The sequence below is a fragment of the Zea mays genome, chromosome 2, assembly GCF_902167145.1.
Source record: "Zea mays cultivar B73 chromosome 2, Zm-B73-REFERENCE-NAM-5.0, whole genome shotgun sequence".
In the NCBI taxonomy this organism is placed as follows: Eukaryota; Viridiplantae; Streptophyta; class Magnoliopsida; order Poales; family Poaceae; genus Zea; species Zea mays.
In genome coordinates, this window is record NC_050097.1 from 179,785,614 (window position 1) to 179,857,702 (window position 72,089).

The following is a 72,089-nucleotide window of genomic DNA, read 5'->3' on the forward strand; positions in this document are numbered from 1 at the left end:
TTGGATCACTTGAGAGGAGTTGAGTGCAACTCTCGTCCATTGGGACGCCACAACGTGGAGTAGGCAAGTTTTGTACTTGGCCGAACCACGGGATAACCACCGTGCCATCTCTGTGATTGATCTCTTGTTGGTTATTGTGTTCTGCTAAGACTTCTCTCTAGCCACTTAGTGATTATTGTGCTAACACTTAACCAAGTTTTGTGGCATAATATTTAAGATTTACAGGATCACCTATTCACCCCCCCCTCTAGGTGCTCTCAATTGGTATCAGAGTCGTTCTCTTCACAAAGGGACTAACCGCCCGAAGAGATGGATCCTAAGGGGAAGGGAATCATGATCAACGACAAAGAGAAGGAATCCTTCGTCAACGAGCCAAAGGACGACAAGCCTACCGACTCCGGCTCGGGCCATAGACGGAAGGAAGGGAAGAAGAAGAAGACGAGGCACATCAAGGAGATCGTCTACTACGACGACAGCGATGAGTCTACTTCTTCCCAAAATGACGATGACCACAACGACCACGAGAGAAGGAAACCGGTTAATTCGAATTTTTCTTTTGACTACTCTCGTATTCCGCAAAGTTCAAATTCACATTTGCTCTCCATTCCACTCGGCAAGCCTCCACACTTTGATGGAGAAGACTACGGATTTTGGAGCCACAAAATGCGTAGTCACCTATTCTCTCTCCATCCTAGTATATGGGAGATTGTAGAGAGTGGAATGCACTTTGATAGTTCGGATAATCCCATGTTCATTAATGAGCAAATTCATAAGAATGCACAAGCTACTACTGTTCTTCTAGCTTCATTGTGCAGGGATGAATATCACAAAGTGAGTGGCTTGGATAACGCCAAGCAGATCTGGGACACCCTCAAGATTTCTCATGAGGGGAACGACGTCACCTTGCTCACCAAAATGGAGTTGGTGGAGGGAGAGCTTGGACGGTTCGTGATGATAAGGGGCGAGGAGCCAACTCAAACATATAACTGGCTCAAGACCCTTATCAACAAAATAAGGAGCTACGGAAGCACGCGATGGACGGACCACGACGTCGTCCGACTGATGCTAAGGTCTTTTACCGTTCTTGATCCTCATTTGGTGAATAATATTCGTGAGAATCCCAGGTACACCAAAATGTCACCCGAAGAAGTCCTTGGAAAATTCGTGAGCGGGCGAATGATGATCAAGGAGGCGAGGTACGTGGACGACGCTTTGAATGGTCCGATCAACGAGCCGCAACCCCTTGCTCTCAAGGCAACAAGGAGCAAGGAGGCGCTACCTAGCAAGGTGGCACAAATCGAGGCGGCTGGACTTAATGATGAAGAGATGGCCCTCATCATCAAGAGATTCAAGATGGCGCTTAAAGGTCGCAAGGGACAGCCAAGCAAGACCAAAGCCAAGGGGAAGCGCTCATGCTTCAAATGCGGTAAGCTTGGTCATTTTATTGCTAACTGTCCCGACAATGATAGTGATCAGGATCAAGGGAACAAGAGGGAGAAGAAGAAAAACTATAAGAAGGCAAAGGGCGAGGCTCATCTTGGCAAGGAGTGGGATTCGGATTGCTCCTCGTCCGACTCCGACAATGAAGGACTCGCCGCCACCGCCTTCAACAAATTATCCCTCTTCCCCAACGAACGTCACACATGCCTTATGGCAAGGGAGAAGAAGGTATGTACTCGAGACTCTACTTATGCTTCTTCAAGTGAGGATGAATCTAGTGATGAGGATGAAATAGATTATTCATGTCTATTTAAGGGCCTAGATAGAACCAAGGTAGATAAAATTAATGAATTAATTGATGCCTTGAATGATAAGAATAGGCTTCTAGAAAAACAAGAAGATTTGTTGTATGAAGAACATGACAAATTTATAGAAGCACAAAAATCTCATGCTTTAGAAGTTAAAAGAAATGAAATGCTTTCATGTGAATTATCTTCGTGCCATGAGACAATTTCTAGCTTAAGGAGCATTAATGATGATTTGAATGCTAAGTTAGAAATAGCTAGTAAATCAACAACTTGTGTAGAAAATGTTGTTATTTGCAATAGATGTAAAGATTTTGATATTGATGCTTGTAGTGAACACATAGCTTCTATTGCAAAGTTAAACGATGAATTGGCTAGTCTTAATGCCCAACTTAAGGCTAGCAAAAGTGATTTTGATAAACTAAAATTTGCTAGGGATGCCTACACGATTGGTAGACACCCCTCAATTAAGGATGGGCTTGGCTTCAAGAGGGAAGCCAAGAACTTAACAAGCCATAAGGCTCCCATCTCCGCCAAGGAGAAAGGGAAGGCCCCTATGGCAAGTAGTACTAAAAGGAACCATGCTTTTATGTACAATGATAGAAGACAGTCTCATAGGAGTTGTAATGCTTTTGATTCACATGCCTATGATTCTTATGCCATGTATGCTTCTAGTTCTTCCTATATGCATGATAGATATATGCCTAGGAAAAGTATTCATCATGTGCCTAGAAAGAATTTTGTTCATGCTCCTAGGAAGGTTATGAATGGTCCCTCTACAATTTATCATGCTTTGAATGCTTTCTTTGCTATTTGTAGAAAGGATAGGAAGATAGTTGCTAGGAAATTAGGGGCAAAATGCAAGGGTGATAAAACTTGCATTTGGGTCCCTAAGGAAATTGTGACTAACCTTATAGGACCCAACAAGAGTTGGGTACCTAAGACCCAAGCCTAAATCTGCCTTGCAGGATTATGCATCCGGGGGTTCAAGCTGGATTATCGACAGCGGATGCACAAACCATATGACGGGGGAGGAGAAGATGTTCACCTCCTACGTCAAGAATAAGGATTCCCAAGATTCAATCATATTCGGTGATGGGAACCAAGGCAAGGTGAAAGGCTTAGGCAAGATTGCAATATCCAATGAGCACTCTATCTCTAATGTGTTTTTAGTTGAGTCTCTTGGATATAATTTACTATCTGTCAGTCAATTATGTAATATGGGATATAATTGTCTATTTACAAATGTAGATGTGTCTGTCTTTAGAAGATGTGATGGTTCACTAGCTTTTAAGGGTGTACTAGACGGCAAACTTTATTTGGTTGATTTTGCAAAAGAAGAGGCCGGTCTAGATGCATGCTTAATGGCTAAGACTTGCATGGGCTGGTTGTGGCATCGCCGCTTAGCACATGTGGGGATGAAGAACCTCCACAAGCTTCTAAAGGGAGAACACGTGATAGGTCTAACCAATGTTCATTTCGAAAAAGATAGACCTTGTGCAGCTTGTCAAGCAGGTAAACAGGTGGGAGGCTCTCATCACACCAAAAATGTGATGACAACATCAAGACCCCTGGAGCTGCTACATATGGACCTCTTCGGACCCGTCGCCTATCTGAGCATAGGAGGAAGTAAGTATGGTCTAGTTATTGTTGATGACTTTTCCCGCTTCACTTGGGTGTTCTTTTTGCAGGATAAGTCTGAAACCCAAGGGACCCTCAAGCGCTTCCTCAGGAGAGCTCAAAATGAGTTTGAGCTCAAGGTGAAGAAGATAAGGAGCGACAACGGGTCCGAATTCAAGAATCTTCAAGTGGAGGAGTTCCTTGAGGAGGAGGGGATCAAGCACGAGTTCTCCGCTCCCTACACACCTCAGCAAAATGGTGTGGTAGAGAGGAAGAACAGGACGCTCATAGATATGGCGAGGACTATGCTTGGAGAGTTCAAGACCCCCGAGTGCTTTTGGTCGGAAGCCGTGAACACGGCTTGCCACGCCATCAACAGGGTCTAACTTCACCGCCTCCTCAAGAAGACTTCATATGAGCTGCTGACTGGTAACAAACCCAATGTATCGTACTTTCGTGTATTTGGGAGTAAATGCTACATTCTAGTGAAGAAGGGTAGGAATTCCAAATTTGCTCCCAAAGCCGTAGAAGGGTTTTTATTAGGTTATGATTCAAATACAAAGGCGTATAGGGTCTTCAACAAATCATCGGGCTTGGTTGAAGTCTCTAGCGACGTTGTATTTGATGAGACTAATGGCTCTCCAAGAGAGCAAGTTGTTGATCTTGATGATGTAGATGAAGAAGACGTTCCAACGGCCGCGATACGCACCATGGCGATTGGAGATGTTCGGCCTCAGGAACAATTGGAGCAAGATCAACCGTCTTCCTCAACTATGGTGCAACCCCCAACCCAAGATGATGAACAGGTACCTCAAGTGGAGGCGCATGATCAAGGGGGAGCACAGGATGTTCAAGTTGAAGAGGAAGAAGCACCTCAGGCACCTCCAACCCAAGTTCGAGCGACGATTCAAAGGGATCATCCCGTCGACCAGATATTGGGTGATATTAGCAAGGGAGTAACTACTCGTTCAAGATTAGTTAATTTTTGTGAGCATTACTCTTTTGTCTCTTCTATTGAGCCTTTCAGGGTAGAAGAGGCCTTGCTAGATCCGGACTGGGTGTTGGCCATGCAGGAGGAACTCAACAATTTCAAGCGCAATGAAGTTTGGACACTCGTGCCTCGCCCCAAGCAAAATGTTGTGGGAACCAAGTGGGTTTTCCGCAACAAACAGGACGAGCACGGGGTGGTGACGAGGAACAAGGCTCGACTTGTGGCAAAAGGTTATGCCCAAGTCGCAGGTTTGGACTTTGAGGAGACGTTTGCTCCTGTGGCTAGGCTAGAATCAATTCGGATTTTGCTAGCATATGCCGCTCACCATTCTTTCAGGTTGTACCAAATGGATGTGAAGAGCGCCTTCCTCAACGGGCCGATCAAGGAGGAGGTGTACGTAGAGCAACCTCCTGGCTTCGAGGATGAACGGTACCCCGACCACGTGTGTAAGCTCTCTAAGGCGCTCTATGGACTTAAGCAAGCCCCAAGAGCATGGTATGAATGCCTTAGAGACTTTTTAATTGCTAACGCTTTTAAGGTCGGGAAAGCCAATCCAACTCTTTTTACTAAGACTTGCGATGGTGATCTTTTTGTATGCCAAATTTATGTCGATGACATAATATTTGGTTCTACTAATCAAAAGTCTTGTGAAGAGTTTAGCAGGGTGATGACGCAGAAATTCGAGATGTCGATGATGGGCGAGTTGAACTACTTCCTTGGGTTCCAAGTGAAGCAACTCAAGGACGGCACCTTCATCTCCCAAACGAAGTACATGCAAGATTTGCTAAAGAGGTTTGGGATGAAGGACGCCAAGCCCGCAAAGACGCCGATGGGAACCGACGGACACACCGACCTCAACAAAGGTGGTAAGTCCGTTGATCAAAAAGCATACCGGTCCATGATAGGTTCTTTGCTTTATTTATGTGCTAGTAGACCGGATATTATGCTTAGCGTATGCATGTGTGCTAGGTTTCAATCTGATCCTAAGGAGTGCCACTTAGTGGCTGTGAAGCGAATTCTTAGATATTTAGTCGCTACGCCTTGCTTCGGGATCTGGTATCCAAAGGGGTCTAACTTTGACTTGATTGGGTACTCGGATTCCGACTATGCTGGATGTAAGGTCGATAGGAAGAGTACATCGGGGACGTGCCAATTCTTAGGAAGGTCCCTGGTGTCATGGAACTCTAAGAAACAAACCTTCGTTGCCCTATCCACCGCTGAGGCCGAGTACGTTGCCGCAGGACAGTGTTGCGCGCAACTACTTTGGATGAGGCAAACCCTCAGGGACTTTGGCTATAATCTGAGCAAAGTCCCACTCCTATGTGATAATGAGAGTGCTATCCGCATGGCGGAAAATCCTGTTGAACACAGCCGCACAAAGCACATAGACATCCGGCATCACTTTTTGAGAGACCACCAGCAAAAGGGAGATATCGAAGTGTTTCATGTTAGCACCGAGAACCAGCTAGCCGATATCTTCACTAAGCCTTTAGATGAAAAGACCTTTTGCAGGCTGCGTAGTGAGCTAAATGTCCTAGATTCGCGGAACTTGGATTGAATTGTAGCATACATGTGTTTATGCCTTTGATCATGTTCATTCTGCATTTTGTTGCTTATTGTGGTGCTCAAGTTGTACAAACACTCCCTGGACCTCACAAGTCCTTTTTGCAAGTGATGCACATATTTAGGGGGAGCTGTGCTACAACTTGACCCTTTGAGACTAACCATGTACTTGAGTTTGGTTGTTTTAGCCTCAAAGGAGGATTGAAAGGGAAAAGGTGGACTTGGACCATGAAAGACTTCCACTGCACTCCGATGAAAAGAGTAACTTTTCCAAGTTCATCTTTATACTCTTATTGCCTTTGTGTTCTCATTTGATGATTTTGGTGAGGCAATGGGGTTAAAGGGCCAAGATTGATCCCGTTTTGGTGCTTGATGCCAAAGGGGGAGAAAATAAAGGCCAAAGCAATAGATGGATCAGCTACCACTTGAGAAATTTTGAAAATAGTAGATTAGAGCTTTTGGTTTGTCAAAACTCTTTTATTGTCTCTTATGTCAAAAGTTGGCCTCTTGTGGGGAGAAGTGTTGATTATGGAAAAAGGGGGAGTTTTTGGAATCCTTGATCAAATTTCTTTGGAAAACCTTTCTTTATGTCTCTACAAGTGGTTTTGACTTAGAGATAGGAATTTGAGTTTGATTTGCAAAAACAAACCAAGTGGTGGCATAGAGTGATCCATATATGTCAAATTTGAATCAAAATAATTTAAGTTCTTATTTGAAGTGATTTTGTACTTGTTCTACTTGCATTATGTTGTGTTGGCATAAATCACCAAAAAGGGGGAGATTGAAAGGGAAATGTGCCCTTGGGCCATTTCTAAGTATTTTGGTGATTTAGTGTCTAACACAAGTGCTAAAATGTAAAATGGTAGACAAAGTACAAACCAAGGATAAAGGTATGTTTCTCAGACTTAGTACATTGTTTTATGGACTAATTTATTGTGTCTAAGTGCTGGAAACATGAAAAATCCAATTGGAATTGTCTTGGCTCGAGCAGCCAAGACTCTGCTCAGTCTGGGAGCACCGGACTGTCCGGTGGTGCACCGGACAGTGTCCGGTGCGCCAGGCTGGTGCGAGCGAAGTGGCCGCTCTCGGGAATTCACCGGCGACGTATGGCTATAATTCACCGGACTGTCCGGTGTGCACCGGACTGTCCGGTGAGCCAACGGTCGGCCGGGCCAACGGTCGGCCGCGCGATCTGCGCGGGACACGTGGCCGAGCCAACGGCTAGAAGGGGGCACCGGACTGTCCGGTGTGCACCGGACATGTCCGGTGCGCCAACGGCTCCCAAATCTGCAACGGTCGGCTGCGCTATTTTAGGAAGGAAATCGGGCAACGGACAGTGTCCGGTGCGCCACGCGACAGAAGGCAAGAATTGCCTTCCCAGATTGCTCTCAACGGCTCCTAGCTGCCTTGGGGCTATAAAAGGGACCCCTAGGCGCATGGAGGAGTACACCAAGCATCTCCTAAGCATTCCTAAGCACCAAGACATTGATTCCGCGCTTTTGATTCTTTGCAATAGCGATTAGAGCTCTAGTTGAGTGGTGAACTCATTGAGTTGTGTTGTGAGCTCTCGTTGCGACTTGTGTGCGTGGTGTTGCTGTGATTTCTTGTCTTGAGTGCGTTGCTAATCCCTCCCTTGCTCCGTGCTTCTTTGTGAACTTCAAGTGTAAGGGCGAGAGGCTCCAAGTTGTGGAGATTCCTCGCGAACGGGATAAGAAAAGAAAAGCAAAACACCGTGGTATTCAAGTTGATCATTGGATCACTTGAGAGGAGTTGAGTGCAACTCTCGTCCATTGGGACGCCACAACGTGGAGTAGGCAAGTTTTGTACTTGGCCGAACCACGGGATAACCACCGTGCCATCTCTGTGATTGATCTCTTGTTGGTTATTGTGTTCTGCTAAGACTTCTCTCTAGCCACTTGGTGATTATTGTGCTAACACTTAACCAAGTTTTGTGGCATAAGTTTTAAGATTTATAGGATCACCTATTCACCCCCCCCTCTAGGTGCTCTCACCTGTGCTCCAAACTCAACAACATTCCATATACTTTTGTGGAGTGAGGTTAGATGAAATTTCATTAAATCACTCCACCTAGCATAATCTTCACCGTCAAAGGTTGGCGGTTTGCCTAATGGAATGGAAAGTAATGGAGTATGTCTAGAGGTACGAGGATAATGTAAGGGAATCTTACTAAACTTCTTGCGCTCATGGCGCTTAGAAGTTATGGAGGGTTCGTTGGAGCCGGAGGTAGAAGGTGATGAAGTGTCGGTCTCGTAGTAGACTACCTTCCTCATCTTCTTTATTTTGTCACCACTCTGATGTGACTTGTGGGAAGAAGTCTTCTTTTCCTTCTTCTTCTCCTTGTTGTGGGACTCTCCTGATAGAGCTTTCTCGTTGCTTGTAGTGGGCTTTTTGCCGGTCTCCATCTCCTTCTTGGCGTGATCTCCCGACATCACTTCGAGCGGTTAGGCTCTAATGAAGCACCAGGCTTTGATACCAATTGAAAATCGCCTAGAGGGTGGGGGGTGAATAGGGCAAAACTGAAATTCTCAAAAATAATCACAACTACAAGTCGGGTTAGCGTTAGAAATATAATCGAGTCCGCGAGAGAGGGTGCAAAACAAATCGTGAGCGAATAAGGAGTGAGACACGAGGATTTGTTTTACCGAGGTTCGGTTCTCGCAAACCTACTCCCCGTTGAGGTGGTCACAAAGACCGGGTCTCTTTTAACCCTTTCCCTCTCTCAAACGGTCCCTCGGACCGAGTGAGCTTTCTCTTCTCAAAATGCTTGGAACACAAAGTTCCCACAAGGACCACCACAAGATTGGTGTCTCTTGTCTCAATTACAAATGAGTTTGATCGCAATGAAGAATCAAAGAAAGAAGAAAGCAATCCAAGCGCAAGAGCTCGAAAGAACACAAGCAAATCTCTCTCACTAATCACTAGGGCGTTGTGTGGAATTTGGAGAGGATTTGATCACTTGGGTGTGTCTAGAATTGAATGCTAGAGCTCTTGTAAGTGGTTGAAGTAGGAAAACTTGGATGTCTTGAATGTGGGGTGGTTGGGGGTATTTATAGCCCCAACCACCAAACTAGCCGTTTGGTGGGGCTGTCTGTCGTATGGTGCACCGGACAGTCCGGTGCGCCAGCCACATCACCAAAGTCGTTGGGTCCCGACCGTTGGAGCTCTGTCTTCTGGGCCCGCCTCGATGTCCGGTGGCACACCGGACATGTACTGTAGAGTGTCCGGTGTGCCACATCGCGCGTGCCTGACTTCTGCGCGCTCTGGCGCGCATTAATTGCTGTTGCAGGTGACCGTTGGCGCGAAGTAGCCGTTGCCCCGTAGTTACACCGGACAGTCCGGTGTACACCGGACAGTCCGGTGAATTATAGCGGAGCAATTTCCTGAGGCTGGCGAGTTCCAGGGCCGCTCTTCCTTGGGGCACCAGACACTGTCCGGTGTACACCGGACAGTCCGGTGAATTATAGCGGAGCGCCTCTGGATTTTCCCGAAGGTGAAGAGTTCAGCATGAAGTCCCCTGGTGCACCGGACACTGTCCGGTGGCACACCGGACAGTCCGGTGCGCCAAACCAGGGCACACTTCGGTTATCCCTTTGCTCTTTTGTTGAACCCAATACTTAGTGTTTTTATTGGCTAAGTGTGAACCTTTGACACCTGTATAACTTATACACTAGAGCAAACTATTTAGTCCAATTATTTGTGTTGGGCAATTCAACCACCAAAATCAATTAGGAAAATAGGTGTAAGCCTAATTCCCTTTCAAGATGCCATACCTCATTCCTCGTGAAGTTGTTGAGCTCCTCTTGCATTGCGAGACCCAATCCGAATCCCTTAATGCATCTTCCACCCTGTATGGTTCAATAGAAGACACAAAGGAGTAATGTTCACAAAAATGAGCAACACGAGATCGAGTGGTTACCCCCTTATGAATATCGCCGAGGATGGAGTTCACGGGGTGATCTCGTTGTATTGCTTGGTGGACTCTTGGGTGTGGCGGTCTTGGACCCTCATCATCTTCCTTGTCTTGATCATTCGCATCTCCCCCTTGATCGTTGTCCTCCTCTTGAGGTGGCTCATCTTCTTGATCTTCATTTTCATCCTCTTGAGCTTGATCCTCATCTTGGGTTGGTGGAGATGCTTGATTTGAAGATGATGGTTGATCTTGTGCATGTGAAGGCTCTTCTGATTCCTTAGGACACACATCCTCAATGGACATGTTTCTTAGCGCGACACATGGAGCCTCTTCATCATCTAGCTCATCAAGATCAACTTGCTCTACTTGAGAGCCGTTAGTCTCAACAAACACAATGTCACAAGAAACTTCAACTAGTCCAGTGGACTTGTTAAAGACTCTATATGCCCTTGTGTTTGAATCATAACCAAGTAAAAAGCCTTCTACAGCCTTAGGAGCAAATTTAGATTTTCTACCTCTTTTAACAAGAATAAAACATTTGCTACCAAAGACTCTAAAATATGAAACATTGGGCTTTTTACCGGTTAGGAGTTCATATGATGTCTTCTTGAGGATTCGGTGAAGGTAGAGACAGTTGATGGCGTAGCAAGCGGTGTTGATTGCTTCCGCCAAAAATCGGTCTGAATTCTTGTACTCATCAAGCATGGTCCTCGCCATATCAAGTAGAGTTCTATTCTTCCTCTCCACTACACCATTTTGTTGTGGCGTGTAGGGAGAAGAGAACTCATGCTTGATGCCCTCATCCTCAAGAAAGCCTTCAATTTGTGAGTTCTTGAACTCCGTCCTGTTGTCGCTTCTTATTTTCTTGATCCTTAAACCGAACTCGTTTTGAGCCCGTCTTAAGAATCCCTTTAAGGTCTCTTGGGTTTGGGATTTTTCCTGTAAAAAGAACACCCAAGTGAAGCGAGAATAATCATCCACAATAACTAGACAGTACTTACTCCCATCGATGCTTATGTAAGCAATCGGGCCGAATAGGTCCATGTGGAGTAGCTCAAGTGGCCTGTCAGTCGTCATGATGTTCTTGTGTGGATGATGAACACCAACTTGCTTCCCTGCTTGACATGCGCTACAAATCTTGTCTTTCTCAAAATGAACATTTGTTAGTCCCAAAATGTGTTCTCCCTTTAGAAGCTTATGAAGATTCTTCATCCCAACGTGGGCTAGACGGCGATGCCAGAGCCAACCCATGTTAGTCTTAGCAATTAAGCAAGTGTCGAGTTGAGCTCTATTAAAATCAACTAAGTATAGCTGACCCTCTAACACTCCCTTAAATGCTACTGAATCATCACTTCTAAAGACAGTAACACCTAAATCTATAAAAAGACAGTTGTAGCCCATTTTGCATAATTGAGAAACAGAAAGCAAATTGTAATCTAAAGAATCTGCAAGAAAAACATTGGAAATAGAATGGTCAGCAGATATAGCAATTTTACCAAGTCCTTTGACCAAACCTTGATTTCCATCCCAGAATGTGATAGCTCTTTGGGGATCATGGTTTTTCTCGTAGGAGGAGAACATTCTTTTCTCCCCTGTCATGTGGTTTGTGCACGCGCTATCAATGATCCAACTTGAGCCCCGGATGCATAAACCTACAAAACAAGTTTAGGTCTTGTTCTTAGGTACCGAAACGGTCTTAGGTCCTTTCACATTAGAAACAAGCACCTTGGGTACCCAAACACAAGTTTTGAGCCCTTGTGTTTGGCCCCAACATATTTGGCAACTACTTTGCCTGATTTGTTAGTTAAAACATATGAAGCATCAAAAGTCTTAAATGAAATGTTATGATCATTTGATGCAATAGGAGATTTACTTTTAGGCATTTTAACATGGGTAGAATGCCTAGAGCTAGAAGCCTCATTCTTATAAATAAAAGCATGGTGAGAAACAGAATGAGTCTTCTTAGCATGAATTCTCCTAATCTTATCCTCAGGATAACCAGCAGGATATAAAATATAGCCCTCATTATCCTGAGGCATGGGAGCCTTGCCCTTAACAAAATTAGACAATCTTTTAGGGGCATTGAGCTTGACATTGCCTCCCTGTTGGAAGCCAATGCCATCCTTAATGCCAGGGTGTCTCCCACTATAGAGCATACTACGAGCAAATTTAAATTTTTCATTTTCTAATTCATGCTCAGCAATTTTAGCATCTAATTTTGCTATATGATCATTTTGTTGTTTAATCATAGCAATGTGATCATGAATAGCATCAACATTAACATCTCTACATCTAGTGCCAATAGAGACATGACTAACAGTAGATGTAGAGGGTTTGCAAGCATTTAATTCATCAATCTTAGCACGTAAAATAGCATTCTCATCTCTAAGATTGGAAATAAAAATATTGCAAACATTTAAATCTTTAGCCTTAGCAATTAATTTTTCATTCTCAATTTTAAGGCTAGAGAGTGATGCATTCAACTTGTCAATCTTAATAATCAAACTAGCATTATCATTTCTAAGACTAACAATTGAATCATCACAAACATCTAACTTCTCAACCTTAGCAATTAATTTTGCGTTTTCATTTCTAAGGTTTGAGATAACATCATGGCAAGTGCTTAGCTCACTAGTCAATTTTTCATACTTCTCTACTTCCTGAGCATAAGCATTTTTAACCTTAACATGCTTCTTGTTTTCCTTAATAAGGAAGTCCTCTAGGCTATCCAAGAGTTCATCCTTCTCATGAATAGCACCTATCAGTTCATTTAATTTTTCCTTTTGTTGCATGTTTAGGTTGGCAAAAAGGGCAAGTAAATTATCCTCATCGTCACTAGAGTTATCCTCATCACTAGATGTTGCATATTTAGTGGAGGCTCTAGATTTTACCTTCTTTTGCCGTCCTTTGCCATGAGGCACTTGTGGCCGACGTTGGGGAAGAGGAGACCCTTGTTGACGGCGATGTTGACGGCGTCCTCGTCGGAGGAGGAGTCGGTGGAGCTCTCGTCGGAGTCCCACTCCCGACAAACATGGGCATCGCCGCCCTTCTTCTTGTAATACTTCTTCTTCTCCTTCCTTCTTCCCTTCTTGTCGTCGCCCCTATCACTATCACTTGATAATGGACATTTAGCAATAAAATGACCGGGCTTACCACACTTGTAGCAAACCATCTTGGAACGGGGCTTGTAATCTCTCCCCTTCCTTTGCTTGAGGATTTGGCGAAAGCTTTTGATGATTAAAGCCATCTCCTCATTGTCGAGCTTGGAGGCGTCGATGGGAAGCCTACTCGACGTAGACTCCTCCTTCTTCTCCTCCGTCGCTTTGAAGGCGACGGGTTGCACCTCGGGTGTGGTGGTAGCGCCTCGCTCGATGATTTGTTTGGAGCCTTTGATCATTAACTCAAAGCTCACAAAATTTCCTATCACTTCCTCGGGAGACATTAGCTTATATCTAGGATCACCACAAATTAATTGAACTTGAGTAGGATTAAGAAAAACGAGTGATCTTAGAATAACCTTAACCATTTCATGGTCATCCCATTTTGTGCTCCCGAGGTTGCGCACTTGGTTCACCAAGGTTTTGAGCCGGTTGTACATGGCTTGTGGCTCCTCCCCTTGGTGAAGCATGAATCGACCGACCTCCCCCTCGATTGTTTCCCTCTTAGTGATATTGGTCACCTCATCTCCTTCGTGCGTGTGACACCCCAGGTGTCAATTTCGTGTTAAGTCAGGAGATTTATCCTAATCTCGGATGCTCAGTGAAAAATACTATTTCTCGATCGTGCCTATCTCTGTTTATCAGGCTTTCTCTTGGAAGTTCACCGAATTCAGAGTTATTCGATCGCGAGAAACAGCCAATTTTGGAGCGTGTTAAAACTTTTATTCTCGGAACGAATGCAATCTCAATATTCAATCTCGATTTATAAATCTCGTCTAAAAGTTCATGTAATCAAACGCTCGACAGTTGCTAGTCGAGCTGTGCCCAAATCCAATTCCTCGGACTTCGACTGATGCCCGACTATTTTATCTGGATCCGTACTCTCAGACGGAATACTTGATATGTCGTCCTCTAATCAATTTTATCCTACTCGGCCAATTATCTCATGTCCGAACCAAACTCAAAACCCCGTATCGACAGCAATTTTTAAATATAATGATTCGCCTTCTCCGACAAAAAAAATCCAAAACCGATCAAATCTCAGGATAATTTATTTTCGAATCACGCGTAGGGAGTTATTTCCGAGCAAATTCGAAACAGACTCTCGGCCGAGTAAATTGCGTAACCGTCCGTTCGTCCGAACTCTAGTTCACGCTGTTTTGCATACAAACGGAATCCGCAGGAACATTTTTATTCCGGAAAATAATTTAACGCAGCCCGATTTCGTGTTTGGGCCAGCCCAACCCAGCCCAATTGGGCCCAATTCAAAACCCTAACCCTAGGGCTTCTTCTATAAATAGGGGTGCTCACTTGGAAATCTTTCACTCCCACCCCTCATTTTTCCCTGGCCGCCACTTTCTTCTCTCCCTGTCTTCTTCTCCATCGCGCAGCAGGCATCCCACGGCAGCAGCAGCAGGGAGCCGTGCTCCTCTCCATGGCGCCCTCCTCCCCTTCTTCTTCCTCAAGCCAGCAGGCACCTCCCTCTACTCCCTGCGCGCAGCAGCAGCCATGGCGCTGCCTCTCTTCTCCATGGCGAGCAGCAGCTCATCCACCTCTCTCTCCCATGGCGTGCTGCTCCAGTCGGTCTCCTTCCTCCCTCTGTCCCTTGCCGCAGGAGCAGCAGCTCCTCCTCCCATGGTCGGCCTCCCTTCTCCCCCTCGGCTCCTTCCTCCAGGCCGAGCTCCTATGCCAGGAACGGCTGCTCCACTTGACCGCTGCTCCATTTTTTTCCCTCGCTCTGCTCTCTCGGCTGCTGGCAGCCAGGGCGCGACGCCTCTGCTCCTTCTCTCTACCCCACAAAACAGCCAGCGCGCAGGAGCTTCTTCTCCATGGACGCCCAGAATTCCAGCAGCGAGCCCCCTTCCTCGCTGTTCGTCGTGGTGCCCGCCGGCTGTTCGGCAAAATGCGCAGCAAGCCACGCACTGCAGCAGCTTCGTCCCTTGCCTTGCGTTGTGTCGAGCTTCGCTACTGCACATCTCCCATAGAAAACAGCAGCCCCTCCGCGTCACGCGCTCGACTCGCTGCGCTCGCCCGCGTGGTGTCGCAGTAGGACAGCAGTCGTGTCGCATTCGCCATCGACCTCGCCTTCGTGTACACCCCCTCGCAGCAGCGCCAACATAGCAGCCGCGACACTCCCCTCCACCCCGCACTCGCCACGCTCAACAAAAATGCCCCCTCGCGTAGCTACACACTTGTTGTTGCTGCACGTTGTTCGTCGACGCGCAGCCCCTTCGCGCCGTGCCCGTGATGTCGTCGTTCTTGCTGTTTTGTCGCGCCAATCGACAGCCGCAGCAGCCCCTCCGTGGCGTGTGCTCCACCTTGACACGCCCTCGGTGCCCGTCGTGCTCCTTCGACTTCGCTTCGGTCTCCCGTGATCGACGACGCGTTCGTCTTCACGCCACATGTGCAGCAACCACGACCGAGGTTTGATATGGTGAGCCGATGTGTTATTTTGTGTTAGATCGGATATATATATGTGGCTGCGATAGTTATTTTGTGCGTCGTAGGGATTGATCGGGAATGTATAAATTGTTTGCTAGAATGCTTCGTTGTAAAATAATGTGTTAGTGTGGCAAAAATTTGATAAAACCTAAAGCATGTTTGGTGACTTCCGCACTCGGCTAATGAGTTAGTCTATATTAATTTTTTTATGTATTCATCGTTGGTGTAGGTTAAATTAGGTGAAAAATGTAATTTACGTGATATATATTGGGTGTTTGGAAGATGAGATAGGTTAAATTTAGAAAGGTGTGTTATCAAACATATGTGCCGAATTGTGATGTAGTAGTAATTGCGTAAGTTGAACCGAAGTGTCCCAAGTACATGTCGTGATATGGTTGTATTGAGATAATAAATTATAAGTGTTGCGTGATATGAGACTCGATCGATGTAGTTAATATTGAATTGGCCTGTAGAGAGGTGGTGACATGCCGAAGTAGTCATCGCTTCCTCTACGGTTAAGTCGGAGTCATGCATGATGATGTTATTTATGGGGTGAATGCGTATTGAAATATTTTATGTTGTGCAATATGATTAGGAAGATGAAGGATAGATATGTTGTTTCGGAAATGTTAGCCAATAGATTCGAACAAGCGTGATAGAGGTTGAGTCACTTATGTTATAAAATTGATGCTCGACATGTTAGGTCTCCTAAAATGTGGTGTTTTAGGTGACTTGTGTGTTGTCCAGTTTAAGTTGAGAAAGTGGTTAATAAAAACTAATTAACCTACTCCCACCTATGTTTTTGAGTTGCGAAGTCTAAAATACTTTGCTAAGTGTTATACTGGTTAACCGACTTGTTAGATGGCTTTGGTTAAGTTTGTAGTCGCGATGAATTGCTTGTTGTGGTCTAAATGTGTATGATTATGGTTGCGAATGAAAAGTAGTAGTGCTTAGGTGATGTCTAAATTAAAATGCAAACTATTGGTGAAAAGCGCTTCAATATTGATTGTTATAGATAATGCATTGTTAATTGAGTATGGTACTTTTAGTGCGCAAAATAACTTGTATAAAAATTAGTAAGTCTACATGTTAGTTCTCACTTAGTTATTTTAACTCTAACAATTGTCAAAGTGTTAGAATGATTTAAGTCTCTAGAACATGGCAATTCTTGAATTGTATAGGAGCTGAAATTTATTAATTTCTGTTTTGGGCTGCACGCACTGTTTTAGTTGTGCTGTATGTTTGATGAACTAAATTGTGTTTTCTGTAGATATATGCTATAGAAAAGTGGTAGATAACTTTATTATCTTACTTGTGTTAAAATTTGACAGCCATAGGACTGACAGTTTAGGAGTTATGCTTTTTACAAACTCAGTAACTGAATCTGTCCAATTTCTGTACAGATTTCAGAGACTGTACTGTTTGCTTAAATTAATGTTTGAATCAGTCCTTGTAGATTATAAGAAAGTTGTAGATTCTTTTCTGATCTTGCTTGTGTTAAAATTTCATAACTAAAGGCCTGATAGTTTAAGAGTTATGAATTTTATAAACTGCTTGCTGTGTTCTGTCCTCTATCAGAACAGATTTCGAAAACTGTAAGGTTTGATTTGATTAAACCTGGAATCACTTCTTGGTGATTATAAAAGTTGTGTAGTACTTTTTCTGATCTTTCCAAAAAGTCTTAGATCACTCTTTTTGGTGGTCTGAAGATTAAGTTACATGTGTTTGAAGTGTGAAGACTGAATCTGTCCAGTTTTGGACAGCACAGCCTTCATAGTATATTTTACCCTTGATACATGCTAAACCAGCCAGGAATGTTTATAAATAATTTGTAGAACATTTAATTAGCTTTCCATAAAGTCTAAGATCACTTTGTTTGGATGTCTGAATCTTCAGTTGTGAATTTTTGAAGTTGCAAGTCTGAATCTGTCCAAATCTGGACAGCGCTGTTGTGTTAACACCTTTTGACCTTGCTAAGTGTTTAATCAGGTTGTGATGACAATACCAAAGTTGTAGAGCACTTTTTAAGCTTTCCAGAAAGTCCTAGTTTGATATTTTTGGACTAACCATTGAAAAGTTATGATTAAAACAAGCAACTGCTCTATTGCTGTCCAAAAATTCTGCTAGTGCTCATTTGATTGTTAGTTCACCCGTTTGGCTAAAAATGTTTGGTTAGCACTTAAATAAATGTAGACTTGCCATGACTAAGCTTAATAATGCACGTGTGTCTTGTTTTGTATGTTTCTTGCTCTAGTTGATTATGATATAGGAGTTCCGTAGTTAGTGATGCCTATGTCGTATTCAAGCTTACGTTGTCTTGGTTGGACTTGTGTGGTCGGTGATGCTTTTGCGCGATTAATGGGAGAACTAATAAAAAGTCGTATCCAAATAAATAAAATGTGCGTGTACTTGTCATATCATATTTGTGTTACGTAAATAAATAAAATGTGGTCGTCTTGTTAATGGTGTTAATGATGAACGCCGATAACGTACGAATAACTAGCGCTTGCGTATAGTCGTTGCGGTGTCTTACAATTAAATGTTAGTTTGCTGCCATGTATTTATATAGCTTGTGATATTTTTCATTGTATTCATACATATGCATCCCGCATCTCATTTAGGACCGAGAGGTGACGACCGTGCAAGTGATGTGGTGCCAACCACAAGATGCAGTTGGTGGACGTACTGAAGGATGGTGGACTTAACCAGTGGATGCTCGCCAAGCGAGTACCTCCCCCAGCAAACACTATCTAAGTGTTAAAAATTAAAGGCAAGCCCCGGTTTTATGCATAACCGTTATATATGCTATTTTACTGCACTTAATGTTTGTAGGCTTGTACCGTGCACTTAAGTGTAGGAGTTGAATGAAACCCTAGTTGCATGAACTCAGGATTCCCTTTGAGATGGATACTAGTATGCTAGGTCGAGTAGCTGCTTTAATAATTAGGGATCTCGGTAGAAGTCGAGTGATTTTTCTAGCACTCGCGCGAGGTCAGGAATTGGTTGTATCCATTTTGATATCGTAATGATTGTGGTCTGTGGACAACGGTCCATGGGGATGCGTTGTCTACAAGACGGAAATTGGAATAAGGATTAAGGTGTGGTACCGTGAGTCAAGCGTTTGAACGTACTAAACATATGCCGAGAAATATGGTAAATCGGTAAGCCTAGTACCTGAGTGAACCTGGCAGCAGATTGCCCTCCTCACGCGACCTGAGACGAGGTCTCCCATTCCGGTTATGGTGGGTACAAGTGCGGTCACTGCACGACGGCCAGTCGGGGTCAGTGAGGCATTGTACGCCAAGGCGGTGAGCCCCTCTCTGCTGACGGGGAATCGATGGGGACGGTTGATGTGTGTGGGGACAGAGTGCCCCTGCATGTCGTGTGTTTAGGTTTATCTTGCAAGGATAAAAACTCGATTCGAATCGTCTACTTCTCGCAGCTAATGAGACTGCTTGATCCATGCTGCTACATTGAGTAATAAGTGGAAATGAGGTGACTGGCAAAAGATGTTGATTGATAAAATGTTTGATACCATGTATGAATAGCTAGGTACTCATCTAGTTTAAAAGGATCATACTAAAACTTGAAAAGCTAAAACTTGATTTTAGATTCAGCTAGTGCTTTTGGCAAACCAAACCCCTCAGCCAAACAGCTGCATGTCTAGAGGTAGAGGAGTAGACTCCTCACATCGGGTAAGTCTAGCTGAGTATTAGTATACTCAGCCTTGCTTGTGGCATAATTTTTGCAGGTACTTCTTAGGTTGATTGGTTGATGGTGTGACTTGGCCTTCATCCCTGCCACCGGGATAGACGGTCGAGTGGGTTATTGCTTCCGCAGGAGAGGACCAGGAGGTGTAGCGTGGCCAGGCTTCGCCATGTTACTCGGTTTTCTCTGTTAGTCATTTCCGCTGCATTAAAATTTATGGTTATTATTTTTGAAACTCCGATAATGTAATCACTAATGCTACTTATTAAATTTGTGGTATTATGTTTTATTGTATTTCTCTGTGCCTCACCTTCGAGTGAGCTAGTGGTATTCGATCCTGGTAAGTGGCTTTATCGGACTAGATCCGAGGGACTGACGGGTTATTCCTGTCTAAGTGTGTTGCTGCCCTTAAGGGTGCGACTTGGGCACTTAAGCTGGAATAATTCGGGCGGTTCCGCCACAGCTGGTATCGGAGCGAATACCATCACAGAGAAGTCAATAAATCATGATTACCAACCTTTTCTAAAAGTAAAACTTGCTAGAAACCAATGTTGGATAGATCGTCAGGACGATCAGGATAGACCTAGGACGTGAAGCCTTAGGAATTAGATGGGTAGCTAGGTGGCTAGTTATATAGGCCATAAAGGCTACTACTCTATTAAATAGGATGCTGTAGAAGCACCCGAAAAATTAGTTAGGTCTGAGAAGACGACTAGAATGAGCATGCATCATGATTGTTGCATAATCATTATTTGTGCATCAACATGCTTCTCTCACCTTTATTCCAATAATAAGAAATTGTGAATAATGTGATGTACTGCTATGTTAGGAGCTGTAAGAAGTGCCTTGTCCTATGTTGTTATGATAGTCTTGAGTAGGTTGTGTTATGTGTTCTCCTTGCCATGCTGTCTAGGAGGTACGGTAACTATTTAATACATTTTGTCTCTAACCAATAAAAATTGTTGCCTGTTTTGCCCATAAAAGACCCCCACTTTAACCAGCCTAGTGGTTAGCAAGTGAAACCTCTTAAAAAAATCCTGCTTGTGTTGGTATTTTCTAACCCTTGTGTGTTTTACGCTTGAAGTTACACCTGCACAGCTTATAGACCCCCACAGCTTGACCGCTAGACCAACCCAAGTCTCCTTGTGCACTTGTGTCAAAAAAAAATATTTGTTGTTGGTGTCTAGTTACGCAAACCCTATCAAGGTCATGTTTCTTTCCATAAATCCTTGCCCCTAAAACATCATAGCATTTCTGTTAATCATCCTAGCTGATCCGGTTTGCCTACCTCTCCTTTAGCCTGGATCTGGTAATCCTCGTTCTTGTGAATCATGTTGGCTTTATCATCCGAATCTCGGGATCCTCTATGATTCTGCCATATTATCTAGTTATCCGCTATAACCCATTCTCAAGTATCGGATGTCGATCAATCTAATCTCTCATTTCTAGTCTTTCCGATGCTCTTTCTCTAGGCATCATGACGTTGTTTTTGCCAACCTTATCTTTAAATGGCATATCCATGTGGATTAATGGATTTCGCTGTTGTCCTTTGTCCTCTCATGTCTCTAAAAGCTTAACAATCTATTTTGATCTCATGGTCGGTTCATCCTCATATCAAATCTCGTGCTAATATCTGATATGATAATCTCCATGTTGATCATAAAATAGTTCTCTGAGTTGAAGAAAAATTTCATGTGATGCTCTTTTGCCAATGATCTTTGCTTTAACTCCGGTCACATTCTTATTTTCTGAGCCATACCCTCATGGGCTCTATCTATCTGTGCTGTATAAATTTCTTATTGGTTGCGTTTGGTAATGGTGTCATGACTAACGACTGATGGTGCCGCGACGAGACCGAGAGCCTACTATGGTGCACACATGGTTGAGCTACTCGGCACGCGCTGGTATCGCGATTAATAGTTGTGATCCATTATAAGACTACACCGATGTGCTATCTTTTGTGGACACTCTCAGAGTGATCGCTGCATTTTGTCTCAACATGTCGCGATATTCTATCCAAATCTATCTTCATTATCTTATCAAATCCCATCTCATTAATTTGCATCTCTCTTCAGCCTGGGAGTTACATGCTTCTCCACCCTTGAAGATCCTCATTCGAATCTCGGGACGAGATTCTTTTTAAGGGGGGAAGGCTGTGACACCCCAGGTGTCAATTTCGTGTTAAATCAGGAGATTTATCCTAATCTCGGATGCTCAGTGAAAAATACTATTTCTCGATCGTGCCTATCTCTGTTTATCAGGCTTTCTCTTGGAAGTTCACCGAATTCAGAGTTATTCGATCGCGAGAAACAGCCAATTTTGGAGCGTGTTAAAACTTTTATTCTCGGAACGAATGCAATCTCAATATTCAATCTCGATTTATAAATCTCGTCTAAAAGCTCATGTAATCAAACGCTCGACAGTTGCTAGTCGAGCTGTGCCCAAATCCAATTCCTCGGACTTCGACTGATGCCCGACTATTTTATCTGGATCCGTACTCTCAGGCGGAATACTCGATATGTCGTCCTCTAATCAATTTTATCCTACTCGGCCAATTATCTCATGTCCGAACCAAACTCAAAACCCCGTATCGACAGCAATTTTTAAATATAATGATTCGCCTTCTCCGACAAAAAAAAAATCCAAAACCGATCAAATCTCAGGACAATTTATTTTCGAATCACGCGTAGGGAGTTATTTCCGAGCAAATTCGAAACAGACTCTCGGCCGAGTAAATTGCGTAACCGTCCGTTCGTCCGAACTCTAGTTCACGCTGTTTTGCATACAAACGGAATCCGCAGGAACATTTTTATTCCGGAAAATAATTTAACGCAGCCCGATTTCGTGTTTGGGCCAGCCCAACCCAGCCCAATTGGGCCCAATTCAAAACCCTAACCCTAGGGCTTCTTCTATAAATAGGGGTGCTCACTTGGAAATCTTTCACTCCCACCCCTCATTTTTCCCTGGCCGCCACTTTCTTCTCTCCCTGTCTTCTTCTCCATCGCGCAGCAGGCATCCCACGGCAGCAGCAGCAGGGAGCCGTGCTCCTCTCCATGGCGCCCTCCTCCCCTTCTTCTTCCTCAAGCCAGCAGGCACCTCCCTCTACTCCCTGCGCGCAGCAGCAGCCATGGCGCTGCCTCTCTTCTCCATGGCGAGCAGCAGCTCATCCACCTCTCTCTCCCATGGCGTGCTGCTCCAGTCGGTCTCCTTCCTCCCTCTGTCCCTTGCCGCAGGAGCAGCAGCTCCTCCTCCCATGGTCGGCCTCCCTTCTCCCCCTCGGCTCCTTCCTCCAGGCCGAGCTCCTATGCCAGGAACGGCTGCTCCACTTGACCGCTGCTCCATTTTTTTTCCCTCGCTCTGCTCTCTCGGCTGCTGGCAGCCAGGGCGCGACGCCTCTGCTCCTTCTCTCTACCCCACAAAACAGCCAGCGCGCAGGAGCTTCTTCTCCATGGACGCCCAGAATTCCAGCAGCGAGCCCCCTTCCTCGCTGTTCGTCGTGGTGCCCGCCGGCTGTTCGGCAAAATGCGCAGCAAGCCACGCACTGCAGCAGCTTCGTCCCTTGCCTTGCGTTGTGTCGAGCTTCGCTACTGCACATCTCCCATAGAAAACAGCAGCCCCTCCGCGTCACGCGCTCGACTCGCTGCGCTCGCCCGCGTGGTGTCGCAGTAGGACAGCAGTCGTGTCGCATTCGCCATCGACCTCGCCTTCGTGTACACCCCCTCGCAGCAGCGCCAACATAGCAGCCGCGACACTCCCCTCCACCCCGCACTCGCCACGCTCAACAAAAATGCCCCCTCGCGTAGCTACACACTTGTTGTTGCTGCACGTTGTTCGTCGACGCGCAGCCCCTTCGCGCCGTGCCCGTGATGTCGTCGTTCTTGCTGTTTTGTCGCGCCAATCGACAGCCGCAGCAGCCCCTCCGTGGTGTGTGCTCCACCTTGACACGCCCTCGGTGCCCGTCGTGCTCCTTCGACTTCGCTTCGGTCTCCCGTGATCGACGACGCGTTCGTCTTCACGCCACATGTGCAGCAACCACGACCGAGGTTTGATATGGTGAGCCGATGTGTTATTTTGTGTTAGATCGGATATATATATGTGGCTGCGATAGTTATTTTGTGCGTCGTAGGGATTGATCGGGAATGTATAAATTGTTTGCTAGAATGCTTCGTTGTAAAATAATGTGTTAGTGTGGCAAAAATTTGATAAAACCTAAAGCATGTTTGGTGACTTCCGCACTCGGCTAATGAGTTAGTCTATATTAATTTTTTTATGTATTCATCGTTGGTGTAGGTTAAATTAGGTGAAAAATGTAATTTACGTGATATATATTGGGTGTTTGGAAGATGAGATAGGTTAAATTTAGAAAGGTGTGTTATCAAACATATGTGCCGAATTGTGATGTAGTAGTAATTGCGTAAGTTGAACCGAAGTGTCCCAAGTACATGTCGTGATATGGTTGTATTGAGATAATAAATTATAAGTGTTGCGTGATATGAGACTCGATCGATGTAGTTAATATTGAATTGGCCTGTAGAGAGGTGGTGACATGCCGAAGTAGTCATCGCTTCCTCTACGGTTAAGTCGGAGTCATGCATGATGATGTTATTTATGGGGTGAATGCGTATTGAAATATTTTATGTTGTGCAATATGATTAGGAAGATGAAGGATAGATATGTTGTTTCGGAAATGTTAGCCAATAGATTCGAACAAGCGTGATAGAGGTTGAGTCACTTATGTTATAAAATTGATGCTCGACATGTTAGGTCTCCTAAAATGTGGTGTTTTAGGTGACTTGTGTGTTGTCCAGTTTAAGTTGAGAAAGTGGTTAATAAAAACTAATTAACCTACTCCCACCTATGTTTTTGAGTTGCGAAGTCTAAAATACTTTGCTAAGTGTTATACTGGTTAACCGACTTGTTAGATGGCTTTGGTTAAGTTTGTAGTCGCGATGAATTGCTTGTTGTGGTCTAAATGTGTATGATTATGGTTGCGAATGAAAAGTAGTAGTGCTTAGGTGATGTCTAAATTAAAATGCAAACTATTGGTGAAAAGCGCTTCAATATTGATTGTTATAGATAATGCATTGTTAATTGAGTATGGTACTTTTAGTGCGCAAAATAACTTGTATAAAAATTAGTAAGTCTACATGTTAGTTCTCACTTAGTTATTTTAACTCTAACAATTGTCAAAGTGTTAGAATGATTTAAGTCTCTAGAACATGGCAATTCTTGAATTGTATAGGAGCTGAAATTTATTAATTTCTGTTTTGGGCTGCACGCACTGTTTTAGTTGTGCTGTATGTTTGATGAACTAAATTGTGTTTTCTGTAGATATATGCTATAGAAAAGTGGTAGATAACTTTATTATCTTACTTGTGTTAAAATTTGACAGCCATAGGACTGACAGTTTAGGAGTTATGCTTTTTACAAACTCAGTAACTGAATCTGTCCAATTTCTGTACAGATTTCAGAGACTGTACTGTTTGCTTAAATTAATGTTTGAATCAGTCCTTGTAGATTATAAGAAAGTTGTAGATTCTTTTCTGATCTTGCTTGTGTTAAAATTTCATAACTAAAGGCCTGATAGTTTAAGAGTTATGAATTTTATAAACTGCTTGCTGTGTTCTGTCCTCTGTCAGAACAGATTTCGAAAACTGTAAGGTTTGATTTGATTAAACCTGGAATCACTTCTTGGTGATTATAAAAGTTGTGTAGTACTTTTTCTGATCTTTCCAAAAAGTCTTAGATCACTCTTTTTGGTGGTCTGAAGATTAAGTTACATGTGTTTGAAGTGTGAAGACTGAATCTGTCCAGTTTTGGACAGCACAGCCTTCATAGTATATTTTACCCTTGATACATGCTAAACCAGCCAGGAATGTTTATAAATAATTTGTAGAACATTTAATTAGCTTTCCATAAAGTCTAAGATCACTTTGTTTGGATGTCTGAATCTTCAGTTGTGAATTTTTGAAGTTGCAAGTCTGAATCTGTCCAAATCTGGACAGCGCTGTTGTGTTAACACCTTTTGACCTTGCTAAGTGTTTAATCAGGTTGTGATGACAATACCAAAGTTGTAGAGCACTTTTTAAGCTTTCCAGAAAGTCCTAGTTTGATATTTTTGGACTAACCATTGAAGAGTTATGATTAAAACAAGCAACTGCTCTATTGCTGTCCAAAAATTCTGCTAGTGCTCATTTGATTGTTAGTTCACCCGTTTGGCTAAAAATGTTTGGTTAGCACTTAAATAAATGTAGACTTGCCATGACTAAGCTTAATAATGCACGTGTGTCTTGTTTTGTATGTTTCTTGCTCTAGTTGATTATGATATAGGAGTTCCGTAGTTAGTGATGCCTATGTCGTATTCAAGCTTACGTTGTCTTGGTTGGACTTGTGTGGTCGGTGATGCTTTTGCGCGATTAATAGGAGAACTAATAAAAAGTCGTATCCAAATAAATAAAATGTGCGTGTACTTGTCATATCGTATTTGTGTTACGTAAATAAATAAAATGTGGTCGTCTTGTTAATGGTGTTAATGATGAACGCCGATAACGTACGAATAACTAGCGCTTGCGTATAGTCGTTGCGGTGTCTTACAATTAAATGTTAGTTTGCTGCCATGTATTTATATAGCTTGTGATATTTTTCATTGTATTCATACATATGCATCCCGCATCTCATTTAGGACCGAGAGGTGACGACCGTGCAAGTGATGTGGTGCCAACCACAAGATGCAGTTGGTGGACGTACTGAAGGATGGTGGACTTAACCAGTGGATGCTCGCCAAGCGAGTACCTCCCCCAGCAAACACTATCTAAGTGTTAAAAATTAAAGGCAAGCCCCGGTTTATGCATAACCGTTATATATGCTATTTTACTGCACTTAATGTTTGTAGGCTTGTACCGTGCACTTAAGTGTAGGAGTTGAATGAAACCCTAGTTGCATGAACTCAGGATTCCCTTTGAGATGGATACTAGTATGCTAGGTCGAGTAGCTGCTTTAATAATTAGGGATCTCGGTAGAAGTCGAGTGATTTTTCTAGCACTCGCGCGAGGTCAGGAATTGGTTGTATCCATTTTGATATCGTAATGATTGTGGTCTGTGGACAACGGTCCATGGGGATGCGTTGTCTACAAGACGGAAATTGGAATAAGGATTAAGGTGTGGTACCGTGAGTCAAGCGTTTGAACGTACTAAACATATGCCGAGAAATATGGTAAATCGGTAAGCCTAGTACCTGAGTGAACCTGGTAGCAGATTGCCCTCCTCACGCGACCTGAGACGAGGTCTCCCATTCCGGTTATGGTGGGTACAAGTGCGGTCACTGCACGACGGCCAGTCGGGGTCAGTGAGGCATTGTACGCCAAGGCGGTGAGCCCCTCTCTGCTGACGGGGAATCGATGGGGACGGTTGATGTGTGTGGGGACAGAGTGCCCCTGCATGTCGTGTGTTTAGGTTTACCTTGCAAGGATAAAAACTCGATTCGAATCGTCTGCTTCTCGCAGCTAATGAGACTGCTTGATCCATGCTGCTACATTGAGTAATAAGTGGAAATGAGGTGACTGGCAAAAGATGTTGATTGATAAAATGTTTGATACCATGTATGAATAGCTAGGTACTCATCTAGTTTAAAAGGATCATACTAAAACTTGAAAAGCTAAAACTTGATTTTAGATTCAGCTAGTGCTTTTGGCAAACCAAACCCCTCAGCCAAACAGCTGCATGTCTAGAGGTAGAGGAGTAGACTCCTCACATCGGGTAAGTCTAGCTGAGTATTAGTATACTCAGCCTTGCTTGTGGCATAATTTTTGGAGGTACTTCTTAGGTTGATTGGTTGATGGTGTGACTTGGCCTTCATCCCTGCCACCGGGATAGACGGTCGAGTGGGTTATTGCTTCCGCAGGAGAGGACCAGGAGGTGTAGCGTGGCCAGGCTTCGCCATGTTACTCGGTTTTCTCCGTTAGTCATTTCCGCTGCATTAAAATTTATGGTTATTATTTTTGAAACTCCGATAATGTAATCACTAATGATACTTATTAAATTTGTGGTATTATGTTTTATTGTATTTCTCTGTGCCTTACCTTCGAGTGAGCTAGTGGTATTCGATCCTGGTAAGTGGCTTTATCGGACTAGATCCGAGGGACTGACGGGTTATTCCTGTCTAAGTGTGTTGCTGCCCTTAAGGGTGCGACTTGGGCACTTAAGCTGGAATAATTCGGGCGGTTCCGCCACAGTGCGCGGTCTTGAGCACGTCCCAAATTTCTTTGGCACTCTTCAACCCGTGCACCTTATTATACTCCTCTCGACTTAGAGAGGCGAGGAGTATATTAGTGGCTTGGGAGTTGAAGTGCCGGATTTGGGCTACCTCGTCCGAATCATAGCCTTCTTCCCCCACAGATGGTTCCTGCGCTCCAAACTCAATAATGTCCCAAATGCTAGCGTGGAGTGAGGTTAGATGGTGCCTCATTTTATCACTCCACATACAATAATCTTCACCGTTAAAAACCGGTGGTTTGCCTAGTGGGACGGAAAGTAAAGGAGTGTGTTTGGAAATGCGAGGATAGTGTAAGGGGATCTTACTAAACTTCTTGCGCTCATGGCGCTTAGAAGTGACAGACGGCGTGTCGGAGCCGGAGGTGGAAGGCGACGAAGAGTCGGTCTCATAGTAGACCACTTTCTTCATTTTCTTCTTCTTGTCGCCACTCCAGTGTGACTTGACGCGGGGAGGCGATTCCTCTCTCTTGTTGCCGGACTCCCCCGATGGAGCCTTTCCGTGGCTTGTGGCGGGTTTCTCGCCGGTCACCGTCTCCTTCTTGGCGTGAGCTCCCGACATCACTTCGAGCGGTTAGGCTCTAATGGAGTACCGGGCTCTGATACCAATTGAAAGTCGCCTAGAGGGGGGTGAATAGGCAAAATCTAAAATTTATAAACTTTAAGCACAACTACAAGCCGGGGTTAACGATAGAAATATAATCGAGTCCGAAAGAGAGGGCGAAAAACAAATCACAAGCAAATAGCAAGAGTGACACGATGATTTGTTTTACCAAGGTTCGGTTCTTGCAAACCTACTCCCCGTTGAGGTGGTCACAAAGATCGGATCTCTTTCAACCCTTTCCCTCTCTCAAACGGTCACTTAGACCGAGTGAGCTTCTCTTCTCAATCAATTGGGACACTTAGTCCCCACAAGGACCACCACACAATTGGTGTCTCTTGCCTTGATTACAAATGTCTTGGAAACAAGAAATGGAGAAGAAGAAAAGTGATCCAAGCACAAGAGCTCAAAAGAACACGGCAAAACTCTCTCTTCTAGTCACTATTGCTTTGAGTGGAATTGGGACTTGGAGAGATTTTGATTCACTCTAATTGTGTCTTGTATTGAATGCACTAGCTCTTGTATTGATTGTGTTGGCTGGAAACTTGGATGCCTTGAAGTGTGGTGGTTGGGGGGTATTTATAGCCCCAACCACCAAAGTGGCCGTTGGGGAAGGCTGCTGTCGAAGGGCGCACCGGACAGTCTGGTGCACCACCGGACACTGTCCGGTGCGCCAACCACGTCACCCAACCGTTGGGGTTCGACCGTTGGAGCTCTGACGAGTGGGGCCACCGGACAGTCACTGTTCACTGTCCGGTGTGCCTTCTGGTGCCTGCTCTGACTTCTGCGCACGCAGTCTGCACTGTTCACTGCACTGTTCACTTTTGCAGACGACCGTTGGCGCTGATAGCCGTTGCTCCGCATGGCACACCGGACAGTCATGTGCTACACCGGACAGTCCAGTGAATTATATCGGAGGGGCAATTCCAGAAACCCAAAGGTGGCAAGTTCGGAGTTGATCTCCCTGGTACACCAGACACTGTCCAATGGCACACTGGACAGTCCGGTGCGCCAGACCAGGGCAGCCTTCGGTTGTCTTTTGCTCCTTTCTTTTGAACCCTTTCTTGGACTTTTTATTGGTTTGTGTTGAACCTTTGGCACCTGTAGAACTTATATTCTATAGCAAACTAGTTAGTCCAATTATTTGTGTTTGGGCAATTCAACCACCAAAATCATTAGGAAAAAGGTTTGACCCTATTTCCCTTTCATAAGCAAAGACTGAGATTTCCCAGATCTATCCTTCTCTTTCTTAGCAGGGCAAAGATCCAAGTGTCTAATCAAATGGCCAGTTCCAGATGAAGATTTAGCAGACACACTATTCTTGTAGTGAAGACAAATGGCAGATACTCTTACCTCCTTACCATTTTGCATCGCAGTTACCTCCACAAAGTGTAGCCATACCTTAGAGGTCGGAACTCTCCTCCTAGAACGTTTACCAGGCACAGGGACAGAGGTGCTCGCGTCGGCCGTTGGGCTTGTGGAGCCCGTGTATGTTTGGGTCGTTTGAGCCCCGGCGCCGTCCAGATCGTTGGTAGCGGGACCAAGGAGGAGGCACCGGGCATCCTCTGCCTCGTTATGTGCTTCAAGCCGCCGCTCCTCGACCACGACATCAAGATTGAGCTCATTGTTAGCCGAGTCCGTGGACATGGCCACCGCCTTAGTCGACTTCTCCGGCTCCTCACGGTGTGTGGCGCACACACACGGCGCACACCTTAACAAATCGAGCTTAGGGTTAGGGTTACGTGCTCACGGCGGCGGAGCGAGAGAACGAGAAAGAAGACGGCTCACGACGGCAGAGCGAGAGAACGAGAAAGGAAGACGAGACCTAGAGACCGAGAAGGAAGATGACACACACACAAACGACTCACGGCGATGGAGCGAGAAAGGAAGAAAGGACCGAGAGAACGAGATTTAGGGTTACCTGCAGCACCGGAGCACCGGATCCACCAACCACAAGGCAGACGACAGAGCCGCAGAAGTAGAGGAGCGAGCTTGGCGCAGATCGAGGTTTAGCCGTTTAGGGTTAGGGTTAGGGTGCACCATTACAGTGAACAAGCGGAGCGAGAAAGGAAGAGGATAGGACAGACCAAGAGAGGAAGAGGAAGATTAGCATCGGCCGTCGGCCAGAGTTCTTCTCCATCGGCGCCGGCCGCCAGCAAGCGCTAACGGTGGGCGGCGGCAAAAAAATCGCCAAGCCGAGTCGCCCGCGACCGCGAGAGAGGAGAAAGGAGCAGAGCAGGGTTCTGAAATTAGGAGAAAGGAGCGACTGTGGGTCCGTGTAGGTGACGACCTCGTTTTTGATCGGGCCGATGTCGTGCCTACGCCTAACCAGGCCGGGCCCATGCTACCACCGCATGCCAGGCCGCCTGCCCAAGCACGGCACGCTCACCGGGCCGGGCCGGCACGGGCACGGCGGCCTGCGTGCCAGGCCATGGGCTGCACATCATGCCGGCCTGGTTTGTACATGTATACTCTCTCCCTACGATTGTGGATGCCTAAGCCGCCATAACCCAATTTCACAATGTTCCATCTCCTCCTAGTGTTTATCAACAATGAATGTGTTGGAGACATTGCTGCTATTGTTGCATTGTTTATCAACAATTATGGTGGTACAAATACATACGACTACTTTTACTTATATTGTCGCGCTCGACGTACGACTACTTTCACTATATTGCCACGCTATTTTTTTGCTGCGTTGCACATCTAATGGTAAGGTCCATGTGCAGCTTTTAATCTAGATGGCTTGTATAGTGGCATGTAACTTTTAGGCTGAAAAAAGTAACCATTTCGACATGGGTCATGGGTGTACTATTAACGTTGAACCTCACGCGATTGTCACTATAATTGACGGTAAAAATATATGTATTTGGAATGTCTTAGGAATCAATTTGATTTGATCAATCCAATGAGATTTTCATAGATTGTCTCGGGACCGCCATTTGCATATAACACATATATTGTTTAGACAACCTTTTCAAATCATGCGGTAGTATCTGGTTCTTCGTCTAACTTGGTTTTTGTAGAAAATATTGTGAATTGTATAGCCAAAATGTATATTTGGCTTAATGTTTCATATAATTCTTTTACTAGCTAGCGATAGCATAATTCTTGATGTTACCATGTAGGACTCGAGCGTGAAGGCACGGAGGATGAGAACTTGGTAATTGAGACAAAAGGCCATAATATATCACATTTAGTGTAATTATCTACTTTATTTTTTTGTCATACTATTAGGTCACATATTAAATGTTATATAATAGCTTGCCTTAGAAAAATTAAGAGTTCACTTTAATGCTCTTCCAACTACCGCATCTATAAAGATTATAATCGTCATTTGGTAGGTACGCTAAAGCAGAGTGGCATCTGTTATCTCGATCTTAATAGGGTGGATGTCAAACATTTATATGCATAGTGTTGATTTGCTTGATGATGCTATCAAATCAGATTTGGGACTAAGGCATGATATTGGGATCTGGGGGTTAGATGCCACCTAACAAGAGTGACATAGGATATGATTAGCAAATATTGCTTACCTATGTCATTATGTTTCTAGTGGTGATGGCAAAGCTCACAAGAATTTAGTGAACATCGATCTTGTCCACTATATTGCATAAGAGACAAGATGATTGCAAAACATATAGTGGGAGAGTCTTTTGTTAAATTGTTGTCACACCCTGATTTTAGGGGTCAAAACCTGGGCGCGGAATAATCACCAAGTGTGCTAGGATCTAGTCTCACACATATGATGATTCATGGTACAGAAACGAATATCACATCTTTACTATGTAATAGGAGTTCTGTACAAAATAGTTAAATAATTATATCATACGAAGACAACGATCCAGCAACCCAAAGTTGACTGGAAGACTACGGCCTAGACCACTCACGAACTCATCACAGCATCCTTCACGTGTCTCATCCTGCGGTACCTATTCTTGACCTGGGGGGGAGAATGTGAGTACAACAAGGGTGAGCTCACATACGTTCATCGCTCAATAACTTGTGGGGAATAATGTGCATGAACTCACCAAAGGTGGGAGCTCATGTGAAGTGTAAGGCTTACCAAAGGAGATGGTTAAAGCTGAGCATAACTTTTAAAGTTGGTCGAAATTTTATTAGCAGTTACTAAGTGTGAGTAGATACCAACCCAAATAAGTAATAGATCCAAAATTGATAACAACACCCACAATGTAATGTAAATGACAAATTGAGTTTAATTCCATAAATTAATCATGTGAGTGTCCGAACCGCTCATGACCGTGAGCATGGCTGATATACCAGTTTTACACTCTGTAGAGGTTGCACATCTTTACCCACAAGTCGTGTAACCCATTTGCCACGGGGTTGATTGGACCTCATACACCTCTACCAAGGAAGCGAGGCAGGGTAACACTACGAGGTCTTTACAAAGTTCCACTAGCTTCAGAAAATCCGCTACAGTTTCTAGGGAGCGCAGTATAGGAATCTCCCATCTGAAAAGCCATTACAGCAAAATCAACCCGAGAACCTCCCAATACCGACCATTCCCCAACTGTCATTTCCCCTTTCGGGTAAGGTAGTCCTCCACTAGCTTTTCTAATTAGTCAGCCAAGGGTGTCCCATACCACCCTTGTGATAGCACCGTTTTCCCGGGTGGTTCTCCATGTTTCAATTAACAATATGATCTTATCATGAACAATAATTAAACAACAACATAATTAGAACATGATCATAATGAAACATTAGTTTCCCAAAACCAGGTAGAGAAATAGCAAATTTACCGAATAATTCATCTGTTATAAGGTGGGGGATAAACAATGCTAGGGAAACCTATTAGGTCCCATCAAATTAACCTGAGCATGCCACAGTGATTAATAGGAACATTATTAGGTAAAACGGAGTGATCAAGGGCACAACTTGCCTTAGACTCGAGATTCCCAGGTACCAAGTTGGTCTTCAGATTCTCGTGACCTTACTGCTACTCATAGCAAAATATACAAATAGACAAGGAGGACATAAAATAACAGTACACCAAACATGAGAACAAACAACATAAGAATATTCTACACGTTTCTACGAGATCGTAGGTTTGAGAATCACTAAAATCGAAGTTTGGGTTGAAGAGTTATGGTTTTCATAAGTTTTATGTGATCAAATACGAAAACTATGTCTACGTTGATTAATAAATCATGTGAGAAATATATCCCTAACAAAATATTAATTTAATTTTAATCTAGGTTATAAATTTGTTAGAATCATATTTTTAGTTAAACCATAATCATAGGTTGATTTTCCATGACACATTAACCTTGTTTAGAAAAGTAAATTTAATAAACATGTATTTAATTACTTCTGTAAGCACTAACACAATTGTTGTTATCATGTAGACAATATTAATATGAGGCTAACACAATTTGAACGATTTAAATCGGAGTTAAAATAAATTAGTTATGAATTTATGAAGTTTATTAGTCATTTGGGAATCATTTTTATACTGATATTATCTTCTAGGGGCTAAACTGAAAAGTCCTTATTTATTCTCATTTTCTTTCCACTAAAAAAATGGACGACGAGTTAATATAATCTTCCAGGGACTCTTTTGCAAAGTTGGCTGGTTGAGGGGGTATCGGGCAACTATAGCCGTTGGATCAAAAGCACACGACCCAGATTAGGCTGTTATTAATCTGAATCGGTACCCAACATCGACCGCATGATCAGAGATCCACGATCAACGAACGCCCATGACCCGATCCTCCCTGAACCGCATGATTATAGTGTGATGGCTTGGATTTAAAGTATTGAATATCAATCTAGATCCATCCGATGATAGATCAATAGTGTGCACCCCACATCCGAACTGGTATCTTCTAGGTTTAGCTGTGACCGCCCATCACACGTTCAACGGTCCACCGCGCGTCATCTTTCCCCCTCCATACATCGGCCGACCGCGACGACACCTGCTTTAGCCACGGCGGCAATCTCGCCGACGAGGTAGTGGTCGGGCAACTCAGCGCTCCCTTAGCAAGTCTGAATAGCGCTACATGAAGCACATGGGAAAAAGGGCCTATGCTTCCTTCATCCTAGCAATGTGGTAGATTTTCTCGAGCTAGTGGAATTTTGTAAAGGCCTTGCAGTGGATCCCTAGCCATTCACCTTGGGAGTGTTTAAAGGTCTAGCTAACACAAGCTAAAAAAGAGACAAGTCTTTTGGGTAAATATGTGCAACCTCTGCAGAGTGTTAAACTGGTATATCAGTCGTGCTCACGGTCATGAGCGGCTCAAGACTCTCGCATGATTAATTGATGGAATTAAAACTTAAACTGTCATGCATTGCATTGTGGGATTCTATTATTCATCTATGATATATTATTTAATTGGGTTGGTATCTATTGCGTGCAACACATGTTTAATTGAAGGATGGGCACTGGAATACCGAAACCACGTAGCTCTAGCGATGTTTCGTCGTGGGTTCGGGCGGTACCACCTTGGCTGGCGTCGCGAGGTAGGGGATGGCCTGGGGCTGTCGATCAGATGAGGAACGACCATGATTAGAGCTAGGATACTGATTCGTGTCATTGAACCAGGGTCGCTGATCTGAGATCGGGTAGGTAAGGATTCATCGCGTCTTTCATTAAACCATGGTCGTTGATCTCCGATCTGACGGACCGTATAATATACCGGTTTAGGCTCTAACCTGAGCCATGGGGTGCATACCTGACGGTTGAGATCCAAAGATACCTCTTCACCGTGGGATTTTTGCTAAAGAGCCCCTGAGTTTCTAGGGATTTAACCCACCGCCCACAGCCATGGTAGAATCATTACAACGAGGTCCTTTTATTTCAAGTTAGACCCCAAGCTTTCTAGAATTAGGATATGTAATCCATAGTCATTGGATTTAATAAATTAAAATCTAGAAATTGAATTTTAGTATAAAGATAAATCCAAAAGCTTAGATAAATCATATCTTCTTTTTTAACTCTAATTTCAGTGGTTCTTGAAGGTACGTTTTCGTCTCGGTCATAGAATAATATTATGCAGTTTGTTCCCATGTTTGGTGTGATGTTAATTTCTATTTATACTAGGTGAGTGCTCGTGCGTTGCAACGGGAATATATAATACCACGATAACTGAAAGGGAAATAGGCTTACACCTTTTCCTAATTGATTTTGGTGGTTGAATTGCCCAACACAAATAATAGGACTAACTAGTTTGCTCTAGATTATAAGTTTTACAGGTGCCAAAGGTTCACAACAAACCAATAAAAAGACCAAGAAAGGGTTCAAATAAAAGGAGCAAAAGACAACCGAAGTGTGCCCTGGTCTGGCGCACCAGACTGTCCGGTGTGCCACCAGACAGTGTCCGGTGCACCAGGGAACCGAACTTCAAACTGCTCACCTTCGGGAATTCTGGGAGCCACTCCGCTATAATTCATCGGACTGTGATTTGTTTGTGATTTATCCAACTTGCTTTCCTGCTTGACATGCGCTACATACCCTGTCTTTCTCAAAATGAACATTGGTTAGTCCCAAAATGTGCTCTCCCTTTAGAAGCTTATGAAGGTTCTTCATCCCAACATGGGCTAGTGGGCGGTGCCAGAGCCAACCCATGTTAGTCTTAGCAATTAAGCAAGTGTCGAGTTCAGCTCTATTAAAATCAACTAAGTATAGCTGACCCTCTAACACTCCCTTAAATGCTACAGAATCATCACTTCTTCTAAAGACAGTAACACCTATATCCGTAAAAAGACAGTTGTAGCCCATTTTGCATAATTGAGAAACAGAAAGCAAATTGTAATCTAAAGAATCTAAAAGAAAAACATTTGAAATAGAATGGTCAGGTGATATAGCAATTTTACCCAATCCTTTGACCAAACCTTGATTTTCATCCCCAAATGTGATGGCTCGTTGGGGATCATGGTTTTTCTCGTAGGAGGAGAACATCTTCTTCTCCCCTGTCATGTGGTTTGTGCACCCGCTACCGATGATCCAACTTGAGCCCCCGGATGCATAAACCTACAAAACAATTTTAGGCCTTGTTCTTAGGTACCAAATGGTCTTGGGTCCTTTCACATTAGAAACAAGCACCTTGGGTACCCAAACACAAGTCTTTGACCCCTTGTGTTTGCCCCCAACATATTTGGCAACTACTTTGCCTGATTTGTTAGTTAGCACATATGATGCATCAAAAGTCTTAAATGAAATATTAGGTTCATTTGATGCAAAAGGAGTTTTCTTCTTAGGCAATTTAGCATGGGTTGATTGCCTAGAACTAGATGCCTCACTCTTATACATAAAAGCATGATTAGAGCCAGAGTGAGACTTCCTAGAGTGAATTCTCCTAATTTTGTGCTCGGGATAACCGACAGGGTATAAAATGTAACCCTCGTTATCCTGAGGCATGGGAGCCTTGCCCTTAACAAAGTTAGATAATATTTTAGGAGGGGCATTGAGTTTGACATTGCCTCCCTGTTGGAAGCCAATGTCATCCTTAATGCCAGGGCGTCTCCCACTATAGAGCATACTACGAGCAAATTTAAATTTCTCATTTTCTAGTTCATGATCGGCAATTTTAGCATCTAATTTTGCTATATGATCATTTTGTTGTTTAATCATAGTAATGTGATCATGAATAGCATCAATGTTAACATCTCTACATCTAGTGCAAATGGTAACATGCTCAACGGTAGATGTAGAGGGTTTGCAAGAATTTAGTTCAAAAATCTTAGCATGTAAAATGTCATTCTCATCTCTAAGATTGGAAATAGAAACATTGCAAACATCTAATTCCTTAGCCTTAGCAATTAATTTTTCATTCTCATTTCTAAGGCTAGTAAGAGATGCATTCAATTTTTCAATCTTAGCAATTGAACTAGCATTATCATTTCTAAGATTGTCAATTGAATCATCACTAACATTTGATTTCTCAACCTTAGCAATTAATTTGGCATTTTCATTTCTAAGGTTGGAAATAACATCATGGCAAGTGCTTAGCTCACTAGATAATTTTTCACATTTTTCTACCTCTAGAGCATAAGCATTTTTAACCTTGACATGCTTTTTGTTTTCTTTAATTAGGAATTCCTATTGGCTATCCAAAAGTTCATCCTTCTCACGAATAGCACTAATCAATTCATTTAATTTCTCCTTTTGTTGCATGTTTAGGTTAGCAAAAAGGGTTAATAAATCATCCTCATCATCACTAGAGCTAGCCTCATCACTAGATGTTGCATACTTAGTGGACGATTTAGATTTTACCTTCTTCTTCTTGCCGTCCTTTGCCATGAGGCACTTGTGGCCGATGTTTGGGAAGAGGAGGCCTTTGGTGACGGCGATGTTGGCGGCGTCCTCGTCGGAGGAGGAGTCGGTGGAGCTCTCGTCGGTGTCCCACTCCCGGCAAACATGGGCATCGCCGCCCTTCTTCTTGTAGTACCTCTTCTTTTCTCTTCTCTTTCTCTTCTTGTCGTCGCCCTTGTCACTATCACTAGACAATGGACATTTTGCAATAAAATGACCGGGCTTACCACACTTGTAGCAAACTTTCTTGGAGCGGGGTTTGTAGTCCTTCCCCCTCCTTTGCTTAAGGATTTGGCGAAAGCTCTTGATGATGAGCGCCAATTCCTCGTTGTCGAGCTTGGAGGCGTCGATGGGGACCCTACTAGGTGTAGAGTCTTCTTTCTTCTCCTCCGTATTTCTTGGAGCCTTTGATCATCAACTCAAAGCTCACAAATTTTCCTATTACTTCCTCGGGAGACATTAGTTTATATCTTGGATCACCACGAATTAATTGAACTTGAGTAGGATTAAGAAATACGAGTGATCTAAGAATAACCTTGACCATTTCATGGTCATCCCATTTAGTGCTCCCGAGGTTGCGCACTTGGTTCACCAAGGTCTTGAGTTGGTTGTACATGGCTTGTGGATCCTCCCCTTGGTGAAGCATGAAGCGACCGAGCTCCCCCTCGATCATTTCCCTCTTGGTGATCTTGGTCACCTCGTCTCCTTCGTGCGCGGTCTTGAGTACATCCCAAATCTCTTTGGCGCTCTTCAACCCTTGCACCTTGTTATACTCCTCTCGACTTACAGAGGCGAGGAGTATAGTGGTGGCTTGGGAGTTGAAGTGCCGGATTTGGGCTACTTCATCCGAGTCATAGCCTTCATTCCCCACGGATGGTTCCTGTGCACCAAACTCAACAATGTCCCAAATGCTAGCATGGAGTGAGGTTAGATGGTGCCTCATTTTATCACTCCACATACAATAATCTTCACCATCAAAAACTGGTGGTTTGCCTAGTGGGGCAGAAACTAAAGGGGTGCGTTTTGAAATGCGAGGATAGCGTAAGGGGATCTTACTAAACTTCTTGCGCTCATGGCGCTTAGAAGTGACGGACGGCGTGTCGAAGCCGGAGGTGGATGCGATGAAGAGTCAGTCTCATAGTAGACTACCTTCTTCATCTTCTTTTTCTTTTCGCCGCTCCGACGCGACTTGTCGTGTGAAGGGGATCCCTTCACCTTGTTGCCGGACTCCCCGGATGGAGCCTTCCCATGGCTTGTGGTGGGCTTCTCGCCGGTCACCATCTCCTTTTTGGCGTGATCTCCCGACATCACTTCGAGCGGTTAGGCTCTAATGAAGTACCGGGCTCTGATACCAATTGAAAGTCGCCTAAAGGGGGTGAATAGGGCGAATCTGAAATTTAGAAACTTTAAGCACAACTACAAGCCGGGGTTAGCGTTAGAATTAAATTCGAGTCCGAAAGAGAGGGTGAAAACAAATCACAAGCAAATGAAGAGTGTGACACGGTGATTTGTTTTATCGAGGTTCGGTTCTTGCAAACCTACTCCCCGTTGAGGTGGTCACAAAGACCGGGTCTCTTTCAACCCTTTCCCTCTCTCAAACGGTCACTTAGACTGAGTGAGCTTCTCTTCTCAATCAAACGGGACACTAAGTCCCCACAAGGACCACCACACAATTGGTGTCTCTTGCCTTGGTTACAATTGAGTTGGAATCAAGAAAGAATGAAGAAGAAAAGCAATCCAAGCGCAAGAGCTCAAAAGAACACAATTGTCTCTCTCTCTAGTCACTATTTGATTGGAATGATCTTTGGACTTGGGAGAGGATTTGATCTCTTGTTTGTGTCTTGTATTGAATGTTATATCTCTTGTATGAGGTGTGAAGGCTGAAAACTTGGATGCATTGAAGTGTGGTGGTTGGGGGGTATTTATAGCCCCAACCACCAAAAGAACCGTTGGTGAGGGCTTCTGTCGCATGGCGCACCGGACAGTCCGGTTCGCCACCGGACACTGTCCGGTGTGCCAGCCACGTCACCCGGCCGTTGGATTCTGACCATTGGAGCTTCTGCCATCTGGGCCACCGGACAGTCTGGTGGTGCTCCGGACAGGTCCTGTAGAGTGTCCGGTGCGCCTTCTGGATCTGCTCTAACTTCTGCGTGCACTGTAGCGCATTAACTGCTCTCTGCAGACGACCGTTGGCGCGAAGTAGCCGTTGCTCCACTGGCGCACCGGACAGTCCGATGAATTATAGCGGAGTGGCTCCCAGAATTCCCGAAGGTGAGCAGTTTGAAGTTCGGTTCCCTGGTGCACCGGACACTGTCTGGTGGCACACCGGACAGTCCGGTGCGCCAGACTAGGGCACACTTCGGTTGTCTTTTGCTCCTTTTATTTGAACCCTTTCTTGGTCTTTTTATTGGTTTGTTGTGAACCTTTGGCACCTGTAAAACTTATAATCTAGAGCAAACTAGTTAGTCATATTATTTGTGTTGGGCAATTCAACCACCAAAATCAATTAGGAAAAGGTGTAAGCCTATTTCCCTTTCAATCTCCCCCTTTTTGGTGATTGATGCCAACACAAACCAGAGCAAATCTAAAAGTGCAGAATTGAACTAGTTTGCATAATATAAGTGCAAAGGTTGCTAGGAATGAAACCAATAATTATTTCTACTTAGATACGCATGGATGGCTTTCTTCTAATTTAAAATTTTGGACCACGCTTGCACCACATGTTTTGATTTTGCAAACTCTTTTGGAAATTCTTTTCAAAGTCTTTTTGCAAATAGTCAAAGGTAAATGAATAAGATTTTGAGAAGCATTTTCAAGACTTTAAATTTTCTCCCCTTGTTTCAAATGCTTTTCCTTTGACTAAACAAAACCCCCCTTAATGAAATCCTCCTCTTAGTGTTCAAGAGGGTTTTAGATTTTTAATTTTGAAGAGGGTATACCAATTTGAAATTATATTAAAAATAAGATACCAATTGAAAAATCATCTTTTCTTAATCCAAATTTGAAAGACTGCATTTTTGAAATTGGTGGTGGTGCGGTCCTTTGTGGTGGTGCGGTCCTTTTGCTTTGGGCTAATACTTTCTCCCCCTTTGGCATGAATCGCCAAAAACGGATACTTGTGAGTGAAATATAAGCCCTTTTAACTACTTTCTCGCCCTATGGTAAATAATATATGAGTGAAGATTATACCAAATTGGAGAGCGTTGTGGAGTGACGACGAAGGATGAACAATGCGATGGAGTGGAGTGGAAGCCTTGTCTTCGCCGAAGACTCCATTTCCCCTTTCAATCTATGACTTAGCATAATATTCACTTGAAAATACATTAGTCATAGCACATGAAAGAGAAATGATCAAAGGTATATATATGAGCTATGTGTGCAAAATGTCAATCAAAATTTCTAGAATCAAGAATATTTAGCTCATGCCTAAGTTTGGTAAAAGTTTGCTCATCTAATGGTTTGGTAAAGATATAGGCTAATTTTTCTTTGGTGTTAACATATGCAATCTCGATATCCCCCTTTTGTTGGTGATCTCTCAAAAAATGATACCGAATGGCTATGTGTTTAGTGCGTCTATGCTCAACGGGATTATCCACCATGCGGATTGCACTCTCATTATCACATAGAAGAGGAACTTTGGTTAATTTGTAACCATATTCCCTGAGGGTTTGCCTCATCCAAAGCAATTGCGTGCAACAATGTCCTGCAGAAATATACTCGGCTTCAGCGGTAGAAAGAGCCACAAAATTTTGCTTCTTTGAAGCCCAAGACACCAGAGATCTTCCCAAGAACTGGCAAGTCCCTGATTTGCTCTTTCTATTAATTTTACACCCTGCCCAATCAGCATCGGAACATCCAATTAAATCAAATGTGGATCCCCTGGGGTACCAAAGGCCAAACTTAGGAGTATAAACTAAATATCTCAAGATTCGTTTCACGGCCCTAAGGTGAACTTCCTTAGGATCGGCTTGGAATCTTGCACACATGCACACGGAAAGCATAATATCCGGTCGTGAAGCACATAAATAGAGTAAAGAACCTATCATCGACCAGTATACCTTTTGATCTATGGATTTACCTCCCGTGTCGAGGTCGAGATGCCCATTAGTTCCCATGGGTGTCTTGATGGGCTTGGCATCCTTCATCCCAAATTTTGTGAGTATGTCTTGAATGTACTTTGTTTGGCTAATGAAGGTGCCCTCTTGGAGTTGCTTGACTTCAAAGCCTAGAAAATACTTCAACTCCCCCATCATAGACATCTCGAATTTTTAAGTCATGATCCTACTAAACTCTTCACATGTAGATTCGTTAGTAGACCCAAATATGATATCATCAACATAAATTTGGCATACAAACAAAACATTTGCAAGAGTTTTTGTAAAGAGAGTAGGATCGCTGATAGGAACGGGGGTGCCCGATCTTTCGTCAGGTGAAGATAACTATCGATTTGGTGGAGATGTCACACAGACGATCCGGCTTCCAATCAACACGACTAGAACCCCGTAATCGCAGCACCACTTCTCCTCTGGTTATCAACCGTGCGCTGCGCGATTGACCTCGCCACGAAGGATAATCCTTGCCTGTGAACCGAAGACACAAGCAAGAACAAGAAAGAACACAATCTAGAATATTGTGGATGAATGATTAAGCTCACAAGTTGGGGTCTCACAAACCGATCGACGACGGCTGTTCTCGACAGATCTAAACTTAAGCAAAACCCAACCCTAATGTGGCAGCGTCTGCTGAATAATTATAGTATTAGGGCAGGCGTGACCTCTGGACGCGCCCCTAATGGGCTCCGACGCGATACACGGCCCAACAGACGGTGTCGCAGCACCAAAATAGAATCTGAACGCTGACTTGTTTCGACGATTCCCGTTGACTCCGGCCGAATTTTAGGGTGGAACCAGTTGGGTTGGTTAGATAATCTCCTTATCTTTCCAACCATATCAAGTCCGTCGCAATCGGAGTCCGGATGCATCTTGGGCGTCCATTTTAGTGCAGACTAGTCCTGGATCCCAAGATGGAGTCGCAGCCGAGTCGACTTGATCTCCTTCCTGTTGTGGGCGCCCTTGCTGCTCCTCCTCAACAACTAGGCCTTTCAAAAGTCCTTGCTGGTCCTCTCCAAGGTTCCTAATCATTAAAACATCCATGGCCCCAAGCGTATGCTCTAAAACACAATTGACTAGAGTAGAACATACCTGGAGAATTAGCTGTCGTGCACGCGATCGTGTTATCGGTCCATTTATTGTATGTATAGAAGTGATGTCCTCATCATCCTCCCCCTCTTGAAGTGGAGTCGTCCTCGACTCAAGCTCATCTTCTTCCCCCAAATATGGTTTCAAATCTGCAATGTTAAATGTAGGACTAACCCGGAACTCGGGAGGCAACTCAAGTTTATATGCATTATCATTTATTTTCTCCAAAATCTTATATGGACCAACACCACATGGCATCAATTTAGACTTTCTTAACTCTGGAAATCTATCTTTTCTCAAGTGCAACCACACTAAATCACCCACTTCAAGCTTAACTTGTTTTCTACCTTGACTACCAGCAATTCTATATTTTTCAGTCATCTTTTCAATGTTTGCTTTAGTTGAAGCATGAAGTTTCAAAATAAAGTCAGCACGCTCCTTAGCATCACTATGTACTTGCTCGGTAGTAGGTAGAGGCAAAAGATCAATAGGAGCACGAGGGTTAAAACCATACACTACCTGAAAAGGACTTACCTTGGTGGTGGAGTGTTCCGCCCGATTATATGCAAACTCCACATGCGGCAAACACTCTTCCCACATTTTCAAGTTTTTCTTCAATATTGCTCGCAGCATTGCAGACAATGTTCTATTCACAACTTTTGTTTGTCCATCAGTTTGGGGATGACAAGTAGTAGAAAACAGCAATTTTGTCCCCAATTTGTTCCATAGAGTACGCCAAAAATGACTCAAGAATTTTACATCACGATCTGAAACAATAGTAGAAGGCATACCATGCAAACGAACAATCTCTTTGAAAAACAGGTTAGCAATATGAATGGCATCATCCGTTTTTTGACAAGGTATAAAATGTGCCATCTTAGAGAAACGATCAACCACAACAAAACACTATCGCTCCCCCTCTTCGTCCTAGGCAATCCCAAAACAAAATCCATAGAAATATCCGCCCACGGAACTGAAGGAATAGGAAGAGGCATATACAAACCATGGGGGTTCAATCGGGACTTAGCTTTTTGACACGTCGTGCATCTTGCTACAAAGCGCTCAACATCACGCCGCATTCGAGGCCAAAAGAAGTGTGTGGACAGCACAACCTCCATCTTCTTGGCATCGAAGTGACCCATCAAACCACCACCATGCGCTTCCTGCAACAACAAAAGACGAACCGAACCAACTGGAATGCATAGGCGGTTAGCTCTAAACAAGTATCCATCATTTAGCACAAATTTATTCCATGTATGCCCCTCTTTACAATTTAATGCAGCCTCTTTAAAATCATCATCAAAGGCATATTGTCCCTTAATTGTTTCAAGTCCAAAAATACGACAATCAAGTTGAGACAACATAGCATAGTGTCTAGACAAAGCATCGGCAATCACATTATCATTCCCCTTTTTATATTTAATGATGTAAGAAAAAGTTTCAAGAAATTCTACCCACTTGGCATGTCTACGGTTTAGATTTGTTTGACTACGAAGATGCTTAAGTGACTCATGATCAGAATGAATAACAAATTCCTTAGACCACAAATAATGTTTCCATGTTTGCAAAGATCGTATGAGAGCATATAATTCTTTATCATAAGTAGAATAATTAAGAATAGGACCATTCAATTTTTCACTAAAATATGCAACGGGTTTACCTCCTTGCATCAAAACAGCACCAATGTCAACTCCACTTGCATCACATTCGAGTTCAAAAGTCTTACCAAAGTCAGGAAGTTGGAGTAGTGGTGCGTGAGTAAGCTTCTCTTTTAAAAGAGCAAAAGAATCCTCTTGTGACTGCCCCCAATTAAATGAAACACCCTTCTTGGTCAACTCATGTAATGGGGCAGCGATGGTGCTGAAATCCTTCACGAAACGACGATAAAATCCTGCAAGTCCAAGAAAACTCCGTACTTGTGTCACCGTCGATGGCGTTGGCCAACTCTGAATAGCATGCACCTTGGCCTCATCAACCTCAATACCCTGTGTAGTGACAACATAGCCAAGAAACGATACGCGTGCGGTGCAAAAGGTGCATTTGTCAAGGTTAGCAAATAAGCGTGCGGCGCGCAAAGCATCAAAAACAGCACGTAGATGGTCAAGATGTTCAGATAAACAAGTGTTGTAGATCAAGATATCATCAGAATAAACCACCACAAATTTTCCAATAAATGGGCGCAAAACCTCGTTCATCAAACGCATAAAAGTACTAGGGCATTAGTTCATCCAAAAGGCATCACTGACCACTCATACAAGCCAAACTTAGTTTTAAAAACAGTTTTCCATTCATCGCCTAATTTCATTCTAATTTGGTGGTATCCACTGCGCAAATCAATCTTAGAAAATATTTTAGAACCACTTAACTCATCAAGCATATCATCTAATCGAGGAATAGGATGATGGTACCGGATAGTGATGTTATTAATGGCTCTATAACCTACACACATGCGCCAACTACCATCTTTCTTTGGAACCAAAATGACAGGAACAGAACAAGGACTAAGGCTCTCACGTACATACCCGCGGTCCAAAAGGTCTTGGACTTGGCGCTGAATCTCCTTAGTCTCCTCAGGATTTGCTCGATATGCAGCATGGTTGGGCAGGCTCGCTCAAGGAATCAAATCAATCTGGTGCTCAATCCCACGAATGGGAGGAAGTCCTGGAGGTAACTCAGAGGGAAAAACATCTCGGAACTGCTGCAAAAGGTTAGTCACAGATGCAGGCAAAGTGCTAGCAATATCATCAATAGAAAAGAAAGCATCTTTGCAAACCAAGGCATAGCAACAAGCATCAGTAGCATGAGTTTCAAGAAGATCAGATTTAGTAGCAAGCATGACAGGAGCTTTCAATTTAATTTGTTGCTGAATTTCTGTCTCATTAGTTGGTTCCTTATGGGTATTTGCAGCTCTATCTTTATCAGCTTGTACAATTTCAGCAAGAGTCAAAGGTAGCAAAGTAATGTTTTTATCTTTATGCCTAAAAGTGTATGCATTACTCCTACCATGGTGACGTGCATCACTATCATATTCCCAAGGTCTACCCAACAAAAGAGAACAAGCTTCCATAGGTACTACATCACAATCCGCATAATCAGAATACATACCAATGGAGAAATGCACTCGTACCATGTGTGTTACCTTAACCTTGCCTGAATCATTGATCCACTGAATGTGGTATGGATGTGGTCGTGGACGTGTGGACAAACCAAGCTTCTTGACCAAATCTGAACTCACCAAATTATTGTAGCTTCCACCATCAATAATAACACGTGCACGTCGATTCTCGATGGTGAAGAAAGTCTAGAACTAATTATGGCGTTGCTGCTTCTCTGATGATTCTGGCTGAGCACTAAGAACACGCTGCACCATGATGCTTCGTAGGTTCACCGTAGCATCAGCACCAAGCATAGCATCATCATTAGCAGCAACATCACTGGTGTCATCATCGTCATCCTCACCGTCGGAAGCACTAATGTAGCCATCATCCGTAGCAATGTATGTTCGCTGACTCGGGCAATCCTTCTTCACGTGACCAATCCCATGACAACGGTGGCAAACAATACCCGAAGAACGACCACTGGAAGGTGTTGTAGGTGCTGCAGGTGCTGGTGAATTCTATTTCTTGGCTGGTACCTGCAAAGGAAGTTTACCAACATGTGCAGAAGGTGTCGAGGGAGGTCGCGTGGGCGCTGTAGTGGTCGAAGGTGTATGACTCGAGGCAGGTGTGTGCGTCCGTGATGTAGAGGAGGCGCCAAAAGTAGTCCTAGGTCGATGTTGGCGTCCCTGCAATTCTTTCTCTGCAAGCATAGCAAACTGGAACAACTTGTTGATAGTGTTAAAATCTTTGTAATCCACAATGTCCTGAATGTCACGCCGCAAACCTGAATAAAAACGACAAAGAGCGTCCTCATGTCCCTCTACTATCCCACAACACTGCAATCCCTTCTGAAGCTCAGCATAATAATCTTGAACAGATTTATCCCCTTGCTCTAAACGCATCAATTTCTTACGCAATTCTCTATGATAAGATGGGGGAACAAATCTATCGCGCATAGCTACCTTAAGATCTTCCCAAGTCGTAGGTGCTCTACCATCCCCAACTAGACCAGTCCACCAAACAACAGCAAAATCTTTAAATTCAATAGTGGCTTGTCTAACTTGATGTCGTTCAGGTACAAGGTGGGCAGCAAATTTCTGTTCTATCGTCATCTCCCAATCAAGATATCCCTCAGCATCATAATGACCCGAAAAAGATGGTATAGAAAATTTAATCTTAGCATAAGGGTCGTCAGGAGCACGATTGTTATTACCTTGCTGGCGGTGTGACATACCTTCTGTGTTTTGATGAAGACGACGACGGAGGCGCAAATCTCTGGTGGTCGCTTCATCATAATTACCTTCTTCATCAATCACCGCATCATCAGGAAGACGTGGACGAGGAGGTGGTGGCGGTGCTTGTTGTTGTGTCTCCAACACAGCAAGTCTGTCGACGATCTGGGACAATCGTCGATCTAGCCTCTCGTAAGTCCTGCCAAGGTCCATGTTAATGAAGGCATCATGCACTGACTTGTGGACCGTCTCCTCCATTTGCTCCTTCAGGAGCTTGTTGTTTGCCTCAAGATCTTGGCGGCTAACACATTCATCGAAGTCTGTAGGGATCCTTGCTTCTTCGTCGTCGCCTGCCATCGAAACACAAAAACAGGGAACAAACGGTGAAAGTTATCCCTAATAATCTCACTACACGCTTCTCTCGGGTGGAACACAGGAACACGCTCTAATGTATCTTACCAAGGTCTTACAAGTGTCTGACGAAATACAAGCAAAGAATGGTACAATCGGAGGCTCGTTCGTGATACTTACCAAGAGGTAGTGAAACCGCGATTGCAAGGTCAAATCTGTATTGATCAGAAGATATAGTATGTGGAGCTGTAGGACAGGCACAATATGTATGTGAATGTGGAACAAAATCGAGTGCAGATTAGCGAAGTTCAATAAGTGTCCAAAGCACAAGTCACAATTGCTGGCTAAAACGTGTCCTATCGAATCACAACAAGATAAAAGGAACAAACTAGCAGAATGGCAGTTCTGTAAATAGCGCAGATTTTTCAGCACTAGTAGAAATCAAAGGCGCGTTTCCAAAGGAGTACCAGCAAACGAGCTCGAAATATTATGAATTTTTTATCACTGATCCAAAATCACAATTGATGTAAGCACACAAAATTTCACTTGAAACAGAGTTGTATTGTGGCCTAGAGAAATTCACAAAGGATCTCTAAAATTCCTGAAAACATTTAAACAATTTTTTTAATTATCTTCCCTATTTTTTGAACTTTTTGACCGAACCAGTTTGGGTCACCCCAGAATGGGGTCAGGAATCTGCTGTAAAAATTTGAGCTCAAACGGAGCACCGAGCGAAAAGTTATGCCCGTTTTAAGGAAGGTACCTCAAGTTATGGTTTTCCAGGACACAAATTGGTAGGAACTGTAGTGGCGGCTATAGAGCACAGGGGCACAAACCTCCCTGGTATAAGCAATATGTAAGCGTCAGATGATGAAACAAGGAGGGGGCTGCAATGCAATGCGGCTTGCAACCTAATCTAGGGCTAGCGTGGCGAGAATTCACACAAGGGGCTAGCGAGGGCAAATCGAGTAATGTGGTGTCTCGACTTGTAATCTGGATAAGGTGGATGGGATAGCGGCAGAAACAAATAACAGCGATGGAGCGGTTGAACTACGATGAAGACACGACCTAAACCAGCAACAAGACTCGACACGGACACAAACTCAACAAAGCAATCTGAAACGAAATTGCAAGGCTAAACAAGGGTTCTAGGACAGCGGAATATTTTTTTGTATGGCAATTATCTGGAGTGATAGGATTAAAAACCTAAACTAAACTAGGGTAAGCCTGATGGTAATACCTGAGTCCTTTGATACCACTTGATAGGAACGGGGGTGCCCGATCTTCCGTCAGGTGAAGATAACTATCGATTTGGTGGAGATGTCACACAGACGATCCGGCTTCCAATCAACACGACTAGAACCCCGCAATCGCAGCACCACTTCTCTGGTTATCAACCGTGAGCTGCGCGATTGACCTCGCCACGAAGGCTAATCCTTGCCTACGAATCGAAGATACAAGCAAGAACAAGAAAGAACACAATCTAGAATATTGCGGATGAATGATTAAGCTCACAAGTTGGGGTCTCACAAACCGATCGACGGCGGCTGTTCTCGACAGATCTAAACTTAAGCAAAACCCAACCCTAATGTGGCGGCGGCTGCTGAATAAATAGAGTATTAGGGCGGGCGGGACCCCTGGACGCGCCCCTAATGGGCTCCGACGCGATACACGGCCCAACGGCCCAACAGACGGTGTCGCAGCACCAAAATAGAATCTGAATGCTGACTTGTTTCGACGATTCCCGTTGACTCCGGCCGAATTTTAGGGTGGAACCGGTTGGGTTGGTTAGATAATCTCCTTATCTTTCCAACCATATCAAGTCCGTCGCAATCGGAGTCCGGATGCATCTTGGGCGTCTATTTTAGTGCAGACTGGTCCTGGAACCCGAGATGGAGTCGCAGCCGAGTCGGACTTGATCTCCTTCCTGTTGTGGGCGCCCTTGCTGCTCCTCCTCAACAACTAGGCCTTTCCAAAGTCCTTGTTGGTCCTCTCCAAGGTTCCTAATCATTAAAACATCCATGGCACCAAGCGTAAGCTCTGAAACACAATTGACTAGGGTAGAACGTACCTGAAGAATTAGCTGTCGTGCACGCGATCGTGTTATCGGTCCATTTATTGTATGTATAGAAGTGATGTCCTCATCAATCGACTTTTCCGACTTTGAAGCCATTAGCGATAATAAAATCTCTTAGGCATTCATAACATGCTCTTGGGGCTTGCTTGAGCCCATAAAGCGCCTTAGAGAGTTTATAGACATGGTTAGGGTACTCACTATCTTCAAAGCCGGGAGGTTGCTCAACATAGACCTCTTCCTTGATTGGTCCATTGAGGAAGGCACTTTTCACGTCCATTTGGTAAAGCTTAAAGCCATGGTAAGTAGCATAGGCAAGTAAAATGTGAATTGACTCAAGCCTAGCTACGGGTGCATAGGTTTCACCGAAATCCAAACCTTCGATTTGTGAGTATCCCTTGGCCACAAGTCGAGCTTTGTTCCTTGTCACCACACCGTGCTCATCTTGTTTATTGCGGAAGACCCACTTGGTTCCTACAATATTTTGGTTAGGACGTGGAACTAAATGTCATACCTCATTCCTCGTGAAGTTGTTGAGCTCCTCTTGCATCGCCAGCACCCAATCTGAATCTTGAAGTGCTTCCTCTACCCTGTGTGGCTCAATAGAGGAAACAAAAGAGTAATGTTCACAAAAATGAGCAACACGAGATCGAGTAGTTACCCCCTTATGAATATCACCGAGGATGGAGTTCACGGGGTGATCTCGTTGGATTGCTTGGTGGACTCTTGGGTGTGGCGGCGTTGGACCCTCATCATCTTCCTTGTCTTGATCATTGGCATCTCCCCCTTGATCATTGTCCTCCTCGTGAGGTGGCTCCTCTTGATCTTCATCATCATCATCTTGAGCTTGATCCTCATCTTGAGTTGGTGGAGATGCTTGCATTGAGGAAAATGGTTGATCTTGTGCATGTGGAGGCTCTTCGGATTCCTTAGGACACACATCCCCAATGGACATGTTCCTTAGCGTGATGCACGGAGCCTCTTCATCATCTAGCTCATCAAGATCAACTTGCTCTACTTGAGAGCCGTTAGTCTCATCAAACACAATGTCACAAGAAACTTCAACTAGTCCAGTGGACTTGTTAAAGACTCGGTGAGGAGTTCATAGGATGTCTTCTTGAGGATTTGGTGAAGATATAACCGGTTGATGGCGTAGCAAGCGATGTTGACCGCCTCGGCCCAAAACCGATCCAAAGTCTTGTACTCATCAAGCATGGTTCTTGCCATGTCCAATAGAGTTATATTCTTCCTCTCTACTACACCATTTTGTTGTGGCATGTAGGGAGAAGAGAACTCATGCTTGATGCCTTCTTCCTCAAGAAAGCTTTCGATTTGTGAGTTCTTGAACTCGGTCCCGTTGTCGCTTCTAATCTTTTTGATCCTTAAGCCGAACTCATTTTGAGCCCGTCTCAAGAATCCCTTTAAGGTCTCTTGGGTTTGAGATTTATCCTGCAAAAAGAACACCCAAGTAAAGCGAGAATAATCATCCACAATTACAAGACAATACTTACTCCCGCTGATGCTTATGTAAGCTATCGGGCCGAATAGGTCCATGTGGAGTAGCTCAAGCGGCCTGTCGGTCATCATGATGTTCTTGTGTATTATAGCGGTAAAACAAACAAATCACGGTCCGGTGAATTATAGCGGAGTGGCTCCCAGAATTCCCGAAGGTGAGCAGTTTGAAGTTCGGTTCCCTGGTGTACCGGACAGTCCGGTGCGCCAGACCAGGGCACACTTCGGTTGTCTTTTGCTCCTTTTATTTGAACCCTTCCTTGGTCTTTTTATTGGTTTGTTGTGAACCTTTGGCACCTGTAAAACTTATAATCTAGAGCAAACTAGTTAGTCCTATTATTTGTGTTGGGCAATTCAACCACCAAAATCAATTAGGAAAAGGTGTAAGCCTATTTCCCTTTCAGTTATCGTGGTATTATATATTCCTGTTGCAACGCACGAGCACTCACCTAGTATAAATAGAAATTAACATCACACCAAACATGGGAACAAACTGCATAATATTATTCTATGACCGAGACGAAAACGTACCTTCAAGAACCACTGAAATCAGAGTTAAAAAAAGAAGATATGATTTATCTAAGCTTTTGGATTTATCTTTATACTAAAATTCAATTTCTAGATTTTAATTTATTAAATCCAATGACTATGGATTACATATCCTAATTCTAGAAAGCTTGGGGTCTAACTTGAAATAAAAGGACCTCGCTGTAATGATTCTACCATGCCTGTGGGCGGTGGGTTAAATCACAGTCATGGTAGAATCATTAATTGGAAGCTTTCCTGCTTGACATGCGCTACATACCACCCCCCTCTAGGCGACTTTCAATAACTTAAATACAGAATGTGTGTTATACTGTTATGAGAAAATGTTTCATGAGGTCGTTGGATTATAATTACTATTGTTGGATTTATTGTTATACATGATAAGATCATTCTATTAATTGGAACATGGAGCGACCACCCGAGACAACAGTGCTACCACAAGGGTGGAATGGGACGCTAATGGCTAATTAATTAGGAAAGGTAGTTTGAGTTAATCCTTTCCCAAAAAGGACAAGTGGGGGTGAGGAGCTGCCGGTACAGGGAAGTTCTCGGGTCGATCTGTCAGTGATAGCTTTTCGGACGAGGGATTCCTATATCATTCCCTCCTGCTTGAAACTGTAGCGGGTTCTCTAATGCTACTGGAACTTTGGAAAGGCCTTGTAGTGTGCCCTCGCCAACTCACCTTGAAAGTGTTTAAGGGTTCGTACAACCCAAGGCAAAAAAAGGGAACACGACTTGTGGGTAAAGATGCGCAACCTCTGCAGAGTGTAAAACTGGTATATCAGCCATGATCATGGTCATGAGCGGCTCGGACTCTCACATGATTAATTTATGGAAATAAACTTGATGTGTATTTACATTGTGGGAATTATTATTTATGATCTCTCATTTATGTGGGATGTTATTTACTTATACTTAGTCATTGCTAATAAAGTTTTGACCAACAAAGTTAAAAGCAATGCTCAACTTTAACCATTTTCCTTGATAAGCCTTACACTACACTTTTCTCACACTTGCTGAGCGATGACCATATGGGAGCTCACCCTTGCTATAAGGTCAAGAGCAGGTACCACTGGAGGGGGACTACTACGATGAGTTCGATGAGATCTAGGTGTCGTCTCTCAGTCAACCGCGCCGAAGAGATAGTTATCTTAGTTCGATTTATTTCATCATCAGTAATTTTGGAAGACATTCTCGTTTTGTAATGTAATAAAGATTATGACATTCATCTTTATATACTAAGTCATTGTATGTGTGGAACTTGAGTTTGACACACATATGAGATGCATCTGAGTTTGTCATTAAATCCGGGTGTGACATTTAGCTGTCAAACCTAGTTCCTAGCCAATAAACGGAATGGCTTCATGGACGGGCACTACAGGAAACTAGTTAAAGAACATGGGTTAAAAAATCGTCAAACTTAATCTAATAAGCCGACAAAATTAAACTAAGTTCGTCGGTTTATCGACAAACATATGCGACAAAGGTTAAGTTTGTAGGGGCTGAAGAACTTAAAGTTAAGAACGTGGGGCCAATGAACTTAATAGATTAAGTTCGTGGGGGCTAACGAACTTAATATGTTAAGTTTGTGGGGCCCACGTTCTTAAGTCACATTAAGGTCGACGACATCCACGTTCTTAGTTTCACCCACGTTCTTAGATAATGCCGACAAATATAAAGTTAAGAACGTGGGCCCACACGAACTTAACCTATTAAGTTCGTCGGTCCCATGAACTTAACCTATTAAGTTTATCGACCTCACGTTCTTAACTTTAAGTTCGTCGCCCCCATAAACTTAATCTATTAAGCCACTGGTGTAATACCTGACGGGTATCCGAAACCTGTCCGATACCCGATAGGTACGAGCACGGATATAAAATTTTACCCATGGGTATAGTTAGGGACGGTCATGAGTAATCCCTGAAGGTATTTACTATACCTGATTGGAACTTGACTTGTTCTCATCCCTAGTATTCTCCTGTTTTATGACCACCCAAGTTTGTTGAAACAATTTAACGGAAGTTCTGGATGAATATTAAGAAAATCGCCTGTTTCATAATTTATTCATGGACTAATTCCTGTTTTCGGGGGGAAAAAACTAAACATGATCAGTGAAGTTTTGTCCTACTGGTTAGTCCCAAAACGAATGAAATACCTAGCAGTCATCGGCTAGGTATGTAGTCAGAAGTTGATTTATTTTGAGATAATAATATATTAGTAGAAAGTAATATATCTGTTCATGATGACACCATCGAGTAAACTTACAGTCGCTTTTATTGGTCAAACATAACCGTATTCAAAATCTCAGACTCGGACCATTTTATGTCAAATGCTCTGATCACATGGATGTCTCATTCAACATTCAGTCAATCAGTCCTGTTAGCTCTGAATCCAGACTTTTTTTCATCATTGCTTGTGGTGACAGAAATCCGAAACATGGCGGCACCCCTAATTCACGCCGTTCTTTCAGTTAGCAAGGAAGCAGTCGAGACGATCTCGCGTTTGTCGATAACTCAAAGAGTCCACATCAATTGGTTTTCTGGATACTGATTTTCTATACGCATGTCATGTCATTACTTCTCAAACTAAAATATTGAATACTCCACAGCATCCCATTTTCTTTGGCACGTCTTCTGGCTACAAGTTGGGAGCATTATGTATTCCTCATTTCTTTGGGACGTCTTCCGTCCATAAGTTGGGAGCATCATGTATTCCTTACAAAATATGCACGAAGACTTCCCCTAGTTTGGGACTTCCTCAAAATCTCCAAAAATTCTAGATTAATCTAATTTATTGCCTAACTTCTTCCAAATTAGTCTAAAAAACAAAAATCGATTCCAATTTATAGGCCTAAAGAGTCCTATTTTGACCTATCTTGGTCTCTCCTTAGGCTGTCTTCAGCGACTATCCTATCTTATCCTTTTTCATCCCTTATTTTAAATTTCGCCCTATAAACAATGTAATTACAGTGTAAATCCTATATTTTACATAATCTACTGCGGACAGCCTTAGATCAGCCACCTAGGTCCGTGTAAATGATCGGTACTGCTGCTTGCAGTGGGAAGTTTGAAATAAAGATTAGATAGGAAGTGAAATAAGTAATCTGCTGAAAAGACTTGCTTAGGCCGGCTGACGCCTGCCCTCCTTGGGCCATCAGCTGTGGCCGCGACTGGTCATGGCTGGCCACAGACCTTTTATATCCCTTTTTTTATACCTTCCATGCAAACTAGTAGCTGTAAATACACATCAAGTTTATTTCCATAAATTAATCATGTGAGAGTCCAAGCCGCTCATGACCATGATCATGGCTGATATACCAGTTTTACACTCTGCAGAGGTTGCGCATCTTTACCCACAAGTCATGTTGCTCATCTGCCAAGAGACGGCCAATCCCATACACCTCTACCGAGGAGGCGAGGCAGGGTAACACTACGAGGCCTTTACAAAGTTCCACTAGCTTCAAAAAACCCGCTACAGTTTATAGGAAGCTCCAGTGCAGGAATCCCTCGCATGACCGCCATCGCAGCAAAATCATCCCAAGGGCCTCCCTACACTGACCACTCCCCTACTGCCCTTGCCCCTTTCGGGTAAGGTAGTCCTCCACTAGCTTTCCTAATTAGTCAGCCAAGGGCGTCCCATTAAACCCTTGTGGTAGCACTGTTTTCCCGGGTGGTTCTCCATGTTCCAATTAACATAATGATCTTATCATGAACAGTAAATAATAACTGATAACAAAAGTGTAATCATGAATAATGTATCTCCATACCCAAAACCACATATAGCACTAGCAAGTACTACCCAGAAAGTTCAGTGGTAAACGAGGTATAAAGATAGACAAACTAGGGTATCCTATTGGGTCCCATCAAAATTAACATATGCAGATCATTATGATTAATTAGAACATGAGTGGGTAAAAAGAAGTGATCAAGGGCACAACTTGCCTGGCACTTGAGATTCCAGGTACCAACTTGCTCTTCAGATGACACGTGTCCTCACTGCTAAACGTAGCAATACAGACAAACATGGTATATGCAAAATTAACATTACATCAAACATAAAAATAAACTGCGTAAGAATATTCTACGCGCTTCTATTTGATCATGGGTTCGAGAATCGCTAAATTCGGAGCTACGGTTATTAAGTTATGAATTTCCGAAATTATTTAGTGCTTAGATTAGATTAATCCAAATGAACAATTTTAATTCAAGTTTCATGGCTAAACAGTGCTACTAGTTGATATACAATATTAAAACAAGATTATTGCAACTGGAATGACTCAATTTGGAGTTAAAATGAATTAAATATGAATTATACAAGTTTCTAGCATTTATCTTTGTATTAAAAATCAATTTCTGTAATTAATTATCCATTTTCATTGTTCTCTGGACTGAGCACTAATTACAGAGGACCCTGGGGGCAAAACCAGAAGTTTTTCCCAGAATCAGACAACCTGCTGGTGGACGACGGGTTGATTGTATAAAAGTGCAGGGGCTCTTTTAAAAAACAGTCGTAGCGAAGGGGTACGGTTAACTCTCGGCCGTCCGATCAAATATCGAATGCCAGGATTAGATCTTGGCTCACTGAACCGGTACGCTACGCCCGCACTTGGATCGCGATCCTGCGGTCCACATTTTAATAACCCGCGGCAACCCAGGATCGCCCGATCCCATTCCAACCGCCTGGATCAATCCATCGAAGCGGTATGCGTTGTTTCTAATCTCAGTTGTTCCCCTCCGATCCAACGGCTACCAGCCCATCTTCAACCTCTCGCTTCCTACCCTCTTTACTCGCCAGTCAGCCCAGCCAGAACGCCACGCCGGCGTGCAACAGGGCATCAATCTTGATCTTGGAACAGAGAACGAGACATAGTAGCGGTAGGGGGGGTACTCACCATAGGGACGGTGATTCCCTGCTTGTAGCGGTTCGACGTTGAAGTCCCACTGTGAAGCACTCACCGGCCACCTAGGTACCGCCCTGGCGCAGCCAGACCATGCGCGACCGGTGGTCGGATGAAGCGTGAGCGGTAGACAGAGGCACAAAGATAGAAGTGCGAGGGCGCTAGGGTCCTAGTGTGGGCGCCCAACACGACCGTGAGGTCCCGGCGACCGACCGGTGATAGACGGCATCGGTGCACTCTCAGGTGGCGCCAAAATCTCTGTTTCTGGCAGCCGAGATGATGAGAGGATGAGGCGGCCAAGGGGTTTTATACTAGGGCAAGGTCCGATTTCTGGGCGATGAGGATCGATCGGAGTTTGTTACAGAGGTGGTCACGAGGAGCGCGTGGATCTTGCGTTCTGTTGGGCGGAGTCGGCTACCGCGGCCTTCGCTTGAGTCCGATCGGGTGAAGAAGGTCCTGACGTGTGGGTCCCACTGGTCAGAGAAGAAATCCAAATGCTGGCTCGTGGGGATTGAGAAGCTGGAGCAAGGGCCCAACGTGTCAGCGAAATAGGAAGCATAGCCGGCGGGATAGGTTGGAAGTTGGGCCGGTCTGTGGCCCATGCGGGCGCGGGAGAGGGAGAGGCCGTATTGGGCCATGACCAGAATGCGGCCCAGCACGAGGTTTGTTCCCTTTTTATTTTTCTTTATTATTTTTCTAGTATATATTCCCTTTTCATTTTTTAATTCCAATTTCAAATTCAAATTTGTGGCAAAGTTGTTCTCAGATCAAATATGAAAATTTTGAATATTCTAATATAGGATGAATCCATTGTTTATAAATTTGTTTTTTTTTTGCATTGTCTAGTATTTTTCTCCTTCCTTCTCTTTCTCAAATTCTCAAATTCCAATTTAAGTCTAACTTCTATTTTGAACATTAACGTCTTTCTTTAAAATTTTATTACTTCATATATTTATTTTTTTATTACTTTTTTTCTTATACAAATTTTGGGCTTTACAAATTCTACCCCCCTTAACAGAAATCTCGTCCTCGAGATTTGTAAGAAAAGGGATATAGGAAGAGTGGTTTGCAATTTAACTTTCAGTTTCTAATTATTTCAAAAATCAAAAACCTCTCTTTTTTCATTAGCGAGTGATTAGGAGAGCATGGGTATCTATATGTATAGTCATTTTATTATGTAGGATAAAAGATGGGTAGGTTAGGGCAAGAATAGCTTGGGTAAGAAAGTTTATGGCGAGAAAGAACTCCGTCTTGAGTGGCAATGCAACTGAAGGTTGAGTTTGACTTCCCTCCTTCCTTGACGAGGTTGATCTTTTCTTCCTCGAGCTTTGGTGTCTTCATCCGGGTTTGTGACAAGATGGGTAGAGGGTTCAATAGCTATATGCTAGATGGAATTAGTTGTGTAACCTGTTTTGTAGGTCAAGTTGTTGGGTAGGGTCGAGTTGATCTAAGATCTCAAACTTGTTTATAGAAGCAGGGTCTAATGTACTCCGCCAGGATTGACTATCTTGTTAGGTAACTCATTTTAGATTGGATCGTAGTAGATTAGATGGAGTCTAGATTAATTTGTCATGACTAGATTAGACTACATAACATTTAAATAATTTGGGTTAGATCATGGTTGTTACACTAGGGTGGGATAAGCAAAGTGTTTTTGGACAAGATGAGGCTAGATAAGATAAAATCTTTCAAGATGAGATGAATCTATTAAGATAAGAGAAATTTTTTTTAAGATAAGATGGATCTATTAAGCTACATATTTTTTTTAATGAGGGATATTCTTAGTTGGTCTAGTTTATCTTATAAACAATTTATAAGATAATTTTTTAACATAAGATGAACCTATTAGGATAAGATGGATTCCTTTAAGTTAAGAGGGATCTATTTAAAATAGATACACTTTAATGGAGAATAATCTAGGTTGTTTGGTTATCTTATGAATTTTATTTATTTATATTTATGCCTATATATATATGTAATTGTGGACATTACTCCACAACTCATCGCACTCAATCAAAGATCCAAATCAGATATGTATCACAAGAACAAACATTCAAGCATACAAATATTAAAAAAAATAGTTTTGATTTTGTTCCTAAGAGTAGGTCTCCTATTCCTAAAGGTCACTTTAGGTACAGGATTTCAAAGTGTGAAATCCACATTTGTCTTTAGAAGGAAAAGGTAAGAATAATCAGAGTAAAGCGGAAATAAATGAGAAAGGATTAAGAAAAGTTTAGAAAAGAATCAGAGTAGCAAAGGTAAGTAGACAATGGTTGTCCAGTTCTATCTATGTTTCGTCCTACAGTCAACATTCCTCTGATACCACTTCTGTCACACCCGGGTTTCGGGGCACCAAGACCCGGGCGCGAACATAATCACCAGGTGTGCTAGGACCAAGTCTCACACATATGATGAATCATGGCATAGGATCGAATGTCACATTTTTACTATATAATAGGAGTTTTGTACAAAATAAATAAATAATTACATTATAAGGAGACAACGGTCCAGCAACCCAAAGTTGACTGGGAGACGACGGCCTAGACCTCTCACGAACTCGCCACAACATCCTCCATGCGCCTCATACTATGGTACCTGTTCTTGACCTGTGGGGGTGTGAGACAGCAAGAGTGAGCTCATATACGTTCATCTCTCAACAAGTTGTGGGGAATAATGTGTATGAACTCGCCAAAGGTGGGAGCTCATGTGAAGTGTAAGGCTTACCAAAGAGGATGGTTAGAGCTGAGCATTGCTTTTAAAGTTGGTCAAAATTTTATTAGCAATTACTAAGTATAAGTAAATGCCAGCCCAATTAAATAGTAGAACAAAAGTAACAACCTCACCTGCGATGCAATGTATATGACAAATTGAGTTTAAGTTCCATAATTTAATCATGTGAGTGTCCGAGCTGCTCATGACCGTGAGCACGGCTAGTATACCAGTTTTACACTCTGCAGAGGTTGTGCATCTTTACCCACAAGTCATGTTACTCATCTGCCAAGAGACGGCCAATCCCATACACCTCTACCGAGGAGGCGAGGCAGGGTAACACTACGAGGCCTTTACAAAGTTCCACTAGCTTCAGAAAACCCGCTACAGTTTATAGAAAGCTCCAGTGCAAGAATCCCTCGCATGACCGCCATCGCAGCAAAATCATCCCAAGGGCCTCCCTACACTGACCACTCCCCTACTGCCCTTGCCCCTTTCGGGTAAGGTAGTCCTCCACTAGCTTTCCTAATTAGTCAGCCAAGGGCGTCCCATTAAACCCTTGTGGAAGCACTGTTTTCCCGGGTGGTTCTCCATGTTCCAATTAACATAATGATCTTATCATGAACAGTAAATAACAACTGATAACAAAAGTGTAATCATGAATAATGTATCTCCATACCCAAAACCACATATAGCACAAGCAAGTATTACCCAGAAAGTTCAGTGGTAAACGAGGTATAAAGATAGACAAACTAGGGTATCTTATTGGGTCCCATCAAAATTAACCTATGCAGATCATTATGATTAATTAGAACATGAGTGGGTAAAAAGAAGTGATCAAGGGCACAACTTGCCTGGCACTTGAGATTCCAGGTACCAACTTGCTCTTCAGATAACACATGTCCTCACTGCTAAACGTAGCAATACAGACAAACATGGTATATGCAAAATTAACATTACATCAAACATAAAAATAAACTGCGTAAGAATATTCTACGCGCTTCTATGAGATCATGGGTTCGAGAATCGCTAAATTCGGAGCTACGGTTATTAAGTTATGAATTTCCGAAATTATTTAGTGCTTAGATTAGATTAATCCAAATGAACAATTTTAATTCAAGTTTCATGGCTAAACATACTAGTTGATATATAATATTAAAACAAGATTATTGCAACTGGAATGACTCAATTTGGAGTTAAAATGAATTAAATATGAATTATACAAGTTTCTAGCATTTATCTTTGTATTAAAAATCAATTTCTGTAATTAATTATCCATTTTCATTGTTCTCTGGACTGAGCACTAATTACAGAGGACCCTGGGGGCAAAACCAGAAGTTTTTCCCAGACTCAGACAACCTGCTGGTGGACGGCGGGTTGATTGTATAAAAGTGCAGGGGCTCTTTTGAAAAACAGTCGTAGCGAAGGGGTACGGTTAACTCTCGGCCGTCCGATCAAATATCGAAGGCCAGGATTAGATCTTGGCTCACTGAACCGGTACGCTACGCCCGCACTTGGATCGCGATCCTGCGGTCCACATTTTAATAACCCGCGGCAACCCAGGATCGCCCGATCCCATTCCAACCGCCTGGATCAATCCATCGAAGCGGTATGCGTTGTTTCTAATCTCAGTCGTTCCCCTCCGATCCAACGGCTACCAGCCCATCTTCAACCTCTCGCTTCCTACCCTCTTTCCTCGCTAGTCAGCCCAGCCAGAACGCCACGTCGGCGTGCAACAGGGCATCAATCTCGATCTTGGAACAGAGAACGAGACATAGTAGCGGTAGGGGGGGTACTCACCATAGGGACGGTGATTCCCTGCTTGTAGCGGTTCGACGTTGAAGTCCCACCGTGAAGCACTCACCGGCCACCTAGGCACCGCCCTGGCGCAGCCAGACCATGCGCGACCGGTGGTCGGATGAAGCGTGAGCGGTAGACAGAGGCACAAAGATAGAAGTGCCAGGGCGCTAGGGTCCCAGTGTGGGCGCCCAACACGACCGTGAGGTCCCGGCGACCGACCGGTGATAGACGGCATCAGTGCACTCTCAGGTGGCGCCAAAATCTCTGTTTCTGGCAGGCGAGATGATGAGAGGATGAGGCGGCCAAGGGGTTTTATACTAGGGCAAGGTCCGATTTCTGGCGATGAGGATCGATCGGAGTTTGTTACAGAGGTGGTCACGAGGAGCGCGTGGATCTTGCGTTCTGTTGGGCGGAGTCGGCTACCGCGGCCTTCGCTTGAGTCCGATCGGGTGAAGAAGGTCCTGACGTGTGGGTCCCACCGGTCAGAGAAGAAATCCAAATGCTGGCTCGTGGGGATTGAGAAGCTGGAGCAAGGGCCCAACGTGTCAGCGAAATAGGAAGCATAGCCGGCGGGATAGGTAGGAAGTTGGGCCGGCCTGTGGCCCATGCGGGCGCGGGAGAGGGAGAGGCCGTATTGGGCCATGACCAGAATGCGGCCCAGCACGAGGTTTGTTCCCTTTTTATTTTTCTTTATTATTTTTCTAGTATATATTCCCTTTTCATTTTTTAATTCCAATTTCAAATTCAAATTTGTGGCAAAGTTGTTCTCAGATCAAATATGAAAATTTTGAATATTCTAATATAGGATGAATCCATTGTTTATAAATTTGTTTTTTTTTTTGCATTGTCTAGTATTTTTCTCCTTCCTTCGCTTTCTCAAATTCTCAAATTCCAGTTTAAGTCTAACTTCTATTTTGAACATTAACGTCTTTCTTTAAAATTTTATTACTTCATATATTTATTTTTTATTACTTTTTTCTTATACAAATTTTGGGCTTTACAGTTAAGCTCGCCGCAGCATGGCACCGGATCATCACCAAGTTGGTGACCGATTGCTGATGTTGGACGACGACGTGGCCACGGCCGTCGCCTCCCTCACCATCCGGGGCAGCTCGACCGTGGACAAAAATGCCTCGGACCATGTAAACACATATCCAGCCTTCTCAACATAGGTGCAGTTTGTTTCACGTATTGGTAATGTAACGGATAATCGATAACGTTAAATCATGTTTGTTTAAATCAACCGTAATCGATACTGCACTACAAATGAATACCGCCTTATTCAAATTTGTTACCGCCGGTATTTAAGTGTGAATCATTACTATTACCATTTACGTTACATTTCGCAAACCAAACGGCACCTATGATAGCTGCTACATTTAAGCAGACACATTTGGTGTAGATGGTGACTCGGAGAATGACAGTGCAGACTCAAAGCAATTTACACTACTGCCTTTTTTGTGGTATTTGTTATTGGCCGAAAGAAGCAAAGGCCCAGTCATTACCACTGACAGAAGGAACACTTTTCCTTTCTTCAGGAACAGGCTGTGGTTTTGCCGCGTTAAATAGACGGCTGTGGTGCTGCTGTGGACGCAGGTTCAGGATTTGCACTAAAATCAATTTAACACAATGTTTCATTACACACGGTTTCACAAAATTGTCACAAAGAAACAATAAAGTTACAAAAAAATTGTATGATGTGCAACTTCTTGTGATAATTATATCTATATCATGCTCTATTTTAGGCAACACAACTCAAGAAATAGAAGAATCAAATTAGCTGCTTGACTACAGCAATGCTCCTAGAACAATTTTCATAAACTATAAGCATATGGAAGATCCACTATAGGAGCTTATGCTAAGGACAACAAGATAACATTTCTTTCCTAGGCCTATAGAACTTTTCTCTGTATGACTGCCCTACTAGATCTACATTTATCCTGGTAGGCACTACTGTCTCATGTACAAGTGAGTCCACAAGGACCAATCGTGTTGCTCAGCGTGAACTGCCATTCAGCTTGGGAGACTCAGATGCCGCGTATCCATAAGGGCTCTTGCTAGCCCAGTTCCACAGGTCTCTGCACATTTCTGTGATGCCATATTTTGCTCTGAACAAGGAACATTTATTAAATGACCAAAAAATGGTTGTTTTTCAAATAAAACTTATGAATGATACTTTATATATATATATATATCTTACTTCCAGTGCAGCTCTCTCTCCGCTTTTGCCGGCGATGAAAAAAGAACCTCAGCATCACCAGGACGCCGTTGACCCATGACCAAAGGGATTTTCTAATAAGGTAAGAAGTGCATATAAGAAATCAAGTTGCAAGAAGAGAGCCTATACATGTATGGCTACTGATGAAACTTGGCAGCGGTTAACTCTTCAAATTAGATAAGAATTTGTTGAAGTTGCACATTACAACGATCAACCCATACGAATTCCTATGTTTTTGTTGTGAATTGGCAAGGAGTCTAACTCTCAACACTAGACTCAAAGCCTACATAATCCCCTGGATAAATTCAAGGATTGCTTGTATATCTTTAAAATTCAGGAGTTGAGGTTTAATTGGCGTTTTTTTATCGAACAAAGTAGATATGCTAGCAAAAAAAGTTATCATGGCAAAGAAACAGGAGCCAGAGAGCACGAGATGTACCTTTCCAGAAGCCTTCTCAAATGCATTGACTATCTCCAACACTGATGTTCCTTTTCCGGTTCCAAGGTTGTACGCCTCACATCCTGCAACAACAGTTAAATTTGGAACAAGATTCAACTACAAAACTTACTGTAGGTTTTGACTTATGAGCATCCAATTAACTCATACGTAGAAGAAACTATTAAGTTGCATGTACTAACAATTTAACCCAAAAGATTAAACTGATAGGAGAAGGTGTGCAATTCACTTATATTATATTCCAACACTCCCCTCACGTTGAGTTTCTCTTAGGTCTCAGACGTGTAATACAAGTGAGCAAAAATTATTTTATTTAATTGCGTTCGTTAGGATTCAAACTCATAACCTGTCTCTGATAACATATTAAGTTGCATGTACTAACAATTCAAACCAAAAGCTTAAGTTGATATAAAGAGTTATACAATTCACTTATATTATATTTCAACAGAAATTGTTATTCAAGAAATAAGTTAAAGCATCATATGTATTGGATATATTTTCTGCACACTTATTATATTAATAAAATGTATTTGTAATACATTATTGTTAACTAGAACAAAGATAATGAAAATCAATAACAAAAGAAGGTAGTATTTACATCTTTTTGGTCTATTTGGTTTAGCTGTGAGTTGTGGGAAAACTACTGTAATCTATAAAAAACTTGTTGTGAGCTATGTGCTGTGAAAAAAGTTATAATCTGTTTAAGTCAGTCAAGTATAAAACATACCCCTTCGCTCTATCACTTTAAACGTTTGTGAAACAACTCTCTATGTCCACCCATTTCGACAAGCAGAAATCCAAAAGCAGGGCCCAAGGTCCTTCTAAAATTATAATACACAAAAGCAGTTGCTACTGAGCTTTAGGTTTCACCTGTTTAGTTGAATTTCTACTTTTTGTCAGCAGAAGCTCAACCAAACACAATCTTAGTGTACATCTAGAAAGCGGTAATAAACATTTCAGCTATAGTATATGAGAAGGCAGCCATTTGTCCAGACCTATGTTAGATGAGCTTTCAAAAAGCTTCTTTAATGCGAAAAGATGTCCTTCAGCAAGGTCAACCACATGAATATAATCACGAACCTGCAATCATCCAGAAGTGTTGTTAATAGATGGGAATATTCAATAAATGCTAGCGGACTACATAGCTTCAATTTTTACTCCAGCTTTTAAGTTGAAGAGCCTTAAGCAGCCACCAAATAATTGATTCTAGTGCTGATATATTTAAATTTACATAAAATGCCATTTACAGAAACATATAATGACTATAACATCAAATGGACACCAAATGGATAAGGAAAATTCAAATGCTGATGCAAGTAACAAGTAACAGAGAGTAGTATAATGAAGAAACAGTACCCCTGTCCCATCCTTTGTTGCGTAGTTATTTCCAAAAATTGTTAGTGATGGCCTCCTGCCAACAGCAATTTGCTGAACGAAGGGCATAAGGTTGTTAGGTGTTCCACATGGGTCTTCACCAAGGTATCCACTGGGGTGAGCCCCAACCGGATTAAAGTACCTAAGCAAAATGATATTCCATTCAGGATCTGAATGGTAGATATCACGGCATATCTCCTCAACCATAAGCTGCAATTAATATGTATGGTTGCAATCAGTTTAAAGACTTGATGCTAGATTAATTCATGGGAAATGAAGCATACTTTGGTTCTTCCATATGGGTTATGTGGAGTGAGAGGAAAATCTTCAGTGCAGGGTGGGTTGTTAGGTGACCCATAAACTGCAGCTGATGATGAGAACACTAACTGCAAGATTAGGACACATAAGAAGAACGAAATAAGTATAAGCATGATCTGAACAACAAACGACCACCTGGCCTAACCTCAAAATGTTACGGTGTTAGACTTATTAAGCAATGAGTACCACCTAGATGTAGATGTATAACCAAAAATATGAATGTGATGGCCACTGTTTAATAGGTTCATGGATCAAATGGTACCATAATTGAAGGTTGGAGATGTAAAACCGCGTAAAATGGTGTTGAGTAACAATGTATTCATTTGGCAGCAATCTGGTACATCAATTACATAAGGAAGTAGAGAAACCACTCCTTTTAATAATTTGGCACTCCTTTTACATAAAGATAAGTAAACATTGGTAAGAACACGCCTTTAACTGCATTAAAAAATCACCTTTGTAATTACAGTATTTTCAAAAACAAAGAATAGTGCTAGTGCATGTACTTTTTGTGAAAGAAAAAGACCGGATATGCTGAATGATGTAGCAAATATTTGGCAAATATTGATTTGCTAGAGGATACTAGTACTGAAAGAACAACGATTTTTTTTTAAATGGAGTAAATATCAGTTAGCATGGTTATGCATCTGTACATAAAAAAGTAATCACATTACAAAAATATACTCTTGGAGCACAAGATACACCACAGATATAGTTATGGCGATACCTTCTTACATCCATGAGCCGCCATAACTTCCAGAAGATTTATTGTGCCAACAACATTATGGTCGTAATAAAGCAATGGCTTTTGTACACTTTCTCCAACAGCTTTCAGTCCAGCAAAATGAATAACAGCATCAAATCTGGAGAAGGCGTAGCATGAATATAAATAAGTACCGGGCACAGATGCATTTACGTAGAAGACAAGGCCAAACATTGAATAGGTAATTAATGATGAACAGATATACTGGCTATCTTCTAGTGAGCTTTACCTTGTCGAAGCAAAAACCTTTTTCAATCCATCTGTGTCACGGATATCAACCTGCAGAAACAGAAAATTTGAGAACATTCCTTGTATGCCCCAGAAGGCCATTAACAATTTTATGACTGTACGTAATATGACACTGATTTTCAGGTCTATGCCATAGTAGATTAAGAGATAACTTCCTCCAAGATATGTCATTAAATGGTGCATACAGCCCAGACAAAACTGAAGTGAGAACTATTGATTGGAACATGTGTTACCAAACTGTCTATGTCTATGAACGGTTACTTTGAAATATGTGTAACCAAACTGTGTATTTCTATGAACTGTCATGTGGGGGCGCACGTACAGGCACCGCCGTGACATGCGCCGCGCTGCACGCGATCAGGAGCACGCCAGAGATCAGTTCATGTTTTTATTCCTTAAGTCTAGGAGAGATTGGTTTCTATCCCTTAAGTCTAGGAGAATTGTTGAAGGCCCTTGTCCATATATTCTTGTAACCGGTTAGTGAGAAGATTAAGCAAGATCATTATCTCTAATCTCCCATCTCTCTGTCTATCTCACCAAGCCGACGGCAGAGGGCAACCCTAGCCGGCGAAGACGGACCGTGGCTACGAACTGCGTAGCCAAGGACCTAACGCCCTTGACAACCTAGTATCGGGATCCAAGCGTTCCTCGTCGTCTTCCACGCCACCTCCGCAACCCACCACCACCTCGAAGTCCTTGCCTAGCCCACCTCCATCACCAGCATCAGATGCCGAATCGGCTACTTCCGCCTTGTCAGAGCCGACAACTACTAATCTAGCCAAGATGATTGAGTCCCTGGCCACGTCCGTGGCGAACCTGCAGACGACCGCGTCGAACAACGGGGGCGTCAACAACGGTCGGCACCACAACGATCGGCCCCCGTGGTTTCAGAAGATGGATTTTCCTCGCTACGACGGCAAGTCCGATCCATTGATCTTCATCAACCGTTGTGAATCATATTTTCATCAGCATCGGATCATGGAGGAAGAGAAGGTCTGGATAGCCTCCTATAACCTGGAGAACGGGGCGCAGCTCTAGTACATCCAGGTCCAAACGGAAGAAGGAGTTGGCGCCTTTTTGGTCACCAAACACTATAATGAACCGCCTGGCGGTACTTGACACCTTTAGATGATGTAGGGTCAAACAAAATGGTTATCCTGAATGTGGGGCAACACCTCTATGATGGTCACCACCTATTTGGGACCAAACAACAATGAACCCTAGGGCCTTCTCGTGATGAGCAATACCTTGGGTTCGACTCTGCGAGGTGAACAATGGCGGCGGTCTGCGACGGGTCGCCGGGTCACCTGGCAGTGCTCGCTGTGGGGGCGCGGACGGTCCGCAACCTGGCGGCAGAAGCGACGCCTTCCCTGCGCGCAGTCCGGACGGTCCGAGCTCTGGGTCGGACGGTCCGCGATGGCGCAGGGTCGTCTTCTTCTCCTCGTAGGACCTAGATCTCGTCCCCTGGGGGAGAGACCTTAGGGTGCTCCGGGTCAGCAGATCACCCAGGGCGTCTCCAGACGACGTAGAGTCGCCTAGGAATTAAAAGGCAGTCGAGATATAGTATTTTGAATGAACAACTAGATCTTGCCCCCCGGGAGGGGTAAGATCCTAGGGTCATCTTGGGGTCGGCGGCCACCCAAGACGGATCTAGACGACGTAGAGTCGAATAGGGGTAGAGGTGGATATGCGGAAGGCTACAACTAGAACTATGCTACATCTACTCCTAGGGCAGGAAAAGTAAATAAAGTAATTGGTTCGATTGGAATGTGTTCAGGGGGTCTCAATCGGCCGTACCCCTTTATATTTATAGGGGAGGAGGTCTGGACCTATTCCTAGGAGATAGCCAACAACTCCCACGTGATTAGATGGATAACCACACATGAGATAAGGATAATCACCCGAGTTAATCTAATCGCGGGGCACACGGACTGTCCGGGCCCAAGGGCCGGACCGTCCGCCACTTTTGGTGCTCAACAGAAGGTACCCCGTCGTGGCGCCAATTCAAAGAGCTGATCAAGCTGCGCTACGGTCCTCCTCTTCGATCGGCTCCCCTCTTCGAATTAGCCGATTGTGGCCGCACCGGCACAGTTGAGGAGTATCAAGACCGCTTTCAGACGCTTCTCCCACGCGTTGGACGCCTCGACGAGGCGTAACAGGTCCAACTGTTCACCGACGGGCTCCTTCCCCCGCTCAGACTCGACAAGCAGGTACACAATCCGCAGTCCCTAGCGGCGGCCATGAGCCTGGCGCGCCAATTGCAACTCCGGGAGCAGTACGCGCCGGTGCCCACCAAGGCTACGTTCCGTGGCCTGCTGCCTAGCCCCCCGCCGCGGCTCGCCCTCCCTGTGTGTGATATCATGGCCCCTGGGATGGTGATATACTGGCCCAAGGCTTAATAGAATTAATAGAGTATTCATACCAACAAGGTGCATCTTCTTTTTTGTAAGCCTATCGAAAGAACCTCCAAGTTAAGTGTACTTGACTTGGAGCAATTTGGGATGGGTGACTGACCGGGAAGTTTTCTTGGGTGCACATGAGTGAGGACAAAGTGCGCACAAAAAACCCGTGTTGGTCTGTGGGGACAATATATGATCCTAAAGAGCTGCCAGGAGTAAGTACCGCCGGTCCAGGGATTGGACGGGGTGTTAAAAGTGGTATCAGAGCTGACCCTCGCGGTTTCACGAGCGTGTGTGGGTTAGGGGGTTCGGGTATATGGCCCATAGCGCATGTGGGCCCAGAGTGGTCACATGGCATGGCATATGACGGCACTAGACACACAAACGTGGCTAAGAGGGGAGGTTCCTGGATTGGGGTTGACCGACGAGGACGTCGGTCTTCTAAGGGGGGTGGATTGTGATATTCTGGCCCCTGGGATGGTGATATCCTAGCCCAAGGTTTAATAGAATTAATAGAGTATTCATACCAAGAAGGTGCATCTTCTTTTTCGGAAGCCTATCTCGAAAAAACCTCCAAATTAAGTGTGCTTGACTTGGAGCAATTTGGGATGGGTGACCGACCGGGAAGTTTTCTCGGGTGCGCATGAGTGAGGACAAAGTGCGCACAAAAGACTCGTGTTGGTCTGTGGGGACAATATATGATCCTAAAGAGCTACCAGGAGTAAGTACCGCCGGTCCAGGGATTGGACGGGGTGTTACACTGCGTGCCCAGCTGACAAGGTGGCTACACCCACAGTCAAAGTGGACGGCCAGCCGATGAAGCGCATATCACGCCCAAAGCAGGAGGAACGCCGCGAGCAGGGCTTGTGCTTTAACTGTGACGAGAAATATATGCGTGGGCACAACCGCGTCTGCAGGCGGATCTTCTACATCGACGACTTCAAAATCACCAACGACGCCGCAGCCACCGATAGGTCGGACATAGAAGCCCCGGTCTTCTCCCTAAACGTGGTCGCTAGGGTGGCTGTCAACAACACGGTCCAGCTCTAGGTGCTCCTGGGCGCTGCGACCTTCGTCACTCTCGTTGACACAGGGTCGACCCATAGCTTCATCGGGGAGGCAGCCGCACGGCGCACGGGCTTGTGCATCGCGCCGCACCCTCGGCCCACGGCGATAGTGGCCAACGGCGAGCGCGTCTCTTGCCCCGGTATCCTCCGCCAGGCCCCAGTCATCATCGATGACATGGAGTTATGCGTCGATCTCACGTCATGCCCCTGGCAGGGTACGACGTGGTTCTCGGCACACACTAGATGGCCACCCTGGGGCCATCATCTAGGATCTCACAGCCCAGACCATGGCGTTCCAGTAGGAGGACCGCGACATCCACTGGCGCAGTGTGGCACCACCGTCTTCACCACGAGTACATGACGCCATGTCCACCGACTCCCTCCTTGACGAGCTGCTCGACTCCTTCACTGGAGATCGTCCCCGCCAGTGACTGCGCTGGTTGTCGTTGGAGTACACCTTCAACACCGCGTACCAGACCTCTCTCTGGGACACATTGTTCCATGTGGTATATGGTCATGACCCTCTCTCCATCCGCTCTTATGAGCCAGGGGAGACACGGGTGGCCGCCGTCGCCCAGGACATGGAATCTCGCGAGGCCTTCCTGGATGATGTGCGCTACCGCCTGGAGCAGGCACAGGTGTCCCAGAACCTACACTACGACAGGCAGCATCGATAGGTCTCTTATCAGGTAGACGATTGAGCACTTCTTCGGCTCCGACAGCGCACCGCGTCCTCCCTACCTAGGACAACCACGGGGAAGCTGAAGCCCCGATTTGTGGGACCCTACCGCGTCGTCAAGGTCATCAACGATGTCGCTGTTCAACTGGAACTGCCCCTAGGTGCCTGACTTCATGATGTTGTTACATGTGGGCGTGCTCAAGAAGTTCATCGGCACACCTTCAGCTTCGCCCCTATCCCTGCCGGCCATCCACAACGGGGCGGTGATTCTAGAGCCACAGCATGTCAAGCAAGCCCGCGTGGCGCGTGGGGTTCGTCAAGTACTTGTCCGCTGGTGCGGCGAGCCTACGGAGTCTGCATCCTGGGAGGACCTCGATGAGTTTCGCATCAAGTACCCCGACTTTCAGCTCGAGGACGAGCTAGGTCTCGAGCAGGGGAGAGATGTCATGTGGGAGCACACATACAGGCACCGCCGTGACATGCACCGAGTTGCAGATCGCGTTGCGCGCGATCAGGAGCACGATAGAGATGAGTTCATGTTTTTATTCCTAAAGTCTAGGAGAGATTGGTTTCTATCCCTAAGTCTAGGAGAGTTTGTTGAAGGCCCTTGGCCATATATTTCTGTAACCGGTTAGTGAGAAGATTAAGCAAGATCATTATCTCTAATCTCCCATCTCTCTCTCTATCTCACCAAGCCGATGGCAGAGGGCAACCCTCGTCGGCGAAGACGAACTGTGGCTAAGAACTATGCAGCCAAGGGCTAGCTACCATAAAACCTAACGCCCTTGACAGAATGGTGAAAAGGATACTATCATACACTGAGGAGAGCTATGTTCCAATGATATTCCCCCCACATATATTCCAATGATTTACACATGACCAATGAAAAGGATACCAGCATACGCTGCGGAGAGATATGTGATAAGCTCATGCAAACATATCTGAGGGAGATAAAGTCAGGCTAACACAGTTTCAAAACTATTGACTAGGCAACTAGCACCATGCACGTCTTGTTCACTATAGCAGCAACCAGATTACCAGAAATATAAATGTTGCACATGTGTATTTTCCCTAGAAGAATATATTTGTGTACCAAGTATACTTGTTGCGCATGTGTATTTTCACCTGGTAAGTTTCCTGTGCCCTTATTTAGTCAGGATTTGACAGAAAAAGGTAGATCCATTTACCATGGAAAATAAATTGGCGAGCAAATATTTACTTCTTTTCATCTTCGAGTGCAAGTTTACATACTCCTCAGAAGCTTAGAGAATGATTTTTCCTAGAAGAGTCAAACTTTTTTGCACAAGTCGACAAATAAGGATACGATAAACCATCCTACTTAACCAAACTGTGTATGTCTATGAACGGTTACTTTGAAAAAAATCGATTGAAGAAAAGACTATAGATATTATCACCCTGAATGCATGAACCAAATCCTCAACAGCAAGGACATGCCATTTATATATCTACCAACCCCGTTGGTTCTGTCACAGATAAATCAAGCCACCAAATTCATTGAGCAGCCAAGATTTTGTCAATGGCAATAACAAATACGGAGTAGGTAATATTATTGGAGCCAGTTGTATAAATTCTGCAATGCTGAAGTGATACATGTTCAAGCATTGACCAATGAAGGCGCTGACACCATCCAAACTTTGCCAATTTGGCCGCTCTACCTGTAAATGTCAAGTGCAATCCTAAACATCTGCAGCTCAAACATAACTTTGGACTTGGCAAGAAACCAAGAATCTGAATTTGAGGAATTACAACCATGCTAAAATTACTGAAGCTTTTTCATCGTTGCCCATCTACTACATTCAAGTAAAACCAAGGTTTACAAAACCGGT

General features: G+C 43.8%; 2 protein-coding genes and 1 pseudogene across 2 annotated transcripts in view; 2 read left to right on the forward strand and 1 right to left on the reverse strand.

Moving 5' to 3' along the window:
- Positions 1-14,067: 14,067 nt before the first annotated feature.
- On the forward strand, positions 14,068-22,761 carry LOC118476394 (uncharacterized). The gene is made up of 2 exons (XM_035965404.1): positions 14,068-15,442; positions 18,072-22,761. Exon 1 carries the CDS (start codon positions 14,444-14,446, stop codon positions 15,056-15,058), a length of 615 nt encoding a protein of 204 aa, XP_035821297.1. The 5' UTR covers positions 14,068-14,443; the 3' UTR covers positions 15,059-15,442; positions 18,072-22,761.
- Positions 22,184-22,849, forward strand: LOC109944047 (uncharacterized; annotated as a pseudogene).
- Positions 22,850-62,414: 39,565 nt separating this feature from the next.
- The window catches only part of LOC100303816 (UDP-glucose 4-epimerase 4), an 11,733-nt gene continuing 2,058 nt past the window's right edge, over positions 62,415-72,089 (reverse strand). The window contains exons 2-9 of the mRNA NM_001165446.1: positions 66,078-66,127; positions 65,813-65,948; positions 65,052-65,153; positions 64,750-64,977; positions 64,389-64,473; positions 63,376-63,458; positions 62,919-63,010; positions 62,415-62,826 (exon numbers count right to left, since the gene is read on the reverse strand). Of these exons, the coding sequence (NP_001158918.1) occupies positions 62,715-62,826; positions 62,919-63,010; positions 63,376-63,458; positions 64,389-64,473; positions 64,750-64,977; positions 65,052-65,153; positions 65,813-65,948; positions 66,078-66,127 (888 nt within the window). The 3' untranslated portion in view covers positions 62,415-62,714. The remainder of the gene's footprint in view (positions 62,827-62,918; positions 63,011-63,375; positions 63,459-64,388; positions 64,474-64,749; positions 64,978-65,051; positions 65,154-65,812; positions 65,949-66,077; positions 66,128-72,089) is intronic.

What these genes read in the sequence shown, in the direction of transcription:
- LOC118476394 (XM_035965404.1), top strand. Translation starts at nt 14,444, where the DNA reads ATGGCGCCCTCCTCCCCTTCTTCTTCCTCAAGCCAGCAGGCACCTCCC.